This window comes from Simochromis diagramma, unplaced genomic scaffold (assembly GCF_900408965.1).
Source record: "Simochromis diagramma unplaced genomic scaffold, fSimDia1.1 OVJJ01000386.1, whole genome shotgun sequence".
In the NCBI taxonomy this organism is placed as follows: domain Eukaryota; kingdom Metazoa; phylum Chordata; class Actinopteri; order Cichliformes; family Cichlidae; genus Simochromis; species Simochromis diagramma.
Window position 1 is genome coordinate 379,531 of NW_024387210.1, and position 66,558 is coordinate 446,088.

The window sequence follows — 66,558 nt, forward strand, 5'->3', positions numbered from 1 at the left end:
GGGAGTAACGAGGGAAGTAGAAACACATGGAGAACACAGCTGGGAAAGAAACTGAAAACACTAACATGGGACACGAGACTGAACTTGGAAGAGTTGCAAAACATTGGATTTCTACAGAGTAGAAATGTTTCTGAACAGTGAGCGAGGTAACAAAAGTGTATCAGTCAGTTTTATTTGTCATAATTTTATTTTATGTTATTAGTTAGTTAGTTTTATATTACTTAGTTATAATCAGAGATGGGCAGTAATGCGTTACATGCGTTACTGAAATCTGATTACTTTTTTCAAGTAACGAGTAAAGTAAGGGATTACTATTGTAAAAACAGTAATTAGATTACCGTTTTCCGTAGGAACGCTGCGTTACTGCGTTACTAAAACCGTGATTTTTTTGTGAGAATGTCTCATGACAGTGACGTAAGGGAGTGCGATGTTCGTGACAACAGCTGTGTGCAGATCAACAATGGATCATATATCGAGTGCGGGACAGACTATGAGCGTGCAGCGTTTAAAGCGTGGAAGTACTGACCTTACTTTGAGTTTGATTTCATAAAAAGTGACAAAAACATTACTTTGTTTCAAAAGTAATCAGTAAAGTAACGGGATTACTTTTTTGGGGAAGTAATCAGTAATTAGTTACTGATCAATTTTTTCAAGTAACTTGACCAACACTAGTTATAATACAGCTAGTTCTGTTTTTTTGTTTTATTTAACTTTAATAACCTTGGTATAGAACTTTAAGAATTTGATCAGGTCAGCATTTAGATACATTTGGCTTAACTATGATATATAGTTCGGTCTCGGTCGTTGTGTCCTTGGGCAAGACACTTCACCTACCGCCTACTGGTGTTGGCCAGAAGGGCTGATGGTGCGATATGGCAGCCTCGCTTCTGTCACTCTGCCCCAGGGCAGCTGTGGCTACAACTGTAGCTTGCCTCCACCAGTGTGTGAATGTGTGTGTGAATGGGTGGATGACTGGGTGTGTAAAGTGCTTTGGGGTCCCTAGGGGGGACTAGTAAAAGCACTATACAAATACAAATACAGGCCATATAAACATGATGATGTGCAATTTATTATGTGATTTACTATTTTTCACAGCAGAACACAGCCTGCAAAATCTAACAAAAATTTGATGTGCAGTTTCTGCTAATGTCCAACTGGAGGCATCATCAGGCCAGCAAACAGCAACACTGAAGCTCAGAAAACATTCTTTCTTTTTCTAATTTAAGTTCTGCACTGAGATGTAACTGTGCTGCAGGTTATCTTCAAATTATGTGATTTTCAAATGGAGTCTGGTATGAAGTCAGGTTACTGATTAAACAGCCTACGGAAAATATGAGCTGACCATTATCCAGTCAAGCTCCATTCAAAAATATAGTCCTGTTACACATTACCAGAAAGGAACACAGAGAGTGATGATTAAAGAGTTTTAGGTATTGATGATCTCACTGTGAGCACCCTGCTGCTCACCTGATCAACAGACTCTTAAACACTGAAATGTCTCCACAAAGAATCTAAATATGAGACTGAATGATCAATCAGACTCTGCTGAGTATTTTTGACTTTCTAAGTCACATGAAAACCTCATAGAACTCCATTATTAAAAACACAGTTCTTGTAAGTTTTGTTTCCTACAGTGAATGTGAATAAATTGGTTTTTCAACACAAAATACTTCAAAGTTTCTTGTTTTGTGTTGGTGAACAGAAACTCCAAAAGCCTGCAGATTATCTATAGGTTGAAAGTATTTCAGGAGGAAATATGGAGAAATGTTTCTATAGCTGTACTGCAGCATGACTACATGCGAGGTCTTAAATAAATAAATAAACTGAGCAGTGCAGCAAATCTGAATAAAACTTCTGACTGTAGGGTTCTGAATGACAGTTGCAGATCTTCTATTTGACCTTCATGGAGTTTGGTTAATGACACACTTTAAGAATAAAAAGTTATAGTAAAACTGAGTGTTTTCTGAATTCTTCTGAATTACAGAGACTCAGATTATTTAAAGGTTTAAATGTTAAGTCAGAAATTTAAAAAAAAAAATCATTAACCAATCAAACATTAAGCTCTCAAACTGCTGTTGTGAATCTAGGGGAAGTAACCTGCCTAGAAATGTTAAAATTCTCAATGAACATCTGCATTCATGCTGCATTACACACTCACTCACTCACTCACTCACTCACTCACTCAGGTTTCTGTAATGGTGGGGAGGAGTGTGTGCATGTTTCCTTTTGATATATCTCAATCAGCTGAACGAAGACCAAACAGACGCTGTGTAAAATAGAGAGGAGGGGGGAAGGAGGAAGGCAGCAGGGAGGCAGAACAAGTGACATCGCTGACTTCAAACGCCTTTCAGTCTGAGATGTGGGCTTCGATAACATCCTGTCTACAGGCGACCTCACAGCGATGCTGTTGTTTCCAGTCAGCCAATCACATTCTGCCTCTGCCTTGAGAGGGGGGTGATAACCCTCCTGACTGGGCCTGACTGCAGTGTCTCTCTCTGGGAACAGTGATGTGCGAGCTGGCCCACCTCCTGACAGCAGCAAGGTAAAGACCAGCACTCTCTGAAAGCCACAACATCACCATCATGGACCCTATCATCAGTGTTCTGGAGCTGGTGGGGGTTCTGATCTCAGCGGGGGCCTGGCTCTGCTCTCTGGCCACCACCCTGATGTCCTCATGGCTCACACTGTCCAACTTGCTGGTCACAGAGACTCTTGGGGTGGGCCTCTGGGAGACCTGCGTGCTCAATCAGCAGGGAACACTGGAGTGTAGGCCCTATGACAGTCTGCTGGGGCTGCGACCAGAGATCAAGATCGCCCGGATCCTCATGTGCACGGCGCTAGGGGTAGGAATGCTGGGGCTTTTGCTTGCCATACCCAGCCTCCACCTTGTCAACGGCTGCCGGCAACAGTTGGAGGACGTGAGCTGTAAGAGGGCCCTGAAGGCAACCAGTGGGGCATTGTGGCTGGTGGCGGGGATCCTGGGCCTCATCCCAGTTTCCTACATCGCCCATGTGACAGTCGAAGAGTTCTTCGATGAGTCAGTGCCTGACATGGTCCCACGATGGGAATTTGGGGATGCTCTGTTCTGTGGTTGGACGGCCGGCGTCCTTCATCTAGCTGCAGGAATGCTGCTGCTAATTTCCTGTTTTTATGTGCAGAAGCTAAACAGTAACAGACCCGTTGATGTCCCTCCGGTCCTGACGAAGCTAGAACCTGACTCCATGAGAACCAGATCTGAGTATGTCTGAGACCACCTCATAAAAAGGCTGCTACAAGTCTTCTTCAACCTTTTCTGCATCTAAAACTAAACGTTGGACTACCACACTTCAATTTGTGGCTCTTGAGATCAGATTGGAGTATTTCAGCGAATTTCCAGAAGGGATGTTACATTCCTGGTTTTGAGGTTGTATCCAAAGAAGAGGTTAAAAATTTTCTTAAAACTAGACTTTACCCAAACAACTGTCACAACTAGATCTGAATAGAACAACAGGGAGGTCTGAGGTTGCTCCTCTAATTTGACAAAGTGAGACCAGATCAGGAGGTTCAGTCCAAACCTGCAGTAAAACAGATGATTTCTCTATAGAATTTCGATGGTTTCAGAGGTTTGAAAGATATAAGTTTAAAATGTTCTTGATCACAAACAGATGTAAATTTCCTTCTTAATCTGTTAGGAGGGATGGAATTTCTCTCAAATAAAGCTTCAGACTAAATCCGAGTTTGTTTTTATTTTAATTTAACATCTAAAAATAACATCTAGGACAAAGATGTTCTTGCTTTTTAACTGCTTTGGTAGTTTAAACTAAAGAATCAGAGAGAAAATAAATCAGATCATTTTGTCCTGTTGTTAATTGGACTGCATGTAATCACCTTAACATGATGACAGATGCCAGTTTATAGTTCTGATTTCGGATGTTTATGAACAGCAGAAAAAAAACCAGTGAACAATATTTGAGCAACACACCCAGACCTTCACGATCTGTCGAGCGTTTTATTCCCTGCGGTGACTTATCTTTGTTTCAATCATTGAGATGTTTGCTTTAGTTTTCCTGGAGCCAAAGAGATGAAAGCTGCTGCGGTTTCCTGCTTTATTCATTTCATTTAAACACTTTATGTAGTTTTTATTGTTAGTCTTAAGGCTGGATTTCATCTCTTTTATTGTTTTTATTTGGAGACAAGGGAAGACAAACTGTTGTTTTTGTGGTTAAAGCAGACTGAAGCAGAGAATAGATTTATTGATAATAGAATATAAAGATATATATCTTTTATCTTTAAACATGAAGATCTGTGTGAGTTATGAAACTGCTCAACTTGTTTGTAATCAGTTTTGTTCAATCAGATGAATGATTTGTAAAAAGGATTGAATGTATGAATGTGCGCAGCAGATGACTGCAAATAATAAATAAATACTCAAAGTTTCATTTAATGTGTGTAAAAGAAGTTTTTTGTGGACATTTAAAATGTGAGAGAGTAAACAGACTCACTAAAACCTTATTACAGATATACAGACAAAGTAGGACAACCTCAGGCAGGTTATCATATAAATACAGTCATAAATCAACACAACTGAGTTATATATTTAAAGACAAAAAAAATAAAAATTAAAAGATATGATTTATAAAATGAATGAAAATAGAACAGTTTTTGTTTTCAAAAAAGGGGGAACCGCGAGAGACCTTCAGCGACTCACACATGCAGGAAATTAGTAAACTATGAGGAAAGAAGTGGGCAAAAGAATCTGCAACGGTGAGCTGTTTTTGATTTGGGGGGAGTTTTCAAGCGGACCACAGAAAGGGAAAACCTCAAAATACGATGCCTAAATTAAGGACTGTCGTGGGAAGGACTCTTCTGTCCTTGGGTTTATGGTTTTTAGCACTTTGTACCGAAGCAAAGGCTGCAGAGGGGACGCCCGCCTGCAATGGGTGCTGAGCTCAGGAGCTGTGGGGAGGTTGTGTCCCTGGAGGTGGTCTGGTTGAAAACTCCAAATGGGTGGAGTATGTGTTGTGTAAGAGAAAGAAAGATGTCAACAAAGAAAAGAGGCTGATTTGTGTGGGATGAATAATGAGAAGAGGGGTGTTAAATGTGGAAAAGTGGTGTTTTTACTGAATCAGAGAATGAAAGTGTTAGTGAGTAGTGATGAAAATGATATTAAATAAATGTTTTAGTGTGTTAGTACAGGTGGCTACGGAACTGGATCAACGTCCTCCACAAGCACAGTGGCCGGAGCAAAATGATAGCTTAACTTAATTGGAACCGCATCCAGTTGTGTTTTGGCTGAATATTACACAGCATCACTCCATGTACATCTTAACCTGAAGAACAAGCTTCGAGGACAATCAATCTCTCCCTGAAGACAAAATGCAGTTCGAGAGCAACGACATCGACTTCAAGAGTCGACAATGTGAACACACAGCAACACTGCCCTAAACCTTAAACCTTAAAGGGTTGAGCAGCATGTACAAATATGGAAGCATTCGCTCCTGATCACAAGCTGAGAGGTTCACCAGCGACATCACTGTGTGTGAATGGACTTGAGAAGACTGTGAATTTCACATTTGCCATACTAGGTGTTGAAATGGCAAAGGAAGAGACTGAACAGAGTGAAAGACAAAAGGCAAAGCTGAAGAAGAACGGCCCACTGGGCCCCTGACATGCCACAACTGTGAACTGCTGCAGATGTGGGAGAGAGACAGAAGCTGTGAGAAGTGGGGAGAAGAGAGCATGGAGGAAAAATGAAGGCTGTTGTTGTTAACGTGAGAACACATGAAAATTGGGTTGGAAAACTGTGGCTGACTGTCTTGTGGAGGTTGATAAAGAGTCCGTAGGATCGCAACAAAGGTAAAAATAACACACACAAACACACATAAACAGAGAAATGTGAAGGAAAGGCAGCTTTAAGGACATGCCCTGCTGAATCTGCAGCTCCACTGCACACACATCCATTAAACCTGCCTACTAACGCACACACACATGCAATGAAGATCAGCTTGTTATCTCTCATTAGTGTTAAAATTGTGTAAATTTAACAGACACTTGTTATCAAAGGCTGACAATTAACTCTCTAGGTTGCAGGACAAGAGTTTAACTTTTGTGAAGGGGAAAAAAAAAGAGAGATTCTGGTTTGACCAACCAGTGCTCAGACAATAAATTTAGTTGTTAATATAGTAAAATGTGAAATGCTTTCTGCTTGATTGGTGCAGCACAAGTAATTTACTGTTTGAAGGAAATTCTCTTTTGTGATAATATTTTGAATGTGCATTTCTGTTGTCCTGTCAACTTGGTGGGTTAATAGCTGATATGCAAATTAGTTGATTGTTACTAGATCAGGGAAGGTTGACTGGATTATACAACAAGTGAATAAGATTTAGCAGAGGGTTGAAATTAGTTTCCTGTTTCTGATGTAAGGGTGAAGCTTGCATTCAGATATACACTCTGATTACATGAGAACAAACTTGTTTTGTGACATACATGTCAACATGTCACATGTTTTATGTTGGAAAAAAAAAAGAAAAGTTCAACAAAATGATTGGGTCTGTGAAAATGAAAAATAAGTAAAACAATAAAAAATAAAAAATAAAAGCACAGAAATTCACATTCTGTGTTTAGGAAGTTTTTAATGGTGAACATTAATGTTGTGTGAACTGTGCAGCTGCTAATAAAAAAAAAGGGGGGGGGGGGGGGGATTTCTCTGTGTATTTTTCAGGTGCAACTATGTTGGTTGGCCCCAGACTTTCCAGAATTGTGTGATATTCTGGAGCATTTGTGGGCAACCAGTAAATATTATGTGGGGAAAATGAACAAAGGTAGTGACTCTTAAGTCTGATTTCAGACCATGTAAGCATCAGTTATTAATTAAAGCCAGAATCAGTGACTGCAGCAGCAGTGCATAGCAGGTTCTAACCCCTACAGCATGTTATTTCACCTGAAAGCAAGACATTTTTCTTGTGATTTTTCTGGCAGATTTTTGGGTTTTGTTTTAGTACCAGGCCGATTTTGCCAGTTAGGTTTGGGTTGTTTTCTTTTTCTAAGAGAAAGACTGTTTTTTTTTGTTGTTTTTTTTTTTTTTGGGGGGGGTGGGGGTGGGGGGGGGAGTGTACACTTAGAACCGGGCCTAATATGTTTTTTTTGTAACAGTGCACTTAGGAAAAAACCTGCCAGGTATCATCCCTCTGGGGGTGATATTTTGTGTGTTGGTGATTTAAAAGCAGGCCTGCAAGATTGGGAGTAAAAGGCTATAAAATATTTTAATTCTGAGCAAATATAAGGTGAGCTTCTCTAGATTACAATGGGCTTCTGAGGAAATTCACCTACCTAGGACGCTGACCATATTAGATGGTAAGTCCTGTGTTTAAAAGGATTGTAGTGATTCAATCCCTTTCAAAAGCAATAAGAATTGTTCTTATTTTTGTAACATTGCTGCCAGTGGATACTTACATTCGTGCGCAGTTTTCCACTATCAGCAATGACTGGTATGAATGCATGTGACTGGACTGTGGCTGGACTGATGATGTGGACTAAGTGTGACTGACTTGAAATTGAGAGGACAGTAACTATTTTAGTATTAGTCCTTTCTAATGCCTAATCCACCCCAAACAGTGAAAAAAAGGTGGATGTATGTGAGGGTTTTTTTTGTTTTGTTTGTTTGCTTGTTTTTGCAGGAGCAGAAGGGTGACGGAGACCAGAGGAGGGGAGACTGTAGGTTTACATGAGTGTGGGCGGGCCTTGCAGACTTAACCCTTTAGCTGCTACTTTTCTGTTTTACTGATTTTGTGTGAAAGAAACTGTTTTTACTAGCTGCTTGTTGGTTATAGTAACACACTGTATTGTTGGAAAATGTCAAATGTTAGAAGTTGGCAGAAAACATAGCGTCCTTGAAGAGTGTGCAGAGAAGGCCAGCCCACATCAGCAGCAGTTAAACTATGCTCTGATGAACGGCTTTCACCCAGCTACTGCTGACTTCATTAGGAAACAAAAGTTTAATCAAAACACGGATGGGTCGGTTGAATGCCTGAATTGGGCCCGCCATGCGCAGGAAGTTATTCAAATTTTTTAAAAAAAGAAGTCACAAAGCTCTGCAGCCACTGCCTTCATAGAAGATGAACGCTTTTTCCAGGGATGGGCTGGAAGAGGGCAAAAATAGAGGCAGGACAAGGAGAGGTAGAGGGCCCATGGCGACCCCAGGGGAACCGCAGAAGAGATGGGAAATGTTACCAATGCGGGAAGAGGGGTCACTTCGCCAGAGAGTGCCCCGAAAACAAACCTGAGGAGTGTAGACGACCACACTCACAAAATCAATCACATAATGAATGACAAGCACCTGTCGACACTGCCAACACACACCCAGGTACAGATGACTCTTTAGACTGCCAGAATCAACAACAGCCTGTGCTGTCTGTGAAGGTTCTCAGTCATCCAGGTCATCGTAGTCTAAGCGAGCTTGGAAAGAAAAGCGTCTGGACTTCTTTAAGTTGCTTGAAGACGTTTCACCTCTCATCCAAGAAGCTTCTTCAGTTCTAAGGTCAAATGGTGGAGAGTCCCAGATTTAAATCCAGTGGGAGTAACCCCCCACAGAGGGACAAAGGACCCCCTGATGATCCTAAATGATCCTGATGTGCTCCAGACCATAGATTTAACTGAGGTGGATAAATGCTAAAAGTAGTGAGGTTGCACCTCCACATGACGACAGGGTGGATGTATCTATGTATGTTTCTCTGCTTTTAAAGGACTGGAAAGATGACAGCAACATCCTAGGTTGCGTGCTGTTTTAACCCTTTAAATGCCACTTTCTGTTTACCAGCGGAGTGCTATTTATTACCTAGTATTGCCAAATGCAGAGATCACTGTGAGAAAGTGTGTATACACCTGCGCATCGCTAACATTTACATTCTCTTTTCTACTGTAGAAGATTAATCATGTGTTCTGATTCTGTGATTTATAGCAGGACACACAACTGGTTAATTATTATTATTATTATTTTCACAGGATTACTGGGTTTATGTGTGAAGGCAACTGTGATTACAGGTTATATGTTGGTTATGCAATTACACTATGTTGTTGAGAAAATGTGAATACAGTGTCAAACATACTGTGTTTGAAACCAGTATTACCTCTTTTACAGCAGAGCGTTAACTTTATGACCTTTTCGCAGCACATCTGGAATCTGTAGATCCCGGACTGACCTCCGGGATGCTTCATATGTTTTGCTAATGTTTGTTTCTCTCTAAGAGTGCTTGTGGAGGATTCAGCACAGACAGACAAGGGAGTAGAAGTGCAGTGATTGTGTGACATTTTTAGTGTTGGGCTCATTATCTGATTACTGTTGAGCTCATAGTGATGAAAAGTGTGAGTGACATTGCTTAAGGAAAGTCACCGGTTACAGTAATGTTGAAGAAACACATGGGATGATTCATGTCTGGGGCGAATTATGGCAATAATTGTGGTTTAATGATTTGAAAAAACCTGCACATGTCTTTGATGCTGAATACTTGTCTTTGATGCTGAATACTTTATTACTCTTATGAGCTGCAATTGTTTGCAAGTGTGAAGTTTGATTTATCTTCCAGTTCTTGTTTACCAGGCAATGATAGCGGGGATGCAGGCTCCTGGCGGAGCCAGGTGTTAAGCAAACTTAATATGCAAAACACACTGATATCTTTTATTGCAGGGTTACAGAGCTACTCCGGAGGAGACGCCCTGATGTTGCATTGGAAATGATCTAACTACCCTTTATCTTTAAGAAAGGAGCCTAGTTCTGATGAGTTGACTCATGGGAGTGTCCATACGTCAAGAGGAGGGATTCCAGGTTGAACATGAAACAATGTAACATGAAACAATGCTTTCTGTGTTTTCCATGAGTTTTTCATGATGATTTTCTCCATGGCTTTTTACTGTGACTTGTGGGATTAACATGTTATGGACAGGTGGTGCACCCATGTTCAGATGAGGGTTTGAAAACCTATAAGTGAAGTTCACTAAACTGAAAAGAAAAATGTGGTTTGATGATGGTTGAAATGTCTTCCAAATGGTTAGTTTTTCCTTCTAGTAGGGAGATACAGGTTCAGCAGCCAGAGTATTGCTGGATGAAATCATCCCAAGGGTGGAATCTCCCGACTGAGATTGAGACTGGGTGCTGATCAGAAGTCTTCAGAGACCCAGTGAGAGACCTTACACACACACAACACAGACATCACATGGGGATACAGGTCGGACATCGGTAGCGTTACAGAAAAAAACCCCACTGAAATATACACTACAATGGGAAAGTACAAGAGGAAAAAAAAGAGACCTCTACTCATGCTGGGCTCCTGGGAGGACATGTGACAAGCCACAGGATCGGCTAGGGGGTGAGGAGTAATTCGAAGCAAACACAGCAGCCATCCTGCCCAGCGCTACCATTTCAGCGCGGGCTCAGACCCGCCGTGTTCCCAGGAGGGAACAAGCATCGAAGGCGTTTCGAAAGGGAGGGGGGATGAGTGTGTGCATATCAGTGTATATGTATGTGTGTGCGTGTCCAGAGTTCAGCTGAGACAGTGTCCTTCGCCCTGCTAGGCTAAGTAAACAGTCTTCCAGCCAACCCAGGTGGCATTGCATGGAATAGGAAGGAACAGACTAAAACCAGTCGTTATCAGGGAGTTTTTGTTCGGCTCCAGCCTTGCGACCGCAGCTGGCGCCGAAAGGGTATCCGCATGAAGTGATGGTGCTTTTTACTTTAGTGCGAACAGCTCATATGAATGTCAAAGCAGTTCTACAGTCCAACACTGGTCTCTCAATCTCCCGTTGGAGAGCCGCAAGCTTCGCCATACTTGCGCTCTGTGATGTTGTCATTTCTTGTGCTCAAAGAGCCGATTCTGAGAACTCACGACAGTGTGCCTCCCCAAGATGTCATCCAATTTGCACTCAGAGGTGTTATTCCGAGTGAGCCCTTCCGAGATGTAATCCAGTCTGCACTCAGAGATCTTATTCTGAGTATTCACGGCAGCCATAAGCCTTTCCAAGATCTTATCCGTGCTGAACTCAATGAGCCCATTTTGAGAAACTCACGCCTCTCCCATCGTTCCAATCCCAGCTGGCAGCCTTGTGGGGGTTTGAACAGCTGGTTCCGCTTTCTTAATTCTTCGATAAGTCAGGGCCAAGCCAGCTCCGATCAGCCAGAACCCTGTTATCATGGTTCCTAATAGGTAGATATCTTCAGCACTCAGGCTCACCCAAGCCCAAACTTCTCGTTGAGAAAAGGCTGTCAATTGCATTTAGGGACCAGTTGATCACATCCATAATTCCTCTTTTAGGTTTTAGAGAACAGACTGTGAGAGAATGTTCCAGGGAAAAGTAATATAAAAAAACATGAGACTAGACAAGGACACAATAGGCTAAGGGAGAGGAGGAGAGGAGAAAAGTGCGACCGCCTTCGTCAAGAGCAAGAGCATAGGAAACACTCATGGCGTAGCTGACAGCCCAGGCAGTGATTGACGTCAAAGGTCGTGCGGTTTGGGGCCCTACTAGTCATCATGAGAAGATTCCAGAACCACAGCAATAACCATAAAGATGCATTGGAACAGGAGGGTGAGGGGTGAAAAGAGCGCCCTCCTCCAACAACGGTGTGCCAAGCTCCAACTCAGTGAGTGAGACTCTGTGTCACCCAAGAGGGATCAGCGAATGAATGCAGATGACACCTTATTAAAAAAAAAATCAGGCAGTTGTGCCTGAATTAGTTCCGTGTGTTTTTGAGTTAAGGTGGTCATTGGTGTGACGTTTCTAATCATCTTATAAATGATATGCATTTACATGACTCTCTGAACATCACAAACTCTGTTAGAGTCCTGAGCCTGAGTAGAAGTGACTGGAGTAGTTATAGCATGCAAGTTTTACCGCAACCTAACTAATAATTATTTGTGTATATTTTGTAGGGTAGCTAGACTGATTTTCTAGCATGTCAGTTCCTGATGCGTAAGTGAATTAGGTCCTCATTGTCTGAGTAAACATAACAACAACAGTTGTGAGTTCTTTGACATGTGTACTTAACTTTGACACATTGTTTGACACCCTAAAGTAGGATTTTGGATTCATCACATTTCATTGAGGCATGATAGGCCTCAAACATGCTGGAAGCACCTAAAGAAGGAGGTTGTTCTTCTGGAGTTAAATGTGGTTGTTTTGGTTTCCCCAATCACTGATGTGGGGACAGTAAAGATAATTGTAAATGCCTTTGAGAGGGTTTACACTGTTTAAATGGGTCGGAGGCTCAGATGGAGCGAAGATGACCATAAAGTGTGAATTTGTTTTTTTTCCTTCTGACTATAGGGAAGATGCACATTATGGAATTTCTTTGAGTATGTAATTGTGCTGATGTTATGTTCAGTAGTTAGAAAAGAAATCCCCATGTTTTCATGTGATTCTTAATAAATTATTTTTAATTCTTAATTGTGGTATCACAAAGGGTGGGAATGTGGTGGCAGATTTCTTTTCTCATATATTAATCACATATTTAATTATATCACATTAGTTATAGTAATATCACTTTCTCACTTTACCATAATAAGAGCACTCCTGTCACTAGTTTACATGCATGTGGAAAGTTAACACAGTGAGGTCATTGTAATGGGTGACATCAACAGATAGTGAGACTCCTCCAGCTTATCAGGGATGTAAATCCTTAGGTGACGGCCAAGCAGAAAACAAGGTCATAATTTCTGTCATAATCTCTGTGAGGGAGAAGGTATAGCCCCCCCGTGAGAGGGGCCAACATGTAAGAGTTTGTGGAATGTTCTTTGTCCGTGTCTCTATATAAGTTGTAAGGGCGGTGGCCACAATTCAGAGATGGTACTGGTGTTTCACTGGGATTCTCTCCACATTGCAATGTGTTGATTAAACCCACTTCAAATCAAGCTCACTGGATGTGTTGCAGGTTATTGTTAAAATTTCCATAACAATTTCTTGCCCTGACATAAGGTTACAGCCAAAAATGAAATAAATATAGAAATAAAAAACACAATAATAGATGAAAAAACTGACAATGACAAATATAAAATAAACAATAATAAACATAATTATTGTAATTTAAAAAAATAATAATTATTGTAATATTTTTGTTTAATGAGAAAGGCCAGCACTGAGTAGCCAAATTTGTTCTAATTAAATTAATTTCAAAATTCTACAGATAAATTCTAAGAAAAAATGAAAAAAATTAGCTTGTCCAAGTCAAAGGTTTTGTTTTTAATATTTGTTACATGTCCTACAGGAAACACACATGACACATGTGACTCAGTGATGTCATCAGGCACTGCAGCCAGCTGTGCGATTGGTCAGCTCCAGCTCCTATGAAGATAAAGAAGCTGCTGTTTGTTCAACAAAACGCTCTCTTATGTAAGTGAGAGAGCCACAGTGAGACAGCAGTCAGGTCTTAAATAAATACTCATGAGAATAGAAAAAAAAACGAGGCTTCAGGATCAAACATGAAACTATTTCCTGTTTAATGAGTCCCATGAAACCTTTTGAAAAAGGGAAGAAGTCCACAGTTGGAGGTCCAGAGGCACTGGTAGTGGAGTGAATCGTTTCCCACTCACACTCAAACAAAGGCAACACAAACTGCCTGATTGGATTTAAGCAATGAAGAGCACACATATGACAAATTGAGAACTTCCTCTAAGGAAGATCTGTGTGAGGCAGGCATGATAGGACTAGGAGAGAGACTCTAATGTAACGTTCATGAACAGATATGATGGGGAAACAGAGAAATGAACGTGGTGTCACAGGAAACACAGGAAACTAGATACAAAAAGACGGGGGACACAGATAGATAACAAACTAAAACCAGAGTGAATACAAAAGATGAAACAATATAAATGAAATCATGAACCCAAAGTAAATCATGAACTGTTCTCAAAGACTCAAAACACTAGGTCAAACTCCAGGATGATGACAGCATCTTTACCAGAAGTTATAAACTCAAGGAGAACCTCACAGGCCTTGAATATACTGTGACCAAAAGTTCAGTAGCATTTGATTGACATTTCATTTCATTTTCAGCATATGTGGATGTTTGTATGCCTGCTCTTTTCGACTTTTTAATCAGTATAACAGGATTTATTGTTCTGGAAACTTTTCTCTAATGGTCCATGATCATGTCTACGATAGAGTATAATCACAGCCTTGAAAAGTGTTAGAATGTTCTTCAGACTTCATCACGACTCTTAGTACTGGGAAGGTTTGGGAATTCAGGTTTTAAAGCCACACTCTGGGTCCTTATAGAGATTTATAAACACGCACACAGAGCCACACAGAGACATGAAAGAGGGCGAGCTGCAGGAACCTCGCTGCCCTCCACCTTCGCTTTAATTACCATCTTCCTTTTCAGGACAATAGTGCTGTGATTTGAGAAAATGTGGTCAGAGGCAGGAAGACGAGTCCTCACTCTCACATTGTCTACTCCCAAAGAGAAACAAGGAAATGCTGCAACGTACTGCCAACTCTGATAAACCTGCAGTTGAGCTGAGAGCAGGAACACGAGCCTGGTTCACCCTCCTCTTCTTGGAAATCCAACATGTGTCTTTACCTGGCACACGTTAGATATCAGTTAAAAATCAGGGCACTCCGTGAACAGTGATGGGTTTGGACTGATCTCAGTCAGTGAATCTAAAAGCCATTTTAAGGAATAAACCCAACAGTAACTCCTCACTCAAGTTTTGAGTGGTGAGAAACTGTTAACTCACTAAGTCTACACAGAGAGGCCGATGATTCTATTTGGTACAAACAAACAGATTCAACCATCAGGTCAGTTTCTCCTAACTATAAACACAGTCAGTAATCATTGAATACTGCTGATTTTGACACACATTAAAAATGGACAAAAACAGAAAGCACCTGAATCAAATATATTTTTACTGGTTATTTGTAATCTCCCTTCAATTCACCAGTTTTTTTTTTTTGTTTGTTTGTTTGTTCTTTTTTAAAAAAAACACACTCCAGTTTCTGTTCAATGAAGACCACCAGCCTGAGTCGGAAGTTTAGCTCTGCGGATTGTGATCACAGAGTTTGATGTTGCTTTATTCTGCAGCAGAAGGAAGAAGGAAGGAAGGAAGCAAAGAACAAGGCCTAAAAATCAAACCCTTGGTGCAGCTGAACCTCGCCAGCTAACAAAAACAGGAGCTAAAAGCCAAAATAAAGTTGTAAATCTCAAAAAGCTCTGAAGTCCACAAACAAACCAGAAAGGACCAGCATGAACTGTTCACCATGAAAAAAAGCTTATGACCTGTGTACCCACCCAACCCTTTAGTATGTTTGAATGTCCCATTACAGATGTCCTACCAGGAAGGAAAAGGTTTATTATGCCAAAAAGACTGAGGTGCTTTTCATGAAAACTTAAAAGTGTGTCCTTTAAATGAGTTTAGAGGTGAATAGAAATACAGCCATGATACTGACAAGGTTAGAAGCAATGATTCAGTCCTGTCTTAACTACCATAGAGTCAGTCTAGAGCTACTGTGGGGTGGGGCAGGGATCACTGGTGGTTGTTGCTGGAGAAGTAAGTAGTAGTAAGTAAGTAGTAAGTAGTACTAGTAAGTAAGTAAAATTGTATTTATATAGCACCTTTCTAAATAAAAGATCACAAAGTGCTTCACACAGAGATACCAAGGTAGGTTTTAAAAGAGACTACTGAGTCCACAGATCTTAAGCTCAGAGGGAAAGAGTTCCACAGTCTGGGGGCCACAGTGGCAAAAGCTCAGTCTCCCTTAGTTCTCAGCCTTGTATAACTAGAAGGCCCTGATCACATGACCTCAGGGACCTGCTAGGGACATCGAGCTGTAATAGTTCAATGATGTAAGCTGGTGCTTGTCCATGACGAACTCTAAAAGATAGAACCTGAAATCTTAAAATGGAATCCGAATTCAATGGGGAGCCAATGGAGTTTGATCAGAAGCCTCGCGGTAGCATTTTGAACAACCTGCAGACGCACCTGGGAGTTTTTGCTAAGACATGTAAACAGTGAATTACAGTAGTCTAAACGTGATAAAATGAATGCATGTATAACAATCTCCACTTCAGTGCAAGATATAATATGGCTTCATTTAGCAACGTTATCTACAACGTTATACAATGGATACACCATTACAGACAGAGTGCAGGTTGGCTCCTCTTCAAAGAGTGAAGCTGTGTTTTGGCAGGAAACTGGCTCCAAACTGTCTCGACCGGGTATTATCAGCCCATTGAATCAGCACTATTAAGTATTATCAGGCCTTTGCAGGAAATAGCTTTCTCTGCCTCTTATGAGTTAATTATCATTATATGGAGGGAGTTCATAACATCAAAGCTATAGCTGCAGTTAAAAATGGTCCAGTCCAACAGTTTCACACAAACAAATAAATATTCTTCAGATTGTTTCGATAAAGAAATATATGTATTTTAAATTGTTTTGTTTTATTTTGTTCATATTAATAAACGTATGATATAAAACAGTTCTTGCACTTTACTTCCCCTTTTTGAAAGTTGAATGACATCTGGCAGATTGATTCAGTTTTTCAAGATAGGAGATGAAGTAAAGATGGTGAGCTGATGGTTAGATGCTCATTTATTCTTACAAAAAATTCTTCTTTTGACTCAAACACCTCAAGCTAAGTTGTGTCTGTTCATAACACTGTTCTCTAATCAAACTCTGTCCACTGTATATATTCTCAGATATGGGTTTTGTCCTGCATACTGGAGTTATCTCTTCATTGTATAGACACCTTTTACTAAAAATGTCCAGATTTTCCAAATTTTCGTGGAATATTTCTTTTCTCTTCATTTGTTAGAAGAACAAACTTCAGTGTGAATTTCACAGTTTTTTGTGGTCATTTTAAGACCAATCCAAACTACAGATTTTGATCCTTCAAAGCTACATTTGTTTTTGGCTTGTTAAGCAAATTTAAGGTCTTTCTTATGTGTTCATGGACAAGCAGTTTTGTTTAGCCATTAGTCGGAAAGCAAACAACCCTGAGTGTGTGGTGTGTTTGTGTGCTTTTGTTTGCTGGGAGCCAGTGTGATGACCAGAGCTCCCACTATTGTAACAGTCGGAAACAAAAGAGCCTGTTTTCATCCGAGTCCAGCGGCAGCAGAGGACAGGAAGTCACTGTGCCGATCAGATGGCTCAGAGCATGCATGTGTTTGTTTTTCTATCTTTATGAGGCCCAATATGAACTTCAGCTTTGTTTGGAAGACGTTTTAAGGATTTGCTTGAGGGTTTGAACCTCACTTTAGGTTTGAGGGTGGACTCTGGTTGAGGTTAAAGGATAATTGGAAATGAATTTTGATTTTAACCATCAAATTGCTGGACCTTTTTTCTCCTGCAGACATTTTCCTGTATCCCCAGAGCTTCACAGTTCTAAACGAAGCTCCTGGTGACGTAAATTGAAGAAGGTTCTTAGAATGATGACGTTGATTAGCACCAAATCCTGGCAAGGATGAAAGGTATTCACAAAGCATCTCAGCTAATAAAAGAGCTCCTGACATAAAAAACAAAAAGAAAGACAAAATGTAGTTCCATGGGAGCTCACTGGAACGAAGCTCTGACACGTCTTTCCTTCCTCATGTGGAAACAGGATATTTACAGTTTGTAAAATACAGTTAGGTGTAAGCTTTAAAGATTCTGTTAGTGTAAATGTAATGATTAAGATAAACTGAACATGTGCCATGCTCACATTTATGGTTAATTCATGATGTTAACTCATGCAATAAAACATTTTACCTGAAATGCTCTTGTTGAACAACCCTCTCCTCCACCTGCACTCTATACAGCAGCTGAAGGAGACACGGAGCAGCAGATGACTTTCTGAGCTTTTTGTGCAATTCAACATTTCATGGATGATGAATGCACGTGAACCATATTAACAGCTGTGACATAACAGTAAAAACGAGCCGCAGCTCAATTATTTATGTGTAGATGTTAATAATTGCTGTATGAGTGCTACATGTGATAGGATTAGGACAGTAAGAGATTTGATTTAGACTTCACACACGTATCAACACGTATGATAACTACTCAGTGCTGTTGTTAGTAACTGAGATAATCTGAACAATTTTTAGAGTTAATAATTCAGATTAAGCACTAAATATAAGGCTTAGTAATTATATGCAAGCAGAAACAAGCAAAAATTGAGTTTTCTGTAGTTTTGTGTTAAGTTTGGGCCAAGAGTCAAAGATTTTTATTGTAAATTTTCTGCATGTACAGGACATACAGGAGAACTGAAATACTGTTTCTTTCTCATCTTACTGTAAAGAAGAACTAAGAATTAAGAAAGATAAAGGACAATGTATAAAAGTCAAACCTATATCCAATAGTGAAGTAATGCAAGATATGAATTCAATAAATAAATAGATCAGCTTGGGAGCTGTACAGAGTGACCAACGGCAGCTTTTTCTTTGTCTTGTTTTCCTATTTAGTGTCATCTGTTTCCTCTGCTCTCATTAACTGGCATGTGTGTATATTGTCTGAGCGTCAGCTCACAGTTGTGTGTTTCCTCCTCTTTATGTTGCCCTAGAGAGTCCTACTTTTTAATTCTTTGCTCCTGCTCAGTTAGTGAAGAGTTCAGCATTAAGGCTGCTTTTTGAGTTGATGTTCTGCCTCCTGTCCTGCATTTATGTCCACATCCTGCCTGCCACACAGATATTATATAATAGATATTATATAAAGTTCCCAGTTTAGTCAAATACACCACAGGACTAATATTTAGGGGCGGTCGTGGCTCAAGAGTTAGGAGTTCGCCTTGTAATCGAGAAGGTTGCCGGTTCGAGCCCTGGCTTGGACAGTCTCGGTCGTTGTGTCCTTGGGCAAGACACTTCACCTGTTGCCTACTGGTGGTGGTCAGAGGGCCCGGTGGCGCCAGTGTCCGGCAGCCTTGCCTCTGTCAGTGCGACCCAGGGTGGCTGTGGTTACAATGTAGCTAGTGTGTGAATGGGTGGATGACTGGATATGTAAAGCGCTTTGGGGTCCTTAGGGACTAGTAAAGCGCTATATAAATACAGGCCATTTACTTCATGAACGCTAATTGTCCTCATTATTTTCTTGGCATCATGTTCATTCTTTCCATTTATAAACAGATATGTGATACCTGTACCCATTATACCTTTGCCATCACCTTATATAGACCAATCAGAACCCTTTGTACCTACAAAAGCAGCCCCAAAATACTTTAAATAGTAGGACAATACATAACGAACAGGTTATCCATGCACTTTGAAAATGACTCCAACTTATTTAACATGCTTTTATCCATCTCGGATCTCCACCTGTGGCAATGCAAGTTCACCAAGATCCTAGATCTTTGTCCCAGAGCTGAACTGTTCTTTGAAACAGATGCACGGACAAGCTGTCGAGGTTTCACCTGAACAGTTTAAATGAGGGACACAGTCAAGAAATGTAACAGGTTTAATGAGGTTTAGTGTAGTTTTCATGTGGAAAAGCTACACAGGTAAGTTTGCTTTAAAAGGTAATTGAGCAAGTGGGAATCAAAAGATACATTTTAGCAGGCAGGGTAAGTGGGGTCAGGCAGGTATGTAGTTAAGTAGGAGGCAGGATGATTCCTAGAAGGAGACATGAGTAAACAAAAAGGTAAAAACAAACAAACAGAAGTTTTTATCTGAGAAGAAAGAGGACAGAGCTTTTCTATAACATGACGAAATCAACAATCAGGTTACAAGTGTTGACAAAACCTAGTTTCAAATGCTGTATTGATTGCAGATGATGAGCAATGGGTGTCTGCCAAGGAGTTTCTGAAACCACTCCCACCACTCGAAGACCTACAGTAGTTTTCATCCACACCCACAGCTACCAAAGCCACCTTACAGCCACCTCAACAAAGCTAGGTCTAGGGACTATGACATGTTGTAAGTGTGATTTTCATCTGCTTCTAAAGCCTCCATCATCTTGTTTTCTGCAGTCCTAACCACTCCAGCTAAAGGGAAAAATTACTCTTATTTATCTTCTTTTATTAAACAGATACATATGGGTGTTGGTGATTTCAGAAAAAATGTAAACTGCATGATGTAGCAGGCCTTAGTCATCTAATTTTAAAACACTAAAAATCATCGTTTTAGATTCTTTTTAGAAAATGGAACATCGTTAAAGATCTTTCAAGACATTACTTAGAGCAGCGGTCCCCAACCCCCGGGCCTCGGACCGGTACCGGTCCATGAGTCGTTTGGTACCGGGCCGCGAGAGTTGAGGCTCAGGTGTGAAATGTATAGTTTTCAGGGTTTTTATCGGTTTTAAGCGTTATTTTGTTATCGTTTTTATCGTTTACTCGGTTTTCCTGGGTCTTTTCACGTGTGTTATGAATAAACCTTCTTTTTTTTGGTACCGGTACTAGTTTTATTTTGTTGTATTTATCCGCGACACCTTAAAGGCCGGTCCATGAAAATATTGTCGGGCATAAACCAGTCCGTGGCGCAAAAAAGGTTGGGGACTGCTGACTAGCAGTACTGGGCTGTAACACTGAGGAATGTTTCCCTGTGATCTGTTGCCCACTGGTGGTGGAAAGATGAACTGTACTGGTGACTTTTCGCAGGAACAGAGGTGATATAAAGTATTTCAAACAGAGGAGAGTAAGCAAGTGCTCACCAAGAATCTCATCATGGATGTGCAGCAGACAAATCTGCAGCAACTGTGCGCAGCAAAAGGTCATTCAGGGTAGTAGCAAGGTGTTTTGGCTTCTGTATACTGGTGTTGGCTTCATTTACCTACACCTACACCAGATTCTACCTTTTGTTGTTTACATTTTGGGGCCTGTGTTGAATCAGGCTCAGTGTTTGAACTTAGTTAAGAGTTCTTCTACACCTGATGCATGTCCTTTTGTTAACCCACCTATTTTATCTCCACCTGTCCTCAGTCCTGCTGGATCTTACAGGCTGATTAAAATGATAGAAAAAGAGTTTATAATTTCAGGGTAACTGTGGAGGAAAGGGAGGGAGGTAAGAAAAATCTTTCAGTATCCATCCACGTCTGTCAGACTCATTTTGCTCTTGCACTGAAAACTCCGGATGACTTTAAGATCACAATCTCCAACTCAACATCAGATTCAATGTGATCAGAAATTTGCCTGATTTAGGAGACATTTTTCATAATTATATGAATTATTCAGTCATGGCCTAAAAAAACCTACATTTTATTTGAAAAAAGGCTCAGATATTTTACACTCGGCTTTGTCTGCTCTCATCCAAAAGCCTAACACTAAGAAGGAACTCTAATCCCAACCTACTGGTCACAGGTTTCTCTGCTCTGACCTTCACCCTAACCCTAAGCTGTCTTATATGAGTTATTAATATATCATTAAACATGCTGCACTGAATATGTACTCTATGTTTTGACCAGTGCTTCGTTTTTCCAATGACCTTTATGTTACAAAGAAGCTTTCAGCAGATGTGATCAGGCATGCTGAGGGTTATACATCCGTAAGCTGCCACTGCCATTACAACCTGGACATTTATAAATTCAGACATTAAACACTGATGTTTTTTTTTATCTGCTGTTTGTACTTCTGTGGTCATTTTCTACAGTTTATGTTGTATCAAAGTCCTTCTACAAGAAATCAAAGTCCTTCTGTGCCACCAGTCACAGCAATCTTAACAGGCCTCATTTTATTATTATTAAATTCAAATCAAAATTCAAATTCAAATTTTATTTGTCACGTACACAGTCATACACAGTACGATATGTAGTGAAATGCTTGGACAACTGCTCGTGACCTAAAGAAAACAAAAAAGGAAAAGGCTATGAATAAGATAGGAAATAAATATGCAAAATTAAAAAGGGTAAATTTAACTAGGAAGGAATAAAATATAAATTAAGGTTAAAAATGAAATAACTGTACAACACAAATTAGAATGAAGGGTAAATTTAACTGGGAAAGAATAAGATAAAATATATAAATTAAAGTTGAAAATAAAATAACTGTACAACAAAATACACAATACACAATATAGAACTATATAAGAATGTATGAAGAAATATAAATAAATATATACACAATAACAGTAGCTGTACAAGTATTAACTGGAAATGAAGAATGTAGTGACCAGTGTTGTGCAATCCACATTATGTCTTGTGCAGTGCAAATATGCTTAAAGTGATTTAAGTGATGAAGTGAAAAGAATGTCCAGAATGTCCAGTGTGTGTGTAAGAACCATATGTGTGGGTCAGTACTGTGTGGTGGTGTGATTGAGAGACCGTATCGCCTGCGGGAAGAAGCTCCTCCTCAGTCTCTCTGTGTTGGTCTTCAGGGAGCGGAATCGCTTTCCTGACCTCAACAGAGAGAACAGTCCGTTGTTGGGATGGCTGAGGTCCTTCATGATCTTCCTGGCCTTGGTCCAGCACCGCCTGCTGTAGATTGAGTGCAGGTCAGGGAGCTCGGAGCGGATGGTGCGCTCAGCTGACCGCACAACCCTCTGTAGAGCTCGTCTGTCCTGCATGGTGCTGTTCCCGAACCAGGTTAAGATGTTTCGCTTGGGGAGTGTGATCGTGTGTACAGTGTCGTCTCTTTATGTCTGTCTCCACGTTGGTTGAGTGTGGAGTAAGTGCATATGAGAGCATGAGGGTGGGAATGGATGTTTGTGTCTGTGTGTGCCTGTATGTCTGTGTCTATATGTCAGGTTGGGTATCAGACGCCACCTCTCTGGGGACATCTCAGGCCCTCCAAGGTTTGGAGGCCTATCTCCACCCACCACCACTTCCCCTGCCAGTGGCGGACTCCCTCAGGTGTCGGTGCGTTGGTGGTTCTTTGTGTCTGGGGATGGGCGTCCAGGTACACACCGGCTCACTCCTTGGCGGCCGCTTATCGGGGCCTGGAGCCTGGGGCTCGCTCGGGCCACTTCGGAGGTGGGGTGCCCCCAGCCTCTCGGCCTGGGGCTCGGTCACTCAGGCACAGCTGGCTGCCGGCGGAGCTCACGGGCGCGTCACTGCAACTCCCCCTGGCTTCTGCTCCGCGGCTGTTGAGTGAGCCCTCATCTGGGACTCTCCTCAGCTCTTACTGGGACAGTGGCGCGGCTGCCCCTCTGTTGGTCTTCCTTGGTCTCTTGTGTTCTGGGGGCCTCTGGATGTCTGGAGTTTTGATCTCCTCCATACCTGCTTCATACCCTGGTGGACGGGGCTGTGGCTCCCCACACTCCCTAGCAGATCGTTACATGGAGAAACCTTTGGAATGTTTTGTAATGTTTCTCCATACAGGTGACCCAGGTGTTTTGTTTTTTTTTTGTTTTGTTTTTTTCTTTCTTCCCCCCCTTCTCACTGTCTCTTCTCCCCTTTGGTTTTCTTTCTCTCCCTCTCTTTCTTTCATTCTTTCTCCCTGTCCTATCCCCCAGTCATGTCTGTCCCGTTTCATAATTATAATAAAGGTCAATCAAATGGACCAATATGGCAAGGCCATGATGATCCACTTGGTAAAATAAATCCGCTTGGCATCTTTCTTGGCCTTAAGACAACAATTCTGATGGCTATAGATCCAAACGGGACACAAAAAAAGGAAAAAAAAAAAAAAAAAAAGGTTAAGATGTTTCCCTGTCAGGATGCTCTCTATGGTGCACGAGTAAAAGTTCCTGAGCACCTTGGAGGGCAGTTGGAAGTCTCTCAAGCGTCTGAGGTGGTAGAGACGCTGACGGGCCACGGTGTTGATGTGACAGGACCATGACAGGTCCTGCGTGATGTGAACTCCGAGGTATTTGAAGCTGTCCACTCTCTCCACTGGGCACTCGTTGATGACGGGGGTCTGGTAGTTCCTCTCCTGCTTAGTGCTGAAGTCCACTATCAGCTCCTTTGTCTTACTGACGTTTAGAAGGAGGTTGTTCCTCTGGCACCAGTTCTCCAGATTCCTAATCTCCTTCGGGTAGGCCGTCTCGTTGTTATCAGAGATCAGGCCCACCACGACGGTGTCGTCAGCAAACTTGATGATGGTGGTGGAGCTGGTAGTGGCCACACAGTCATATGTGTACAAAGAATACAGCAGAACACACCCCTGGGGGGCTCCAGTGCTGAGAGTGGTGGAGGCTGAGACATGTCCGCCCATCCTTACTGCCTGTGGTCTGCCAGTTAGGAAGTTGGAGATCCACTGACACATAGATGAGCTGAGTCCCAGATGCTCCAGCTTGGTGGTGAGTGTGGAGGGAATTATGGTATTAAATGCAGAGCTGTAGTCTATGAAGAGCATTTTAACATAATTCCCCCTTCTAGTGTCCAAGTGAGTGAGTGATGTGGGGAGGAGATGAGAGATGTGGAACGATTTGGACGGTAAGCGAACTGTAGTGGGTCCAGTGTGTCTGGTAGTGAAGAAATGATGAAGTCTCTGACCAGGCGTTCAAAACACTTCATCACTACTGAGGTGAGGGCTACAGGGCGATAGTCATTGAGAGAAGCAGGGTGGGGTTTCTTCGGGACAGGAACAATGATGGACTCTTTGAAGCATGTGGGGATCACCGACTGAGAAAAAGAGATGTTGAATATCTCAGTGAACACAGGAGCTAGCTGGTATGCACAGTCTCTGAGGATACGACCTGGGATGCCGTCTGGTCCTGCTGCTTTCCTGGTGTTCACTCTCTTGAAGGCTCTCCTTACTTCATGCTCGGAGATGACGAGCACGTTTCCGGTGCTGGCAGTATCTTCCTGTCTGCAGCCGTTAGCGCCGCTAGCACTAGCATTGTTGGAGTCCTTAGCTGCAGCCTCGAAGCGAGCATAGAAAGTGTTCAGCTCGTCTGCCAGAGTCACGGCCGCGTTCGTCATACCGGTTGTTGGTGCTTTATAGTCTGTTATTGTCCTTAGTCCCCGCCACAGGCTCCTAGAGTCACTCTGTTGGAGTTGTGACTCTAGTTTCCTCCCGTAGCGCTGCTTCGCCTCTTTCACCGCCCTCCGCACGTTATATGACGCGGCTTTGTACGGGTCCATGTCCCCCGTCGTGAGTCCCGTGTTGTAGGCAGCGGTGCGGGATCTCAGAGCGTCGCGGATGGTTTTATCCACCCACGGCTTCTGGTTGGGAAACGTTGTGATAGTCTTTGTCTCCACGGTATCATCCGCTAGTTTCCCGATGAATCCCACAACCGCTTCCGTAAACACGTTGACATCATCATCGGAGCTGTTTCTGAACATGCCCCAGTCTGCGTCATCGAGTGCGTCCTGTAACGCGGCCACCGATTGATCCGTCCAGCACGCGACCTTCCTCTGAACCGGAACTTCCTGTTTCAGCCTTTGTTTGTATTTTGGCATGAGGAAGATGGCGGCGTGATCAGATTTGCCAAACGGAGGGCGGGATTGTGCCTTGTAGCCGTCCTTGACCGTAGTGTAGCAGTGGTCCAGTGTCCTTTCACCTCTGGTGGGTCAGGTGATGTGTTGATAAAAGTTCGGCGCTGCGCGTTTGAGGTTGGCGCTATTAAAGTCCCCCGTCACAATAAGCGCAGCGTCCCGGTGTTGTGTCTGGTGCTGTGTGAGTGCCTCATGCAGCTCGCATAAGGCGGTGACCGTGTCCGCTTGTGGTGGAATATAAACGTCACTTATAATGACCGATGTAAATTCCCGAGGTAGATAAAAAGGACGACACATGATGGACAGTAGTTCCAGATTTGGTGTGCAGGAGCGTGTGAGAGGAACAATGTTCGCACTGTTGCACCAATTGTTGTTCACCATTAAACACACGCCGCCTCCCCTTGACTTCCCCGAGTCCCGTGTCCTGTCCATGCGGTGAACTGAGAAGAACTCGGCCGGCTGGATGGCGTGGTCTGGCACCGCTGGGCTCAGCCATGTCTCGGTGAAGCAGAGGAGATTGCAGTCCCGAATGTCTCTCTGGAACTTTACCCTGGCCCTGAGGTCGTCAAGCTTGTTCTCCAGTGACTGGACGTTGGCGAGCAGGATGCTAGGCAGAGGTGTGCGGTGTGCACGAGCTCTCAGCCTGTTCCTGACGCCGGCTCGCTTCCCTCTAGGCTGCCGCCGCTTCCCTTTGTTCTCCCTCAAGATCTCACTCGGCCAGCTCGGATCCGGAGTTAAAAACTTCGAATTGTGAGTACATTGTATACCAATAGAAACAAGAGTGTCACTGTCATACCTAATGTACCCAATGGTGATGATTTTGCCGATTTAGAAACGCTGAAAATTAACTTAAAAAACAAAGACAAAGAAAAAGTGGTCGGAGCAGTCGTATTATTATTATTATTATTATTGTTGTTGTTGTTGTTGTTGTTGTTGTTGTTGTTGTTGTTATTACAAGTAGAAGTAGTACTATTAAGTGATTTATTTATTATATTAATGATTTTCTGAATGTGTTTTTATGTCATGACAGTCAAATCTACAAATAAATAGATAAGCATAAAAAAAAGATCTTTGGTTTGCCGACTTTGCTTCAACATAAGGTTAAAAAAAAAACCAATGTTAATGCTCTCTCATCATTTCTCTGTCATCTTTCTTTGTTTAACCTTGTTATGTCAGTGTGAATGCTGCTGAATTTCAAGAGTTGTATTTTCAACCTTTGGGTGAAAATTAATTTCATGTTTTTAGCACTAGATGGAGACAAGTTACCTTCAAGGGATAGTCAGATTCCTTCCCAGTGAAAGAGTTTAGTTCCTTCTGTGCTTTTACTTACTTTTATGTATGAAGTGATGAGTACTTTGATGTCTGATAGTGTAACTTAATGGTTCATTGCTGTGTTCAGCATAATCTTCGGCTCTTCTTTCTGTCATGTAAGAAAAAGACTGAACTCTGCTTTCTGGTTTCAGAGAAATGTTTAAATTTTAACAAAAGCAAATCGACCATGACACTTAGATTTTCTATGATTATTCAGAATCATTTCATGAAAGGAGCCAGTTAAGATGGATCGGGCATCTAACACCGGGAGGAGGCCCTGGGGTAGACTCAGGATGCACTGAAGAGATTATCTTGGCTGGTCTAGGAACGCCCGGACATGCTGGAGGAGGTGGTCGGAGAGAGGGAAGTCTGAGCTTCTCTGCTTAGACTGCTGCCCCCGCAACCCGGGGAAGAGGAGAAGAAAATGGATGGATTCATAGCTGGATGGATGGAATTTCATGTATCAATGAGTTCTTTTCAGAAGTTACAAACTTGAGCAATTTATTCTGAAAAACTCTACGAGCTGAAGACAGGTAACCTCACAGAAATACAAACATGATGCTTGTTAAACATAAATACATTTATAAACATGACACTGTTATAAACACTTTCCTGAACCACCACATCCAGCCTCTTATAATGCTGATTTTAAAATACTTTGACTTTTATCTTAAGCCTTAAATAATGCTGAACTCAGTTACATTTATGATATTCTCTCACTTCTCGCCCTGGACATCAAAATTCCTCAGAGAGAAAAATTGTGGATGTAGCTTTTTGCTGCTGATGTCTCAAAACTGTGAAACAGTCAACCTGTAAAAATAAATACTTTTAAGCCATTGGTTCTGATATGTTTTCTGATGGGCTGAAGGTCAAATAAAATAGCAGCGATTTGATGAATGAATTACAAATCAGACAGGACAGAGTTTCTATGAGAGTTACAGCAAACTGCAAAAACATAGTTGCAGGTGATAATTATTGTGCTCTGAAACTCCTGTTTTTAAATTTCATGTGAACTAAGTGCTGTGGAGACATTTTTAATGGTAAAAATGTTTTCTGCTGTGAATTTGGTGAGGTGACTGGAGAGCTCTGTGAATTATAGGTCTGTTTTATTAACACTTTATTAAAGGCTTTCCTATGACTGTAACTTCTACACATCTAATTACTATAATGTGACGTTTCACAGTGCACCATGGGTCACTAATCATGATTTACTGAAGCCATGATGTCCTAACCTAATGTCCAAATTAAGAGAGATTCGTTTTAGCATAAAATTATTAAAATCATGATTAATTATAGCAGCAGCACGGCAGCATGGTGGCACGGTGGTTAGCACTGTTGCCGCACAGCAAGAAGGTCCTGAGTTCAATTCCACCATCAGGCCGGGGTCTTTCTGTGTGGAGTTTGCATGTTCTCCCCGTGTTTGCGTGGGTTCTCTCCGGGTACTCCGGCTTCCTCCCACTGTCCAAAGACATGCAGCTTGTGGGGATAGGTTAATTGGATAATCCAAATTGCCACTAGGTGTGAATGTGCGAGTGAATGTGAGTGTGAATGGTTGTCTGTCCCTATGTGTTAGCCCTGCGACAGACTGGCGACCTGTCCAGGGTGTACCCCGCCTCTCGCCCTATGACAGCTGGGATAGGCTCCAGCGCCCCCCGCGACCCTGATAAGGATAAGCGAATGGATGGATGATTAATTACACAAAAATATTTTAAAATGCCTGCTATAGATAACGAAAATAGTATAAGTCTTTAAATAGTGTCATTAAAAATTATGCCTGTATATTATATTATATATTATAACAGACTTTCAAAATGCAGTATTGAGACAGACTGATGAGTCCAAAATGTCTGCATTAATAATAAGGATCACAGTTGAACTTCACACTCTTGGCTGTTGCTATATACTGATAATGATGGCAGAAAATACAACACTAATATCATGCCAGGAACTTACATTGAATCCAAATAATTGCTCTTTAAGTTTTATTTAGTTGCCAAAAACATGGAATAAATGATGTAGTGATATTCTGATATTGTGACAGCCACAATCAACACATACCGGTTAGCCTTCTATTAGTTTCCATGAACAGTGGTCTAGAATTCAGCCACATTCCCTGAATTTTTATATTATTATTCTGTTTTTGCTTTAGTCTGCCCCTCCACGCAGTTTTATTGTGTTATAAACATAATAAGTATAAAACATTTATTTAATTATCAACCCCCATATCCCAATATCATGCATCTATAATTTTCAATTAAAAAAGTTTTGGTGCAAGGCTGTTTCCAAAGATTCAGTTTTACTGATTTTGTTGTTAAAACTTGGTCTTCCTGTCATCTCGCTGAACTAACCCTGCCACAGCCTGACGGGGAGAGTTTGTGTTTTAGAGAAGGCGACATCACATGACACCACTGTTACAGAAAGAAAAATCAAAATGACAAAAAAAAAACTTTTTTATGTTTATTCTGCTGTTCTTATAACTGCTGAGTTTATAATTGGACTGAATTTAAATTTCTATGAATTTTACCACTCTCATTTGTAATTTTGTTGTTATTCCGACAACCTATTTCATGTTTCTACAATGTTAATATAGTAAAGCTTTCTTTGAACAAAATAGGGAAATAAATAGCATATTAAAAAAAACAACAATAACAAAAAAAAAAAACCAACCACATCATCATTGATGTAGAACAGTTGGAGTCCATCCTTGGCTTTTATCTAAGGAGGCTTTTGAATGCAACACTTTTACTTGTAACGATATATGCAATGAAATGAAGGTCCAGATCAACCACCGGCAAACCAAACAAGACAAAGCAATTGTTTATAGACTAAACCATCCATAACTAATTAATGAATCTATTAATCATGAAATCAGTTACAGGGAAATTTGGAGGAAATTGTTGCCAGTATCTTTGAACAAAAATGAAATATTTAATATGAATTTAAGGCTTTTGGATCTTTTGGGAGGACAAAACACATCTTAAGATTTGGACAAATGAATCAGGTTTATCCATAGATCAAAGTGGTGTTTTGCTTTGTTTTGTTTTTTGCTTCGTTTGTTTCCTTCTTCTAAAAAAATGAGAGAGAGAGAACAGGAAACTTCCAGATCCATGGCAGACCCATGAAATAAAAAGGTCACTGAGTTTTTCAGAGGCTGATAATCCAGTTTGAGTCTGAAAAGTTAAAAAGATGAAGTGGACGTCAGATTTTCAGGAAGTTTTTTTCTATTTTATGACACAGTTTCTTACATGTATGTACACTGAGATCCAAAACACTCAAAGATCCACTGAGCACTAAACTAATGTCTCCTTTACCTCAAGTAGTCCATCAACCTCAGGCTGTTAGAGGTTTTTAATTTCTTCGGTACTACACGGTGGTTTCTCCCTGGCTGCTATTGATCAGTCTTTGATAAAAACGACGCCACGACTGTAGAGTTTTCCCTGACCAGATCCAGAACCCTGATGTTATGCCCACAATAAGGGTCATCAAGTACTTGATCATAAAGACGGTGAAGTCTGGCGTGTTTGATGCAAAGTTTGATGCTGGGCATGGCACAGCAAAGTGCTTGCAGGTCTGCATGTGCCAGGTTACCTCCCACTGCGATCTGAAGGCCTGCTCATAGAAATGGCAGGCGATGACAATGGTGGCAGGCACTGTGTACAGCACGCTAAACACACCAATTCGCACCATCAACTTTTCGAGCTTCTCGGTCTTTGTGCCGTCGTGCTTCATGATGGTGCGGATACGGAAGAGTGATACAAAGCCAGCCAGCAGGAAAGAAGTTCCGATGAAGAGGTAGACAAACAGAGGCGCCAGCACGAAACCACGCAGTGCATCCACGCTGTAGATCCCCACGTAGCAGACACCAGTGAGCAGGTCACCGTCCACCTGTCCCGTAGCCAGGATGGTGATGGTCTTCACCGCTGGCACCGCCCAGGCTGCCAGGTGGAAGTACTGCGAGTTTGCTTCGATAGCCTCGTGACCCCATTTCATCCCAGCAGACAGGAACCAAGTGAGAGAAAGGACCACCCACCACACAGAGCTCGCCATGCCAAAGAAGTAGAGGATCATGAACAGGATGGTGCAACCCTCCTTCTTGGTGCCTTGAGCCACCAGCTTGTAGCCATCCTCTTTAAACCTATCCACACACACTACTTGGTCCTCCAGCAGGAAGCCAGCGCTGTACGCCACCGCCACCATGAAATAGCAGCCTGACAGGAAGATGATTGGTCTCTCTGGGTATCGGAACCGCTTCATGTCCACCAGATAGGTGAGGACAGTGAAAAGGGTGCTGACACAACATAGAATAGACCAGGTTCCAACCCAGAGCCGCCCAAACTTTAGCTCATCCTCTTGGAAATACATCAACCCATTGGGTTTGGAGGGCTCACAGGGGGAGCCACAGTCCTTCACTCCGAGGAAGTGATAATTCAGGAAGGAGGGCACCTGGAGCTGCAGGGGGCAGAAGAAAGGCTGGTTGCCCCAAATGTATGGAGGAAAGGTCACAAGCTCAGAAAGACTTGGGGTGGGGTCCGAGATGGGGCCCTCGGTTTCGGTGGTGTTTTGACCGACGCAGATCTCTCCTGCCCCATGGATGGGAAAGTTCTCACAGCGCAGTCTCTCAGGCCACTGGAATCCAAATTTGTTCATGAGTGCCTCGCAGCCCTGCCGAGCCCGCTCACACAGAGATCTGCAGGGAGGGATTGCCTGGTCTAGAACGGTGCAGACCGGTGCGTACATGGAGCACAGGAAGAACTTAAGGTCCAAGGAGCATTGGACTTTGACCAGAGGATAAAATTGGTGCACCTCGAGCCCGGCGTCCTCCTGGGTGGTGTGCCCCAGCAGGTTGGGCATGATGGTCTGGTTGTAGGCAATGTCAGTGCACAGGGGGATGGAGATGGGCTGGCAGAAGCCATGCTCAGGGATGGAAATTCCTCGATCATGCTGACTGTTGCAAGGCTGGAAGAGATATACCAGAGTGAATCCCCAAACCCACCAGCAAAAGGAGCAGTGTCCCCCCAAAGCCATGACAGCAGATCCAACTCCAAAAAAGTTTGATCAACTTTTAAAAGGTTTTAATAAAGGTTGCAAACACAGTGCAAAGACCCCTTTATTATTCAACTAATGTTAGAAAAAAATATTTATTCAAAGTATTTCAAAGTATAGTCCTCTCTTAGGAAAAGGTGATGGTCTGCTTATGAATCCTTTCAGAGTCATATCTCAAAGAAAAGTCCTTTCTCTCACACAATGAAGAAGTAAAACTCTCCCTGAGAGTCACCCACAGTCCAATGTGGATCAAGTAGTCTGGACTGCAGTTAAGTTTATCAGTAAATCCACAGCTTGTCCGTCTGTCTGTGAAGTTGCCAGACCTCTATTCTTTCTCCTCAGTCTGCAGGACCCTTCACACTCTGTCTGTTTCTGATGGTTTTCAGGCACCCCTCCCTCTCCCCGCTTCCCCAGCAAAAGAGCAGAGTGAGAGGGGGTTCCTTGAAACCAGCCTCCTCTGCTCCAATCACACACTTTGTTTTTTCAGGAGTCTCCTGACTGATTGGTCACTGCTGCTGAAAGGGGGCGGGGCGTTGCTAAAGGAAAGCGAGTGTAGGAATCCTGCAGAGTTTAACTGTTTCTGTTTATTTCAATGAAATAAAGAAGAAATCCTCCTGTGCATTCAAAGTCAGGTGGAAATAGTGTAAGTGCTCAGTACTTCTTGCTTCATTTTATGTGCAGATTACTGATGGCAAATTGTTTCCTAACCAAATAAAACCTTTCTATTATACTCATTCATTTAGCACATATAAAAACTTGAGTGGTTTTCAGTCAAAGCAAACTGAAAACAGAAGTATAACATAATCCTGATAGAGAAAATGTAACAAATACAAAGTATTTACAAAATAAATATTTATTTATTTTTATTTTTATATATTTTATTTATTTATTTGTTTATTTTATAGCCTTAAAATTAAAGGAGTGAAGCAAAAAATTGCAACAAAAACTTTAAAATATAACATCAATGAGTGAATATCTACAAATAGAACAAGAGTGGAAGTCTGGCTTCGGTCATTAAAAGAAATCACAAAAATATCTTTGGAAGTGATCATTCTGCACATTCATTATGTTCTTATTGAATCTTATCTATCATGTGTCTATCAGCTGCTTCTCCTCAGAGACGAATAAAGTTTCCTTTGAACCTGATTGAACCACAGCTGTGAAACAAACACAATTACACTAAAGTTAGACTCTTTATTCCCTACATTCATTTTTTCTTTTCAGTTTAACAGATGCATGAACTCTGAGACATCCTTCAACAACAAACTTTTCATCTTCTGTTCCATTTGTCTGGTTTGTAAATAGGTGACTCAATTCTGTCTTATTTTCTGCTTCTCGAGAAAAAAAACTTTTTTAAATGCGCTTGTGTCAACTGGTCATAATCTCATGTGTTTTCCTTTATAACCACCTGGACAGATCAGAAATCTCAGCAGATGTCTGCATAAGATTTCACCAAAACTTCCTGCATGTTCAAACATCTCACACATTTCTGCTGCATCTGGGTGGAAACACAAAGGACACGACCTTAAAAGTAGCTCAAACCCTTACCACACTAATAAAATGATTTAAGTTTCCAACATGTTGAGAAAAACAAACATCTTGATATCAGACTTCCTCCTTCTTTGACTCTGCATGACTGAAACTCTTTGTCAAGAGAATGTTTGTCCTACCATCAGATATTTAGTGTGTTTATGGACTCGTGAACCTTTTGGAACTCAAGAAATACCATCACTGAAACATTTGTTTATCACTAATGTTTTGTTGTATTTTGTTTTTTATTGGAGTGATAAGTGTTTCCTGTCAGGTTCCCTGAAATCCATCATGAAGACCGTTAAAGACAGGAAAAAAGAAAAAGGCAGGAACTGACAAAATGTGATGTGGAGCTAAAAAGCAGACGTGTGACATAAGAATATGGCAGACAATTACAACACAAGACAATGTACTATGTCTTTTTAAATTTTTATTTAAAATGAAACACTACAATTTAATTTCCTCTTAGAATAAAGAATTAGTGAAAAGCAACTTTCTGTCAAAAACTGTAAATATTGTGATTATTCAGTGAAAGATTTATTAGTACTTCCATATTTTTCTTGACATTACTGCTTATTTAATTGTCCTTTACTCTTATTTTGATCGTTTTCTTCGTGTCATTGTGATCCTTCAAATTAAACCACACCTGTTATAGGAAACACAAAAACATGAAGACGATAGAAAAGCTGTAAAATGGTGTTTTTATCTCCTCCGCATCTGTTTGACCTTCATCACACTGAACTTTACTCGTCTGCTTCTCGTCTCTCTGTCAACATGTTGATCGTGTAAACCAGCTCGTGCAACAGTTGCATCAGACACAAATGCAGATGCAGCGGCTCAGCGGGAGGAACGATGGACGCATTAAGAGCTCAGGGCATCACACTTGACTCCTCCTCCCATCAAACATCACACAAGGTGGTGGTGGTGTTAGGGGGGGGTACTGCTGCTGCTGGGCTTCATCCATAGTTGACTTCACAGAGTTTCTCCAGCTGTGGGAAGTTGCTGTTTTGATTCTTACATAGGATCATTGGATTTAAACGCTAGAAAACCAAAAGTGTTTTAAAGTGAGCACCAGAGACTCACTTTAAAAAGCAATGGTGCACTAGTCATAGTGTTGTGGACTTTGATCTCAAAAATAGCATAGTTGGTGTGGTGATTAAAGCCCTAACTGAAATTTAAAAATTTATTTTTCAAGTCTTATTGCGGTTTGGGATTTTTCTTATTTAGATTTTAAATCATTTCTGTTCTCATTTTTTTTAAAATTTTGTAATCTTTGGGCTCTCTGACACCGCTGTCAGCTTTACTTCCTGTCTTTGTTTTTCCTCCTTTGCTGACAGTCTGTCCAGCTCACATCGCTTTCACCCTTGTTCATTGAAAGACAGCTGAGCCCTGCACAATGAAGCGAGTTCAGCTACGCAGAGTATCTTTCTGTTGCTGGATTCACTGACACTAACATTGCAAATCATGATAAGCGGTCACACGAAGCTTGTTACTCATTAATGCTTCTTTTGACCAGTTCCAACTTGACTCAACTCTACTCAGTTTTGGTCATTTTGCCTTACAATTGAGTACCGCCTAATATGTGTGGGGTATATTATAGCAACATCCAAAGTCCTGTGACGCCATCTGTATGATGTCAAACACAACACAACAATAGACGACTTTGAGGCAAGGCCAAGCAGGTATTAAAAAGTACCTGGTACCTGGTACCAGGTACGAACACCTAATAAAAAATCCTAAAAACCAGGCTGTAGGTTAACCCGAGGTTTTCCCTGTATGTTCACGTGGTGTCATCGGACAAATCAGTATGAACTGTGTGGATAAGTCTTTTTACAAAAGAAGATAAATCTGGAATAGCAGAGAAAAATGAAGAGGTTAAACACACAATACAGACTTAAAGTAACACATGTGAATGTGTGTGTGAGAGGAAAGCTCTGTATAGTAGTTTAAAAGCATGTATGAATGTGTGTGAGCACAGTAAGGCTGGAAATGATTTACTATATTAATAAAGTTTAGCCTGTTTGAGGACAGGAGAGATTAGTTTGTTAACCTCTGGTGGGGAAAGAGCAGTCTCAAGGACCAAGAGCAGGAATTTCTCAGTCCTCTGGCAGAGCAACTACAAATAGTCAGAAAAACAGTCAGAAATGAATTCCTCGGTGTGTGCCAGGTCTTTTTTTACACCCAAAATATGAATCACAAGTTCACATAATCAGTAAATCTTTTGTGCTCCCCTTGGTTAAAATATGGCAGCGTAAAAAGTAGCAGGAAGCTAATGTATTGAGCCAGCCAATCAGAGTTACTGTGGGCTGTGCAGTGAGATTTCTACATGCATGAGGTACAGAGTGGGCTTAAGATGGGTCTACAGTGACCATGTACCCACATCACGGGTTTAACACAGTTAAAAATCACTCACTGCTCAGTGCTGTTGTGTTGTTTGACTATAAGGACAGTATTATTATAATCTCTGTTGTCACTGGTACAGTGCACTCACAGTATTTTAAATTGCCTCATTAAAAAGTAACGTGCAACTTGTGACCACCACCCAGACTCTGCATCCCATCATGCTTTGCACTGAAGAGAGGACGGAGAGCAGTGCACAACAACACAAGCAGCAGCAAAGTGAATATTATTACAAAATTCAAATTTTATTTGACAGTATATTATAAAGTAGTTCTGTAGTCCTGATCAGTCTGTACAGGGAGCTGTGAGAATGAATGACTTCGGATGAAACCTTTGTGTTTAACTGATAAAAATCAACAAGATCCAGATTCTTAAAGCAGCTGTATTCCCCACCTTTTGTTTTTTGTTTTTTGTACATCGCGGCCCAGAGAAATCCATTGTTCATCTGCTTCTGTTTATGTAGGAATACAGATGTCATCTTAAAACAGAGCCAAAACACTGTAATTAATAACACTGTGAAAGTATCTGACTGAGCTTACTGCTACAGCTGAATAATTAAGGCTAATTAACTAAGCATTTCCCGGATCCCTGTGTGAGTTTAACTCAATACACATTTATAAAGCTTTATTAACACAGAGCAGTGACACAGCTCAGCTCTCCTGTGAGGAAGCTGGAGTCTTTATTTTCAAACTGTCAGATTTGTTTGGTTCCTGAGAAATTTTCAGACTTTATCATCTGTATGTCTTTTTTTTGTTTGTGTGTCTGAGTCTAAGCTGAAGGACTGCAGTGTGTTCACCCCCTCCCCCCTCCTCCTCCTGCTCTGTTTTTACTGATGCAACAAAGTGAAAACTGTCCGACGTTCACAGCGTTGCACTACGCTCTCAAATTCACCTGATCCACTCTCAAGCTCGCCTTCTTTATTTCTGCCCCCCTCCTTTAGTGAGACCAGGGAGCCTTTACTGATGAAAAGCCACCATGTGAAGGGGGTCCCCGGGGTCCAGGGGGGGGATTTCTTCACAGTGGAAGCTATGTTAAAGAGCAGAAGATATTAACATCCTATTACCATCCCATTCATACACATTAACATGACAAGCTGCCTAGAGGGGGGCCCAGAAGCACTCTGGGATGGTGGGGACAAAAGAGCTCCGCCCACAGGTCAGAGTGGCGAAGATGAAGAAGGACAGAATGGGAAGAGGACAAAGGGGAAAGTTTGATTCAGAGGATTTAACCCTTGAAACTCAGTTTAGACTCTGAATGAGAAACAAGGTTCAGATCTCAAAGGCAGAGACACAGGCTGAGGGTTCAGGTTTTTTCTTAAAATAAAGACAAAACAGAATCTGGTCATCAACGGGCTCAGAATAATACTATAGTGCATCACAGTGTGGGATATAAAAATTCAGATACAGCCACTTAAATACAGCTAACACTCTGTGGCAGCAGAAGTACAAAATAGCCAACACTGAACCTCCAAAAGCTGCTGTTCCTCTAAAATCCACCGCAGGCTCGAGCAGTGAGTCCGTCCCCAGAGACTCACAAAATAATCCTGTTTATGGTCTGCTACATAACAACTGTACATGGGGAACTTGACCCCTCTTTTTAAAAGTTTGCTTTATGACTGACAGGTGGATGGTGACACAGGCGGCTGGAGCTGCTAGCTGTCTTCTAGGCTTCGCCTGAGCTTATTGGAGTCCCTGAGCTGAACTCAGGACTGTGTTTGTGTTGTTGAAGCCTTTTTAATGCAATAATCTGACCAATAATGTTGTTGCTATGAGATTAACTGCTGTCCTTAATGTCTGAGCTCCAGTTTTGGTGAGTGAAACTCTGGAATCTTATTTGTAGGTTAACACTACGGTAATTTGCAGGTATCTGTGTCTGTTTGATGCTTCTATACAGTCTATGACTGTTCTCTCTGTGAATTTAATCAGGATACTTTATTAATCCCTAAGGAAAGTATGTAAAATCTGGGAATCAAACCCGGGACACGGCAGTGAGAGCACCAAATCCTAACCACCAGATCACAAGGGACCTCTGACAGGCTTGACTTCTTAACTTACAATGTTTTTCACTGATGGGCAGATGGTAACCTGACATATGTTAAAATGTTTGACAATAAACTAGTAGTCTTAAAAAGCACCTACTTTTTCTAACAGCTTCAGAGTGTAGCTTGATTTAGTGTTTTTACATAGAATTCAAACCCAGAACGTGAGTTCAAAGGTTTATTGAAACAAACTAAGTTTACTTTGAGCTTGATAAACTGCAGGAACCATGGAGAGAGAAAGACAAAAGGATAGAAACCGTGAAGAAAAGTGGAAACCTTATTTCCTTTGTTTCATTGAGGGTACTAGAGCAAGAATCACACAGGATAAAACCCTACCTTCATGTTCAGTGCACTGTTTGCGCTAACACACCCCAGTTTTAATTTTTATTTGCTACTTTTATTTGCTTTTAAATATTTAAATCCTAAATCACCCAGTGATCTTAAATAAATCCTTAAGATTTGAATCTTCATAAATATTAATGAGTCCATAGTTGCTGCTAATCCAACAGCATTTTCTTCTTTTTCTTTGACTTGTCTATAAATGGACTATTGTTGACGCCTCAGTCCATTAAGAGACCAAGCAGCTGAGCCCTGGAGGTCAGTGCAGGTTAAAGGTCACGGCGTGTGTGTCTGTATACTATAAATCAAACTGCAGACACACAGTCACACTGAAACTGATTAGTTTTAATGTTCCTCGTGGACAAGAGTTATTTTTAAAACATGAAAATCACCAATCAAGTTTGGAATATTTACTGGACCTTCAGTCCTTAGACCTATATCAGTAAGTTCATTAACCACAACCTGTACATGGTAAATGTCACAAAAAACAGACAGGACTGAAAAATGAAAATCTTTTCTTTAATTATTCAGTCAACAAACATGGTTGTCAGAAACTATTTGGACTGACTTGTTACAAGGTCACTAATGTGTGTCCACTTTTTTTAAAATAGAAATTAGTGAAAACTTTTAATGAGAAAAACTCAAATAAATATATATATATTTTTTTTGCCTGTCCCGTTTGGCTCTTTTGCCATCAGAATTGTTGTCTAAAGGCAAAGAAAGATGCCCAACGGATTTACTTTACCAAATTGACCATCCCAGCCTTGCCGTAATGGTCCATTTGATTCACCTTTTATTGTTTATTTTATTTTCACTTACTGAATACGGGACAGACTTGACTGGGGGAAAGAAGGGGAGAAAGAAAGAGGGAAAGAGAAACACCTGAGAAGAGGGACGGGGGAGAAGGGCAAAAAACAAAAACCAACAGAATGAGCAGAAAAAAAAATGCATATATCAATCACCTGGATCACCTGCTGAGAAAGAAAAAAGAAAACAAGCAGAAGAGAACAAGAGTAATAGAATAAACAACATCACAATGATATATGGGAATATGACAGTAAATACTAAATATTAAACATTATTGTGCAGCACAGAAGATCAACAGAACACAGTGTGCTTTGAGGTAAGAGCCAAAAAGAGTGTAGTTTGTGTGTGTGAGCACCCGTGTGTACACCTGTGAGCATGGACGCGCTTGTTTTTTTTTTTAAAAGGTTCCTTCATGTAATGATCTGCTAGAGGGTGTGGGGGGGTCACAGCCCCGTCCTCCAGGACATGAAGCAGGTATGGAGGAGATCAAAACTCCAGACATCCAGAGGCCCCCAGAACACAAGAGACCAAGGAAGACCAACCGAGGGGCAGCCGCGCCACTGTCCCAGAAAGAGCTGAGGAGAGTCCCAGATGAGGGGTCACTGAGCAGCCGCGGAGCAGAAGCCAGGGGGAGTTGCAGTGACGCGCCCGTGAGCTCCGCCGGCAGCCAGCTGTGCCTGAGTGACCGAGCCCCAGGCCGAGAGGCTGGGGGCACCCCACCTCCGAAGTGGCCCGAGCGAGCCCCAGGCTCCAGGCCCCGATAAGCGGCCGCCAAGGAGTGAGCCGGTGTGTACCTGGACGCCCATCCCCAGACACAAAGAACCACCAACGCACCGATGTCTGAGGGAGTCCGCCACTGGCAGGGGAAGTGGTGGTGGGGGGAGATAGGCCTCCAAACCTTGGAGGGCCTGAGATGTCCCCAGAGAGGTGACGTCTGACACCCAACCTGATATATAGACACAGACATACAGGCACACACAGATACAAACATCCATTCCCACCCTCATGCTCTCATATGCACTTACTCCACACTCAACCAACGTGGAGACAGACATAAAGAGATGCTGTACACACGATCACACTCCCCAAGCGTACTCTACGAACCGGGTCTAGGTACCCTTGCAAATAAATACATTTTAAAAAAGATATAAAAAATTAGAACAACAATGGAAAATAATGAAATACAGCAAAGAAAAATTTCAACAGTAAGTCCTTAAAATATGAAATAAAAAGAACAACATTAAATTTGATAAAGATATGAGCTCTCTGTAATTATTTTAATCTGTGATTCCTTCAAAATAAATGCAGCAAACTTTGATATTATTCATACAAAGCATGTGTAAAACGTGTTGACTGTAAACCTGTCCTCATCTTGTTGGTCATGTTTCTAAAAACCTTCATGTGATCTGATTTAAACAGACACTTCAGCTAACTGCTTACAGTGACAACACATGGCTGCTGCCCCTGTGAATAAGACCCAGTCTGATCTAATCTAATCTAAAAATGATTAAATAAAGTCTGATGAGACACACATGATGTTTGCTGCCATCACAACAAGCTTAGAGTCCAGATTGTTACTAAACTTTAATTATAAATTGTCAGAGAATGACAAAGAAAAGGAAAGGTAACAAAACTAAAATAAATATACCTTCCAAGAAAATGTAAAATGAGTTGCATGTGTAAAACAAAAAAGACACATGACAGTAATTAAGAGTCAATAAAACACAAATAGCTGGTAAACTGCAGTGTTCAGGTGATTTTCATCATGTTTGAGTGAAACAGTGAAGATACAATCAAAGAATTAATCTACATCTGCTTGAAATCTGGGTATCATTGTCATCAATGCAAAATAATAACAACTTCAATGTGCACAAAATCTAAAGAAATTAATACAGCGTATTTCAAAGAATAGTAGTCACATCAGAATATAAAAATGATTCATAATTGAAAAAAACAAGCAGAGCTGATTATGTGATTTAAATGCAGCTAACTCAGATTTTTTTTAAGATAACTACTCTGCCAAGCAGCTGTTTCATTTAATAAAATCAGCTAACTAGCAATATTGTTTTATTGAAGAGTATATTTGCTTCTAAAAACAAGCAGTAATGCAGCAAAGCTATTAGCTAGTATTTCTTTTACTTTTAGCTTCTTAGTTTCTATTAATTTACCATGGACATTAATATTCTGTTTATGTGGTGATGCAAATGTTAACAATTCTAAATTTTGGTATTATCTAATGATAAAAAAAAAGTACAAAAAAAGAGAAAAGAAACACATAGTGTCACTATAGCAAGGGCAAGCTCAATGCTTTTTGCTTTTAAATATCAATTAAACATAACATTAATGTTTAGTTTAAATATTTTTTATAAGTCCATGTTTGTTCAACAAAGCAGCTCACCATATTAAAAAAACCAAACCAAAACAAAAAAACAAAAAAACAAATCTGCCTTTATGATCTTTCATGTATGGCACAAAAATCCAGTACTTCATATTAGCAGCGAGCGAAAATTGGAGAACACCACAAACTTAAACAGAAAGTTTATCAGGAGAAAACAAAGAAAAACAACACAAGTGAAACTTGCCAGGGTACTTGTCTTCAGAGGCTTGATATCAAAGGCTGCTTAGCATTTTGATTTATTAATGATGGGATTAGTCAGATTTCTCTCATCAAATGTCCAAAAACACAAACAGAGTTAAATATGCACAAACACCTTCTTCTTTCTCTTTTATCTTGCCAATCAATCAGACGTCAGTAGGAAATGTACATCTGACATCCTGTCAGTCAGAACAGTTAAAGTGTTTTTCTGTTGACTACTAATCCTACATTTACATATGAACTCGATCAAAACAGGTCAACAGAAAAAGTTTCATAAAACTTTTTCTTTGTTGCTGTGAACAAAAATGTTAATTTAAATTCTTTGATCTATAAATGTTAAACAAAGATGGCAAACGAAAAAAGAAAAAAGGAAAACACAAATTCTGCAAAATCTGTCAAATACCCAAAAAGTTGAAAACAAAGTTTTTCTTTTTGAGAAAAAAAGGCACCATTGACTAACAAAGCTAAACTGTAAATCTTGTTTTTAAAGATTTTTCTCTACATTTGAATATTTCCTATCAAACCTTAGAAACAAATAAACAAACGATGATAGCAACACAAGAATAAATGTGTATAGAATTCGCTAACATTGAGACTGTGCTTTTTAGGGTAACCAATGATACTGAATTGATACTACTGGTGTTCTGTTATTGTGCTACTTGACTGAAGTACAGCCTTTGGTACAATAGACCATAAAATCTCGATGAAGATGTTACAGTACTGGTTTTCTATATCTGGGATGGCTTACCAGTTAGAATGTTTTGCTTCTATTAGTGATGTCTTTTTTTTTTTTTTATATATGTGGCCGCATTTTATAGAAAAATAACATTTCATGCCATTGCTATGCTGATGACACATGGCTCTATTTCACAATCCACACATTCAACAAACCTCTCCAACCTTGCAAACTGTCTACTGATATTAATGAATGGATGTGTGTTATTTCTTTAAAATTAAACTCATATAAAACACAAGTTCTGTGCAGTAGTTCAGAAATGCATCAAGCCTCTGTTGAACCTGTTTGGTCATTCAAAATATGCTTGTAAAATCTTGAGGGCACAATCAACACACAGGTGAGGGTACATGTTTTCATTCATTCATTTACAGCAGGGGTGGGCAACTCCAGGCCTTAAGTGCTGGTGTACTGTTTTAGGTTTTAGATATCACCCTGGGTCAACACAGCTAAATCAAATGATTAGGTCATTACCAGGCCTCTGGAGAACTTCAAGACATGTTGAGGAGGTAATTTAGCCATTTAAATCAGCTGTGTTAGATCAAGGACACATCTAAAACCTGCAGGACACCAGCCCTTGCAGCCTAGCCCCAGATTACATGTATATACTCAAACTGCGGTTCCCATACCAAGCCTCAGACTCTCGGGCAGATCGTCAGCCACCTGTTAACTGTCCCGTGTTCAGGCTCAAAGATAACAGGTGATTAGTGTTTACTATCAGAGCTCCTGGAATGTGAAATTAAACTGCAAGCTCACCTCATTAGTGCCTTCCTTTAAATGATCGGTAAAGACTCATTTGTATCAGGGCTTTTTCATAAATGTCATTATAAATGCATTTCTTTGCATTCCACCAATCCACTAATAGAAATAATGAGAACAACATATATCCTCTTTAACATTATTCACTGTTTTAACTTTTCTTCTCAAAGACTTTTCTCATGGTCTGGGGTGAAACACTTTAATATAAGCTGCAAATAACTGAAGGATAAGCTTGTGTTTCTTCCAAGAGCGTGTGTTAACTTATTACTGGCTAACTTCATTATGTTGTATGAAAATAGTCCCACTAAGGATGCTACTGTTAGTGTTTATTGGATTTGTTGAGCCTGAAGAGTCATCAGACCATTTCTTTATTTATCATTGTACTTAGTGAAAAATCAAGTCGTCCTTTTTTTTATTATAATCTTTTTATATATATAATTATTATTAAGTATGTTTGAACATTCCATAAAATGATTTAACAGAGGACAGTGGTGTTTCTGGATTTTTGCAGATTGGTGAATCTTTGTCCAACTTTACAGACTTATCACCTAATTAGCTGCGAAATGTTTTTTCAACCACTTAGTTTTCCAAACAGCAACACAAGTTTTTTTGAGACATGCTGATGCCATCAGCTAAATATTTTCATGAAATTGTAAAATGTCTTATTTTAAACATTTTATATGTTTTCTGTGTTGTGTGGATAAAATATTGGTTTAAGAAATTTGGAATTCATTGTTGTTATTTACATTTTATCCATCATGCCAGCAGCTTCTGAATAGGGTTTGTTTGCAGATGTAAGTTGTTGCTTACCTCCTCCTGTGAGCTCAGTGTTTAATAATGGAAGGAAATGAATGAATGCATCAGTAAATATATTTTTTAAATCTCTCTGGATGTAAATGCATTTAGTCGAATTAAAGCACAGGAAAGCTGGGGCGAAGAGTAACAAGAAAGATGAATTATTAATGATGGATACAAGTTGTTAGCATTAATTCTTTTCTACTTTTTTTTTTAACTGTTAAATGATAAAGGGGATATCAGGACATTCAGTGATGAACTGATAATTTGTTTTATTCACCAAATAAATCCAAAATGTATTTTAATTAACATGTAGTCAGTGTGTGTTTCACAGTGTTTAATCTGAAAGTTGCTTCGCAGGAAATCATCTGTAATTCAGCTACTTATGCATTTGAATGTTCTGAATTATGACACTGAAATCCTCGTTCATTTTTATTTCTTAATGTTAGTCATTTTAAATATTTTAAAAATCAAAGTATCTTTCAAAAATGTATTATTAATTTGAGCCCATTTTTATACACTTGAGTTTGTTTTTGTTCTTTCTTGTTTGTTTTCCATGATCTTTAACTTTTGTTTTTTAATCTGTTACATGTTCAGCTTTTTCAAACATCTGTATAAATCTGAGTAACAAAGTATATGTTCAAGCCCACATAGATGCAATTATCAAACATCAAGTCAGTGGTAGGAAATAAAAATCAGGTGCTCATGAGGAAGGAAGAGGTGATGGATTGGTAAATGTGGGAGATTAATGATCATGCAACCTTAAAAGGAGAAGGGAAATTTCTTTGGACTCAAAAAAACAGGAAAAAACAAACAACCCCTGCCTCCACAATTCAGCTTCTTTCAACAAATTACAAAAACTACGCTGTAAAAATAACTTGAAATATTTTATATCAGCACAATGTTTCAAAAAAAGTGAAAATCAAACTGGATTGTAACACCTCAGAAAAAGCACAATTTTTGTCTTGAAACTGTAGGATATGCACCACAAAAATCACCAGAAGTTCAAATCCATTCTCTTGCTCTTATACAATTCAGGGTGGGTCACGGGTGATACCCACTTGACTCAGCTTGACTCCACTCAATTTTTTGAATTTTTGGTTTGGTGGTACCTGCTCAGTCGGGGTCGGTGTGGTGTCAACAGACTGCATGCAAATAATTGGCCAGCGAGTAATGACTCCATGGTCCATCTATGAGGTGCAGATGATTACCATCAGTTTAGCAGCAGGTATACCATCACTGAGATGTCCTCTTGTTCTTCAGTTGCGTCGCATAAAAATGATGTCACAGGACTTTTGGCCTGCGTTGCTTCAATGATCCAACCCACATTGATGTGGCACTCAAACGAAATTGAAAACTACTGAAACTGAGTCGAGTTGAGTCGAGTAGGTGGCAACGGAAAAGCAGCAATAGCGTGAGAGCCAGGGTACACCCTGGACAGGCCTCAAATCTGTTGGAGTGCTAAAACAAAAATTAATTTAAAATTATTTTCTAAGAAAATAAAAAACAAAAACAACCAAAATCTGCCCACAATAAAAACATAAAAACCCACATGTTCTAGTATTTTTTTTTTTTAATTAATTATACTTTTAATTTTTCATATTGTTACAGTGCTGTGACAAGTTGTGAGGTGTCAGTGAGGTAGGGGATGAGGGGAAGATCATCAGTCAGAGGTAAATACAGTTAAATCAGGTCCATCCAGTAGCCCCCCTCTCTCAGCTGTTGGCTTGTTTGTGTATCAGAGGACTAACAAAGTTTCAGAGGTCGAGTTTTATCCAGTTAGAGTCAGAATACAGAAACACGCTGTGTCTCTCAGTGCAGGTTGGCCTGGAGCTTTATTAATAAAGCTTCATTCAAAATTCATGAGGAGTTTCATGGGACTCGTTAGTCTGCTGCTAACAGATGCTAATGAATGCTAACAGAAGACTGCAGGGACGGTTTATATTTACATTGGCAAGAAATCAGATTTACATAAGATCTTAACAGCCGATCTGAGTGAAAGTTTGACATACACATCTTTATTTAAACCAGAAAGACTCTCCAAACTGAACTGCAAACATTTAATGGCACTGTATTAATATCACTTTAAAGTCCAGTTTGTGTCTTCAGAGAGACATCTGGGTTTGTTCTCCACTCCACAGATCTTGACGCGCTGCTTATGAGATTTCAGTCACCAGAATTTAGCAGAGGGCAGCAGGGAGGGTTTGACCTTGCGCCCAGGGTTATAGATGTCTCTCACCTCCGTTTCCAGACGAATGCCAGGAACCTTAAAGATGGACACAGCTGACAAAGAAAGAAAGAGAAAAAAAATGAATTTAAGCCTTAAACAGCTTTTTGTTAAAAAAGGATTTATGATCATACATCTATAATGTATCTATGTTGGAAATTCAAGTAAGTGCTGCTAGGTGAGTGCTGAATTAACAGAAAATATGTTCTTTAAAGTTTAGCTGCAATATGGTAACATTTAAGTGAGTTCTTACTGTCTCTGAGGTGCATGATGGGAGGAGGCAGTGTGTTGAAGTACAGGTGCTGCATGGCGTCCGGAGCCGAGATCCTGTCTGTAGGGACCACCTTTAGCATCTCCTGGGCCAGGTCCTCGGTCTTATATGGCAGCTGCTCCAACCTGATCCAGATCAACATAGGCAGATGGAGGACTACAGAGTCAAGTGATCTAACCTGGTCTACATGTGGACTGTTGGACTGTCTACAGTTAGCACAGATGAAGGACTGTCATGTGACTAATGTTTGCATTTCAAAGTGTGTTAGCAGGTTAGCATGTGTGTGCCCATATAAAAGTTACCTTTTCCAAACGGTCCTAAGCTGCTTTGGTTCTGAGTAAAGAAACCGCTCTATGGAAGAAAAAAAAACCCACTCAATTAGCAAATGTTAACATGGATCTAAAAATGTTCCCATGCTTTGCACTTCAGCTGGTTTTTAGCCTACATTTATTATTTTTGGGGGAATGAAACAGCTTCAGTCTGTCATTGATGCCCTAATATATGTCAGCAGATCACTGAAACCTCTCAGGCAGCTTTTTAAACTGTCTTCTTTCCAGGTTTCTGAAGGATTTGTGGAAGTTTGTTCTGGGATGACATGAGAACTAAATGGTGTCAGACTGAATCTAAAAGTGTGTGTTATCACTGTGAACAGCTCAGGTCTCATCACTCTAAAGGTGGTGTGTGAATTCTTGGGGGAACCTGATCTTTAATGTTACAGCTCTGTGTGGGTTGGCCTGAAGTTACAGTTTACTGTAAAAGATGACTTTATCCAGTGATTCATGAGCAGCTCAACCACTGATCTCACTCTGTGGTTAATTTCTTCTCGTCTTTGTTCTCTCTTCTCACACCCACATGATGTATCAGAGACCCTGTCAGACTTGCAGAGCAGAGTTCGCCTCAAAGTCTGAGAAATCATCTCATTTTAATCCGAGTAAAACTATTAAAACAGGAAACGTGGAGACATGTTGCCTCCCGATGGAAACTTTGAGTCACTGCACACAAGTAATGACCCTTAATGAACCCCAGGCATCACAGAACAACTGTGAATGTTTACAAGACAAATTCATGCCACCTCCACAAAAACATCATTGATTTAATCAGCCTGTTATATAAGACTAAAAAAATTGTATTTAAATTTTAAAACCGGTCAGAGCGGGCACGCTCCGTTTTGTGTAACTATTTTTAAATCCCGGTAGCACTGCAACCACGTGAGCTAGCGCAATAATCTTTTTTGCATATGAAACCGGAGGAGTTGTACTTACATCTTATGCCATCAGCTTGTCCTCGGTCACGGTTTCCTTCCACATAAAGCTTTGCAAAAACTGCATAAAAAGCACTTGCAGCAACAAAAACATAATATTCCAGAAACACGCTTAGCCGATCCGATCAGCTGTTTGTAACACTTCCTATGTCCATCAGCGCGAACTATCGCATGTCCGCCATGACCTGCCCAAAACCGGAAGTGACGTCATTTTCGCGGAAATGTAGTTTTTTTACCATCAAGGCCTCATGAGCCTATACTGGTGTTTTTAAAAGCTATGTTTGACTTTATGAATTTCTGTGTCGTTTCTGGGATGCTTAGGACTCATATTGCACTGCTGGAAATAGTTTATTTTGATGCATATGCTGTTTTTTTTTGCAAATTTGCACTATAATATTTATTTTCATTTTTCCTGCAGTATATAAAAATTGGTGTATTTCAAAAATAAAACTATGAAGACACTCAAAATAAATTTCCTGTGGTGGGAAACTATTTTGTGCAACTTTTTTGTATTTACAGTTTTGAGGGATAAGCCTCTTAAATTTCTCTAACTAGAAATATATGTTAACAAAACAAAAATGATTTTCAATTTTTTTGTAGTTTATTGCACCTTTTTGCAATTTATGTAATTACTATGCACTGAATGCATGCATATTATTAAAATTTAGGCTGTAATGGTTGTATTGATGTATAGCAACTTGAAATGCTCCTGAAAAATGGCTCCACAGCATGTAAAAATATAATATAAGCTCTGGTGGAATTGGTTCTATGGTAGGTCTTAAAGGGTTAAAACTGTGAAATAACAGCAAAAACAAAAACACTAAATAGAGAGTTGCATGTGTCAGAGGTGTTATCTAAACGTACCTGGTCTGTAATTGGGTAGAAGGCTGACACCAGGCCAGCTGTCCTCAGAGGAGAGGCCCAGGACCTGCAGGGTTACATCATCTTAATAGTATTAGTACTTAATGTGAGTATTATTACAGTGTAATATCACACAGTAGTACTATTTCGTGGATCAGTGATATAAACAGTGTTACTGACCTCCCAGATCTTCTGCAGCTGCTCAAACTCATCAGAGACTCCTGGGAATGCTGGCGCCCCCTGCAGCATCTCTATGAAAATGCACCCAGCCCCCCTAATTCAGAAAAAGCAAACTTTATTCACACAGTCACAGCCGGCAGCTGAATTTGAATAATCGGTACTGACCATATGTCTAGAGCTGTGGAGTAGTCTGTGGATCCCAGCAGGACATCAGGGGGGCGGTACCACAGCGTCACCACCTCCGAAGAGAAGGTCTGACTGGGAATGGATTTGGACCGAGCCAGACCTGCAACAGAACCAGAAAACATTTGAAAAAAACATTTTAACTTTGCATTTTTTTTTTACTTTAAACTATTTAAATTGTCTGCTTGAATATATATATATATATATATATATATATATATATATATATATATAGAGAGAGAGAGAGAGAGAGAGAGAGAGAGAGAGAGAGAGAGAGAGAGACGGCCGTAGTGATCGATGTAGCGGTTCCGAATGACAGCAATATCAGGAAGAAGGAACACGAGAAGCTGGAGAAATACCAAGGGCTCAGAGAAGAGCTCGAGAGGATGTGGAGGGTGAAGGTAACGGTGGTCCCCGTGGTAATCGGAGCACTAGGTGCGGTGACTCCCAAGCTAGGCGAGTGGCTCCAGCAGATCCCGGGAATAACATCAGAGATCTCTGTCCAGAAGAGCGCAGTCCTGGGAACAGCTAAGATACTGCGCAGGACCCTCAAGCTCCCAGGCCTCTGGTAGAGGACCCGAGCTTGAAGGATAAAACCGCCCGCAGGGGCGTGCTGGGTGTTAAAAGTTTATATATATATATATAGTTGAACCTCCCCCACCCTCGTTCAGATCTGGTGTTTGGAACTATCTTGGTTTTCATGTGAAGTATGACCCTGAAGGTAAGCGCGTCATGGACAAAAGTAAAACAGTATGTCGGATGTGCCACGCAATGCTCAATTGGTGGGAACTACTGCGTTAGTGCAGTTAGCTCATTAACGTGTTGACACCGTCCAGCCCCACGCACGGGGCGATCCGCGGTAACTCGTTAACGGAGATTTGCGGCGTTATGGCGTTAATGTCATTTTAACGAGATTAACGCTGACAGCATTAGTGGGAACACAACGAATATGACTGCACATTTACGCCGACATCATCCTAGTGCAAAGACAAGTGGAAGCAGACAAAAACAACAAGCACGCATGCTACAAACTTTACCCGAGTCATTTAGACAGCCGTTAGCACATGATTCTCCTTATGGGGACCTGATATGTTTAATATGCTGCTGAGAATATAGCCCCGAAGAAGCGTATAGTATAGCTTTTATTTTGGAAAGAGCCATTTCTCTGTAATAAACTCTCTTTTCCAAAGATGAGTGATTTCTTGATCAGATAGATTTATTATTTTATTACTTTGTTGTTTTAGCAACATTAAATTTAAAAACTGTACTTTTGTGTTAAGATATATATTTATAATTTTAATAAACGACAAATTAAAAAGGCATGAACATTTTTTGTATCGAAAGAATATCGAACCGTGACACCATGACACCAAAGTATCGAACCGAACCGTGAATTTTGTGTATCGTTGCACCCCCAATATATATATATATATATATATATATATCCTCCTTGAATCGCTACCTTATCGTGGTGGAGGGGTTTGTGTGTCCCAGGGATCCCAGGGGCTATGTTGTCTGGGGGCTTTTGCCCCCTGGTAGGGTCTCCCATGGCAAATTGGTCCTGGGTGAGGGACCAGACAAAGAGCGATTCAGAAGACCCTTATGAAAAGAATATAGAGGGAACAGTTTACCCTGCCCGGGATAGGGTTACCGGGGCCCCGCCCTGGAGCCAGGCCCGGGGAGGGTGCCCGAGGGCGAGCGTCTGGCGGCCGGGCCTTAGTCCATGGGGCCCGGCCGGGCACAGCTCGAAGAGGAGGCATGGGCCCATCCTCCCGCAGGCCCACCACCCGCAGGAGGCGCCATAGGGGTCGGGTGCATTGTGTGCTGGGTGGCGGCCAGGAGCAGAGGCCCTGGCGGACTGAACCCCGGCTGCCAAGACTGGCAATAGGGACATGGAATGTCACCTCTCTGATGGGGAAGGAGCCTGAGTTAGTGCATGAGGTTGAGAGGTACCGGCTAGATATAGTCGGGCTCACCTCTATGCATGGCTTGGGCTCTGGAACCAGTCTCCTGGAGAGGGGCTGGACTCTGTCTCAGTCTGGAGTTGCCCCTGGTGAGAGGCGGCGGGCTGGGGTGGGTATTCTAATATCCCCTCGGCTTGCTGCCGGTACGTTGGGGTTTTTCCCGGTGGACGAGAGGGTTTGTTCCCTGCGCCTTAGGGTCGGGGAACGGGTCCTGACTGTCATCTGCGCTTATGCGCCGAGTGGCAGTTCGGAGTACCCAGCCTTCTTAGAATCCCTGGGGGGGTGCTGGAAGGTGCTCCACCTGGAGACTCTGTTGTCCTGCTTGCTGGGAGACTTCAATGCTCACGTGGGTAACGACAGCGAGACCTGGAGGGGCGTGATTGGGAGGAACGGCCTCCCTGATCTGAACCCGAGCGGTGCTTTGTTATTGGACTTCTGTGCTAATCACAGTTTGGCCATAACGAACACCCTGTTCGAACATAAGAGTGTCCATAAGTGCACGTGGCACCAGGACGCTCTAGGCCGTAGGTCGATGATCGATTTTGTAATTGTATCACCAGACCTGCGACCATATGTTCTGGACACTCGGGTAAAGAGAGGGGCTGAGCTGTCAACTGATCACCACCTGGTGGTGAGTTGGATCAGGTGGCGGGGGAGGACACTGGACAGACCTGGTGCACCTAAACGCGTAGTGAGGGTGTGCTGGGAACGTCTAGCAGAGGCCCCAGTCCGCGAGATCTTCAACGCACACCTCTGGCAGAGCTTCAACAGCATTCCGAGGGAGACTGGGGACATTGAGTCTGAATGAATCATGTTCAGCGTCTCCATTGCCGAAGCTGCTGCATTGAGCTGCAGCCGCAAGGTGGTTGGTGCCTGCCATGCGTGGTGGTAATCCCCGAACCAAATGGTGGACACCAGAGGTGAAGGGAGCCACCAGGCTGAAGAAGGAGTCCTGTCGGGCTTGGTTAGCCTGTGGGAACTCCGGAGGCAGCCAACAGGTATCGACAGGCCAAGCGGAATGCGGCTCGGGCAGTGGCTGAAGCAAAAACTCGGGTGTGGGAGGAGTTCGGAGAGGCCATGGAAAAAGACTTTCGGACTGCCTCGAAGAGATTCTGGCAAACCGTCAGGCGTCTCAGGAGGGGAAAGCGGTGCTCTACCTGCACTGTGTATAGTGCTGGCGGAGCGCTGCTGACGTCGACTGAGAAAATTGTCAGGCGGTGGAAGGAATACTTCGAGGACCTCCTTAATCCCACTGACACGTCTTCTGAGGAGGAAGCAGAGTCTGGGGATGAGGGGAATGACCCGCCAATTTCCGGGGGCGAGGTCACTGAGGCAGTTAAACAACTCCTTGGTGGCAGAGCCCCTGGTGTTGATGAGGTCCGCCCCGAGTTCCTGAAGGCTCTGGACGTTGTAGGGCTGTCCTGGTTGACACGCCTCTGCAATGTTGCGTGGAGATCAGGGGCAGTACCTGTGGACTGGCAGACCGGGGTGGTGGTCCCCATCTTTAAGAAGGGGGACCGGAGGGTGTTTTCCAACTACAGGGGGATCACACTCCTCAGCCTCCCTGGGAAAGTCTATGCCAGGGTGCTGGAAAGGAGAGTTCGTCCGCTAGTCGAACCTCGGATACAGGAGGAACAATGCGGTTTTCGTCCTGGTCGCGGAACACTGGACCAGCTCTTTATCCTCTCGAGGATACTTGAGGGTGCATGGGAGTTTGCCCAACCAGTCTACATGTGTTTTGTGGACTTGGAGAAGGCATTCGACCGTGTCCCTCGGGGTGTCCTGTGGGAGGTGTTGTGGGAGTATGGGGTGTCTGGCCCATTGCTACGGGCCATTCGATCCCTATACAACCGTTGCAAGAGCTTGGTTCGCATCGCCGGCAATAAGTCGGACTCGTTCCCGGTGGGTGATGGGCTCCGCCAGGGCTGCCCTTTGTCTCCGGTTCTGTTCATAATTTTTATGGACAGGATTTCTAGGCACAGCCAAGTGGCGGAGGGCTTTCGCTTTGGTGGCCTCAGAATCTCATCTCTGATTTTTGCGGATTATGTGGTTCTGTTGGCTTCATCGGGTGAGGGCGTCCAGCTCGCACTGGAACGGTTCGCAGCCGAGTGTGAAGCAGCAGGAATGAGGATCAGCACCTCCAAATCTGAGGCTATGGTTCTCAGCCGGAAAAGGGTGGAGTGCCCACTCCGGGTCGGGGATGAGTTCCTGCCCCAAGTGGAGGAGTTCAAGTATCTCGGGGTCTTGTTCGCGAGTGATGGGAGAAGGGAGCCGGAGATCGACAGACGGATTGGGGCTGCAGCTGCAGTAATGCAGACGCTGCACCGGTCCGTCGTGGTGAAGAGGGAGCTGAGTGTAAAAGCGAAGCTCTCAATTTACCGGTCGATCTACGTCCCTACCCTCACCTATGGCCACGAGCTGTGGGTAGTGACCGAAAGAACGAGATCGCGGATACAAGCGGCAGAAATGAGCTTCCTCCGAAGGGTGGCTGGCCTCTCCCTTAGAGATAGGGTGAGAAGTTCGGCCATCCGGGAGGGGCTCAGAGTAGAGCAGCTGCTGCTCCACATCGAAAGGAGCCAGCTGAGGTGGTTCGGGCATCTGACAAGGATGCCCCCTGGGCGCCTCCTGGGTGAGGTGTTCCAGGAGGCCCCGGGGCAGACCCAGGACACGCTGGAGAGATTATATCTCTCAGCTGGCCTGGGAACGCCTTGGTATTCCCCCGGATAAGCTGGAGGAGGTGGCTGGGGAGAGGGAGGTCTGGGCCTCTTTGCTTAGGCTGCTGCCCCCGCGACCCGGCCTCGGATAAAGCCGATGAAGATGGATGGATGGATGGATATATATATATATATATATATATATTAGGGGTGCAACGATACACAAAATTCACGGTTCGGTTCGATACTTTGGTGTCACGGTTCGATATTTTTTCGATACAAAAAAAATGTTCATGCATTTTTAATTTGTCATTTATTAAAATTATAAATATATATTTATATATAACTGTAAAAGTACAGTTTTTAAATTTAACCCTAACCCTTGTGCGTGTTTTTTATTTTGACAGCGAATGCGCACCTGCGGACCACTTATGTGCAGCCCTGGTTATTTAGCTCGTCATATTGCAACCACAGAAATTCTTTTGTCCATGAAACCATAAAGCTGCACTTTCTTTTTGCCTTATAGTCTCATTTGTCATAACTTCTCCGTTTTGTGGTAAGCTTTTCTTTGGCTGTCACTTCTTCACCCTGACCTGTCTTATTTGGCTCAGCAGAACTAAAATATAAATCCTGCTGCTTTTACACACGCACTCACATAAGCTCAGCGATTCTCTGCGCGATCAACCTCTCACATGTTTAAGCTTGCTGCGGGAGATTTCACTTGTCATGTTTGCATAGTAAGCTAACGATTGATAAGACGATGTCAGAGGAATTGGTGCACAAATTATCATCACTCACAGATCAGTGCTGTCGCTCTCTATACACAGTTCGCACGATTGCAAAGTGAAAGCAAAAAAACAAGCGCAAATTCAAACGCGATTTCAATATGTCACATATTGACAGTGGCTCACCGATGCCAATGACATAATTACCAAGTTACATTTCTGAAAGAATGCAAAAGCATTGACATATATTTTTCCTTCCTACAATAGCCCGACGGGCAGGGAAGAGATAGATTTTGGTAGCCCGACTGAAAAAAATCGCTAGCCCCGGGACGTCGGGCTAGCGATATTGCGAGCCCTGTATCTGATTGAGGAATCACTCATCTTTGGAAAAGAGAGTTTATTACAGAGAAATGTCTCTTTCCAAACTAAAAGCTATACTATCCGCTTCTTCTGGGCTATATTCTCAGCAGCATATTAAACAGCTGTCTAAATGACTCGGCTAAAGTTAGTAGCATGCTTGCTTGTTTTTGTCTGCTTCCACTTGTCTTTGCACTAGGATGATGTCGGCGTAAATGTGCAGTCATATTCGTTGTGTTCCCACTAGTGCTTTCAGGTTAATCTCGTTGAAATGACCTTAACGCCACAACACGGCAAATCTCCGTTAACGAGCTACCGCCGATCGCTCCGTGCATGGGGCTAGACAGCCAACACGTTAACGAGCTAACTGCGCTAACACACTAGTTCCCACCCATGTAATTGAGCATTGCATGGCACATCCAACATACTGTTTTACTTTAGTCCATGACTCGCTTACCTTCAGGGTCATTTGTCACATGAAAACCAAAATAATTCCAAACACCAGATCTGAATGAGGGTGGGGGAGGTCCATGTTGCAAGGAGAGCTTAACTTCTGTCTCGCTAGCTTGCCCTGCTCTCTTCCTTCTGACGATGCTGTCTGTGTTGAGCGCTCAGTGGATCTGCGCTCGACAGTGCAGCCTAGGCGGAGTAGTCGAACGCAGATTCACTGAGCGTTCAACACAGACAGCATCGTCAGAAGGAAAGTTGATAAAATAAATTACAAATTTTGTATTGTTCGATACATATGCGTACCGAACCGAAAGCACTGTATCGAACGGTTCAATATCGATACGAATATCGTTGCACCCCTAATATATATATATATATGTGTGTGTTGTTTCCAACTAGGTTATTTTACAAATCTGTTGTTCCTACAGGTCCTTGCTGACTAAATCTTTGCCTATTTCCACTTCTGCCCTGCAGCGTTGAGCCGGTTCTCACCGAAGTCGGCCAGTTTGAGTTCTCCGAGGTAGCTGATGAGCAGGTTTTGGGGCTTAAGGTCTCGGTGGAGGATCCTGCGGCTGTGGATGTAGCAGAGACCTCGCAGCAGCTGGAACATGAAGATCTGAAACACACGGTGTTGAGCCATGTTAAACATTTCATGGCGTGCTGCTCACAGCTGGAATGACACAGTACCGCCCCCGGCTGTCTGCTGCTGAGCGCAGTGACGTACCCGCACGTTGTGATAGCGTAGACCTCCAGGGTGCTGGATCATGTACTGGGCCAGATCTGTCTGCTGCAGAGACAATCTCTGGTGTTAAACTTCATTTTGATGGTGAGAAAGACCACAGAAAATTTGAAACTTTTCTTTTATTCAGATACTCATGTTCATCATGTTAATATCATAAAAGGTTTGTTGTAAGACTGTTGTAAGAAATTTTACATAAAACATAATTTATGTTCAAACCTTATACCATAAATGTTCTACACAAATCAGAGATGGTGATCTGAGATGGAATGACCCCCATATTAACAAATAAATAGATCAGAATGAAAACAAAAAAACAAACAATATATACATTAAAATAAAATTGTAAAAATTTATAAACATTTAAAAGAAAAAAATATAAAATGTGTGAATGCTAAAAATTGTAGCCTTAAGATTTTGTTCTGACTTTGGTTGAAGTTTTTGTGTGTGCGTGCGTGTGTGTGTGTGTGTATGTGTGTGTTGGTGAGTGCTCTGTAGCACCTCCTTCAGGTCACACTCAGCACTGAACAGCAGATTTCTCACCAGGTACTCAAAGACGAAGGTGAGTGTCTCTCTGGTGTGGATGATGTCGTGCAGTAGGACAATGTTGGCATGTTTCAGACGTTTGAGCAAAGAGGCTGTACACACACACACACACACACACACACACACACACACACACACACACACACATGTTTATGCACATGTTGCTGAAACTATTAAAAACTTAACCAGTGATCTAATTGGTCACCTTCTCTAATGGCATTGAACGGGACACCTTCCTCCGTCTTCATACGAATCACCTTCAGAGCAACCAGCTGCCCGTTTATCCTTCACAGAAGAAGAAATGTTTACAGTAAACACTTTATCACTGATCGATCACAACACAAGGAAGATTTTACGGGGCAGGGATAGTTCAGGTCATCCACTGAATGAGGTGCCCCTGAGCAAGGATCAATAAAGTATACATTTCTATTATAATGTCTAGTATGTATGAAAATTAATGTAAATATTACAAATTTTAAACTAATAACATGTCAGATAAACTACTGAAGTTAAAAATGAAACGTTCTTTTTAAAATGTGCAACATAACAGAAATGGACAATTAATATATATTAATGCATAATATATATAATAACAAATATGTATATACTTATAAACTCATTTGATTGAAAAAAAAATTGTAATTAATAAAATATTTGCGAATTTTTCCAAAATGTTAAGTATCTGTTAAAAAATAAACATTAACAATAATTTTAGTAATCCTAGCAAAACATATCTGACAATAAAAAAGTAAATGGACTGGTTCTTATATACAACTTTTCTACTCTCCTGGAGCACTCAAAGCGCTCTATAAAACATGCCGCATTCACCCCATACACACCCATTCACTATTATCTATAAATACGGTGAGTGCTTTCTAACTATCATTCATGCTCCAATGGATGCATTGGAGAACAACTCGGGGTTAGTATCTTGCCCAAGGATATTTGGCATGCAAACTGGGGGAGGCAGGGATCAAACCACCAACCTCCCAATCAGCAGCTGACCTGCTCTACCTCCTGAGCTACAGCCACCCCGCAATGGATTGATTCGTATATAGTGCTTTTCTACTCTCCCGGAGTACTCAAAGCGCTGTATACTAATCAACATTCACACTCATTCACACTCCGATGAATGCAATGGATCTTGCCCAAGTCCCAAAAAATTCTGTAAAAAACTTGTTAAAAACTAAACACAGGGAGATGTTTTCTTGTCTTTTGTACATTGTGACCAACATTCAGACTCAATGTGATCAAAACTTAAGCCACAATCTCATTGGCTGTTTGTGTTTGACTTGTATCGCGGTGAGCTCTGACCTGCTGATGCCTTTGTAGACCGAGGCAAAGGTTCCTTCACCCAGTTTCTCCAGACTCAGGTACGAGTGTGCTGCCCCAAACTCCAGACCTGCTTTCTGATCACAGCACACACACTAAATGTCACACAAGCATCACACCGCCTCACATGTTACCTCAAACATCATGTCATACGCGCCCTGACCCAGGTAAGAGGCTCCCGACTGCCCTCCCCTCTCAGTGGGTCGCTGTTGCTGCGCCCACGCTGGACTTTCAGCCGACGGGCCTGCAGAGTGTGGAACCAGTGAGACTGAGAGCCAGAGGTGGATGAGTCCGAATCCAGCTGAGACACACAGACGAGACCACATCAGGTACACATAAGGGATTGTTAATACTACCTTTAAAGCTCAAAAGATCATTTGAAACCTCAATACCAGCTTAAGAAAATCCTCAACCAATCAATACTACCTAAAATTGTCTTATCACCACCCGTGGTGACTCATATATACCACTTAACACTTCTACTGTGTCCTGGATTGCTGACTGTCTGTCAGAGAGGCCTCAGGTGGTCTGAGGTGGTGGTTGGTAATACTGGAGCTCTATTCCTGTTTACACCTCAGATTTCCTATACAACAGTGAAACCAGCAGAAGTTATCTGGGACGGCTGGGTGTTTTAAGGGTGGGCAGGAGTCGGACTACAAAGAGCTAGTGAGGAATTTTGTGGAGCGGTCGGGAAGAAATCACCTCCTTCTAAATGTCAGCAAGACAAACAAGACAGTGGTTGACTTCCAGAGGAGAAAAACTGCAACCAAAATCAATATCATGGGTGAGGAGGTGGAAACAGTAGACAGCTGCAGGTAGTTGGATGTTCACCTGAATGACAGACTAGACTGGAGGACTAACAGTGATGCCGTTTACAAGAAGGGGCTGAACAGGCTCTACCTTCTAAAGAAGCTCAGGTCCTTTAATGTGAGCAGCAAGATGTTGGCGATCTTCTACTAGTCTGTGAGAGTTAGTGCCATCCGTGTCAGAGAAACCTGCAGGATCAACAAACTGATCCTTAAGGCTGGAAGCACCATTGGTCAGAATTTGGAGACATTTGAGTCAATGAGGGTTAGAGGTCATTGAACAAGCTGCTCTCAATCATGGACAACCATCACACCTACTTCACACTTCAGTCAAACTTTTACTGTTGTAACTAACTTCATTTTTACGTTACTTTATTTTTCATCACTGTTGTAAGTTTATAAATTCCTGCACTCTCTCACAACATAAGATCGTCACCTGTGACCCTTTTATTTAGCTGTGTTATTTGTTGTGTACTGTAGACTGTAATATTGTTACCCTTTATCATTTTGCTGTAAAACAAAAAGTTCTCCTGTGGGATCAATACAGTTAAGAAAAAAAAATAAAGAATGGTAAATAAAAAATGCAATAAAACCAGTCTCGGTCGTTGTGTCCTTGGGCAAGACACTTCACCTACCGCCTACTGGTGATGGCCAGAAGGGCCGATGGCGCGATATGGCAGCCTCGCTTCTGTCAGTCTGCTCCAGGGCAGCTGTGGCTACAACTGTAGCTGCCTTCACCAGTGTGTGAATGTGAGAGTGAATGAATAGTGGAATTGTAAAGCACTTTGAGGGTCTCGAAAAGCACTATATAAATGCAATCCATTATTATCATTATTATGAAGTTACGTCCATTCAAAACATTAATTAAAAAAAAAATATATATATATATATATATATTATTTTTTTTAATTAATGTGTTGAATGGATGTAACGTCATATTTTAAATCGAGACAGCATACCCACTGTAAAAAGTTACAACATGCTATAACAGATTTTACATGTTAAATAGATCACAACAAAAGGATTACTCTGTAAAAAAATAAAAAAATAAAAATGATAAATAAAATGAAATAATTGCACTTTTTACAGCGGCTGATGTTTTACCTCAGCAGACGGAAGTGAAGCTGAACTTTTCCTGAAGTTCAACTCCTCCATCTTCACCTCTTCCTCCTCTTCTTCATCTCCATCATAACCTTTCTCCTCACCATTCTCCTCTTCCTCAGCACAGCAACAGCACCTTCTCACCCACTGCCCGGCGTCCCTCGCCCGCCGGGACAGCTCCTCCATCTTTTCACCTTCTTCTTCCTCTTTTCCGTCTCATATGACTCACATGGTTCAGGACGAGTAAACAAGGTCCCATGACCCTCACTCATCCTTCCTCCTCTTCCTCCCCCTCACTGTGCCCAGAAGGTAAAACAACAGGTCCATTGATGTGTGTTTGCTGCCCTCTGGTGGACACAAACCATCACTGGAGCTTTTCATATTAAAAAACAAACAAACAAACAAAAATATTCCAATCAACAACAAGTCAACAAATAAAGACAAATAAAGAATAAAAGAACTCAAAGAAAAATAAATTTGAAGCTTTTAACCATCAACAGAGATCCTCCTGTGTGCTCTAAATGTATCATACAGCAGGTCTGTACATCCAGCTGCTAATAAGAAATGCAATAAAAACAGAGAAAAATACAAAAACATCCGTTTCTGTTATATCCTGATAGAAGTGATGGATCTGTTTGACCACTGCAATCAATCTACTGAAGTCAAATTCTGTGTCATGGCTGGCAGTCAGTAAAACTGTACAATAAATTTTATCATAATTAGACTGTCATGTACTTAACCTCTGACAGCAGAATCCGGCCAAACAAATTAATTATAGGTATTAATTAGTTATTAATTATAACTGATTATCCAGTTAACTCAGTGACAGTCTCAGGTGATGATTTTAACACTCTGTAATACACCATAATACCTTAAGAAATGTGACTGAAGTTTAATGAGTACACCTCTGTCTCTCCTAGAACTCATCATTAAAGGTAATTTGTGGCCATCTGGGGGTGAGAATGTAAATTACAGGAGGTCAGGTTCATGTGGAGCCGGACTATTTTATTTAATTTTACTTTCAGTTTCTATTTTTTTTACATCTCACAGCACTGCATAGACACTTATATAAGCTCTATTAGGTTTACAGTATCTCATTCAGGTATATTTAGAACACAGAAACATTTAAATAACATCATAGGTAATAAAGCGTGAATGAAACAACTTTTGAAAACCTTCCAGCTGTTTGACAAGAGATCTGGGAATTTCCGAGATGCACATAAATGCAGCTGATCGTCTATTTAATGTGGGTACTTTAGTCTCTGAGGTTTGGTGTGGTGAGTAGAGCTGGGTATTGATCTTGATTTCTATAACTGATTCAATTCAGTTTAATTCAATGTCAACTCAGACAGTCAGAAATATTATAACTATGACCATTCATCAGTAGGGGAGACCGGGGATAGTTGTAACATTTTTGACATTTCTGTCTGTACATTGGAGCTCTTTTAAGGTAGTAGATTCAAAATGTAATGCAAAGTATTTACATGTCTCTGCTATTAAATAGTGCAGCTATTTTCTCTGCAGCACAATTACCCATTGCATGGTATGGCCTCAAACACAAAGAGTGAAATGTTACAATTAACCCCATAGTCTGGGTTAGTTGTAACATATCCTGGGGTGAAATGTAACACAATGAATTAAGGGTACTAACAAAACATTAACATGTAATCTTTGTTTATTCAACACATGAATGCACTTAGAGCCATTTATGTAGCTGTGTGTGTGTGTGACAGAATGCAGAAATCTAGCTTTTGAACATATTCCAACCCCCCAAAAAAGACAAGTTATGGAATTTTCTGCAACTGAATTATTCATTAATTTTGGTTGGTCTTCCTTGAGTTTGGCCTCATTGGCTCAGTGGGCATTATAACCTACAACTCTTGCACCAATTTTGAACATAACAATGAAGCTGAAAAAATGTAGTTGTTCACCAGCATCGCAATTCCATTACTTTTTATCATGGCTTACCTTGGTGTGGTTTGCAAAGTGCTTCAGAAAGATGAGGAAATTTGTTTCTTGCACCCATCCTGATTTATTTCCACTACCAGTACTTCCTGCTGGTCCATCTCTGACACAGAGGTCTGCATAATGTATGTGTGGGAACACAAACAGGCATTAACCGCATATACAAATGCGACCAGTGAACCTCTCTCTGCTGATGTCGTTGCCCCAACTTGTTTAATATAAGTTAAAGTAATAGTGTGGTAAGTTGTAACATCTGCATTATTGTTACAACTAACCCAGACTGTTGCTGTTACAACTGACCCAGACTCCTATAGCCATGAACTAGCTAACATTACAGCCAACGGCTAAAACATTAGCACTAAAGACCTACACAGAATATATCCCCATAGACATACAAATAACATAATTTAAGTTTGATGAGTTTAACTGCAAAGCAGATAATGCTATTACAAATTGAAATAAAGTAGAAAAACTTACTTTTTGGCATACAAATTACTTTTTTTCGTGTTAAATTGTCTGTGTTTGATGAAATGTGCTGATTTTTCACATGTGATAGCAGAACTGAATTGGGCATGCACAGGATGAGTCACATCATTTGAAACTTAGCCCTGATTGGAGAAATTGGAAGTGTTACAACTGACCCACGTTACAACTATCCCCGGTCTCCCCTACATATCCATATTTTTATATCTACATATAAAAACAAAGCTCACACTTGTGAGGTTTTATCAGAGGTGTAAACACAGCACATGCCTTTGTGTCAAAGTAACTGAGGATAAAACACAGAAAAACATGAAGGAGATTTTCCTGGCCTGACTTTTTATAGCAGACAACCCTAAAAATATTCTGCAATAGATCAAAAACTGAACTGAACTAATCAACATATGAACATTACCTGATGCTGCTGAAGTGCAGCAAAGTTACAGAGGATTTATTAGAGACACAGCTAAGAGTTTTGCAATTTGGCTGGGATGACACATCCTTCATGTGCCGTGTACATACATACACATGCACTTTGTTCTTTTTCAGTAATTCTGTGTATTTCTGGTTATAAACATTATTTGCTGTTTACTATCACCATGTGATGACATCACATTTGTTTCTTTTGTTTTTTCTAATGATTCTGCAAACTGATCCGGTTCTTATTCTCCTGATTGTGAATGTGTCCTCAAACGCCTCTCTGGATGTTGCCTTCATTCCTAACGTTTTTCTTTCTGACCTTAGTGTTTGTGACTAATGCTGATCGTCTCCGTGTGAAGGTAAGTGAGGCAGCCTGTAATGTTTAACGTCAGCTGTGTGCGGCTTAGTTCCAGCACAAATGTGCCCATAGTTCACGGTAACGGATTCACAGCTGGACCAACGAGCCAGAGTGTGCTCACTATTTTCTGTTAGCCTGTGTGTTCCCTGCAGTTATATCGGACTGTAAAAAGTCATTATTTACTACAGATGTGGTTCAGACGAAGATTTAACTCTCTGGGGTCCAGGGTATAATTGGCCGTTTTTGACTACTTTTGATTTTACCTCTATATTTCACCTTTAAAATATGTTTTTCTTGCCTTGTTTGGTATCATTATTTTCAGCACAACCATTTAAATCTATTTACAGAACAATCAGGTGTGCTGCATCAAATAAGAAGGCACACAAATTATTTGTGCCAGTCCAAAAAATGTAGTTTGTGTTCAGTATAAGACAGAGGAGAACACCAAAGGCCTAAACCCTGCAGGTCTGACAGCAGGAGGTGCATCAGTCCAGTTTTCCATGTGGGAACAGCGTTTACACTGGAATCTGCCTTTGACGGCTTTTTTTGGAGAAAATATGAAATTCAGCAGTATGACTGACACACAATACAAAACAATAACTACACAACAAACTAACTATCCAGTCGTTAAGTGATGACGTGATGAATCCTACTTCCGGGCCTAAAGTAGTCTGCGTTTAATATGGCTTTTGTGTTGTTAACATGTTTAATGTTTTGTATTTTCTTCTATTTAATCTCAAAAAGCTCCTAAAACAGTCAGTGATCACTGTTGACCTCCCTCGGCTTTTATTACCGCTAATCATTTATTTAAGCTCAGTTTTTAAAACCTTAGGATGTACAGTATATATATTAGCTGTATAATACCAGTAGGCCAGCTCTGATATTAATTTGGTATGGCTTCGCGGGCCAAATGTAATTAGGCTGCGGGCCAAATTTGGCCTGCGGACCAGAGTTTGAAACCTATATTCCTGATAACTGTCTTTAGTAACAAGTATAACGCGTTATACTTGATAACAAGTAACAAGTAACGCGTTACTTAAATGAACCAAGCAAAACTGGTGTGAAAGAGGACTCCTGTCTGAATACAAGTAACACGTTACTGCCCATCTCTGCTGTTAACACACAAACTGTACCATATAGTTGATGGCTATGACTTTTTAAATCCACATTTAGACCAGAATTTTCAAGAAATCTCAAGTCATCAAGAAGTGGTTGCAAAATCTTGTCAAATCTATATTCCTCCCTGTCAATTGAGTTGAACAAAAGACACAGGTGAATATTTGCAAGTGAGGATTTCCACTCTGGTGGCAAATTCTTCAAGGTAAAATACACAGCTCCTAGCTTATGTATGAAAAGAAAAGAAAACCAAAGAAAGAATGCTTGGACACTGCTAGCATAATGGATAGGGAATTATTAAGTGATAAGAACAAGTAATCTGATGTATTGTAATCATTATGAAGCTATAATTTGAGATACAATAAAAGATACAGTAAAAAAAAAAAACGTGTTTGTATCCATATCGGATCAGTATCGTCGATACCACCCTGGTAACTGGTAAACAGAAGTAACCTTTTTTACTTCTGTGCACTTCAACATTTTTAAAGGGAAACATTCACTGCAAAAATTTAACAAAGTGCAGTAAGGTGCTATACTTACTCTCCACACCTCTCCACCAAATCCCCAATGCAAGTCTTCACAAGAAGCTTCCTTGATGGCACTGACAGGGTACCTGTAGTCTCATACTCCTTAAGAATCTGTGGGGCTTTCCTCTTGAGTAGTGACTTTAGGGGTTGACTTTGTTCTTCTGTGGTAATGGTAGACTGTGTAAAGGCAACACCAGACATTGTATCTCTCTGCAGTAATCTTCAAAGTCATGACAGCAAATTTCCACAGAGCATAGAAGTGTGAGTTTACTCAAAAAGCTGCAGCAGAAGAAGGTGGTTTCTTAATTACCGTGATTATAACACAATGACTAAAAGAAATTCTGAATAATAATTAAATTGATTTTATCTTATAGTTGCTACTTGGTGAACAAATCTGATCCTGACTAATAGTTAATAACTGTTAAAACACATGTTATGACTTAGAAAACTGGAGAAATGCAAAGTATACCTGATTTTGTCTAATCTCCCCAAGAGAGGTTTTCATTGGTGGCCCTCTGGCTGACAGGAAGATATGGAATCTATCAAAGTCACCATGCTTTGACGGACAAGGTAAGGAGTGACGGACAAGGTAAGCGACTCATGTTGTAACTGACGTCAGACGCCGGAGATTTTGGTGGAAAATTAAAGCAAATGGAAGTTTAGATTTGAACAAATTCATTTAAGCTTCAGTATTACCAAATACACTTATCAATTGTCTTATAACTAACAATATTTGTCTAAATAATCTCCAACACCCTGGAGAACAACGGGGAGAGTTTAGAGACTCTCCAAGATTATATTGATCAGTGCTTTCAGGATCTCGTGATGAAGAAGGCCCAGTGTGCAGCTTCCCCGGCCAAACCTGAGACGCCGTCGTCGAAAAGACAACGCCCGGCAGATTCCCCCGGCACAACATCGCCAGCCGGCAAAGATATTGCTGACATACTGGAGTCAATCGACAAGCGATTGTCCAGTTTCGACGCAAGGCTGTCCTTGGTGGAGATTCTTCACCGGGAATTTAAATGCTTGCGAGAATCCCTGGAGTTCAGCCAGCAGCAGGTGGAAATGCTTGCTGCTGAAAATGCCACGCTAAGGGAGTCGGTGAAATGTCTCACAGAAAATGTTACCCAGCTCAATAGAGAAAATAAAAAAATAAAAGAAACAGTTATTGATCTACAAGCTCGTAGCATGCGTGATAATCGGGTATTTTCTGGTATTCCAGAAGCCGCTGGAGAGGACGCAGAGACCACGGTAAAAAGCTTCATCAAAACCCACCTGAAGCTGCCAGAGGACACGGTGAAGAACATCGTCTTCGATCGGGTGCATCGCCTCGGCCCCATGCGGGCTGCGACCGGGAGACCACGTCCTATTGTGGCCAAATTTGGCCACTTCAAACAAAAGCAACAGGTGAAAAGCCGCAGCAGGGAATTAAAAGGAACGGACTTCAGCGTGAACGACCAGTTCCCCAAAGAGATCTTGGAACGAAGCAGGGTCCTCTTCTCAATCTGACGCGGCTTCATCCAGAAGGGCTCCCGCGCTGTCATCACTGTGGACCGGCTGTATGTGGACGGACAGCTCCACCGCGACCCCAACATCACTCCGTGGCTGTATTAACCTCACACCAGATAAGAATCAGCTGCACCCTTTCCCTATCCACTCACACTAACTTGCATTAACATCTGTTTAACTTACCGGTATCAAATCGCATCTTAAAGTGTGATTTCATAGCAGAATTAACACCGTCACTCTCCATCAGTGATTTAATTGGAATGTTTACGTTTTGGGTTTTTTTTTCTTCTCATTTCTTTTCCCTCTCTTTTCCCCCTCTTGTTTTTATGCTGCTCACCCCTGTCCTTGGTTTCTTTCTTTATTTCTTTCACTGCCTCGATCACCTGCTTCGACACTCATCCACAAACAACATCCTTTATTTCGACACATACGCGCTCAACGGCAGCACATTTACATCAGTCAGACAGCGCACACAGTCGTTTAGGATACACACACTTAAGCCAAGCCTACTCATATTAATAAATATGCACACACATAGTCAGACTCAGGGAGCATCTCGCTACACATTTTTTCTCTCTCTCCTTCTCTTTATTTATAAACAAGTGATGTATTCTCACCACCTGTCTAAGCGACGCACACAGCATACATCCCTAGTTATACACAAACATCTATGGGTACACTGAGGTTCATTACTTGGAATATAAATGGAGCTGGCTCCAGAGTAAAGAGGTTAAAAATATTTAACCAACTCAAAAAACTACAGGCAGATGTTGTCCTTTTACAAGAGACCCAAAGACCTCTTAGAGGTTCGAATGAACTTAAAACACCTGAGTTTCCTAATGTGTTCTCAGCTTGTTATAATTCTAGACAAAGGGGAGTAGCAATTTTAATACATAAAAATATTAATTTCACAGTACTCGATAAATCCTCT

General features: G+C 41.4%; 3 protein-coding genes across 3 annotated transcripts; 1 reads left to right on the forward strand and 2 right to left on the reverse strand.

Moving 5' to 3' along the window:
• Positions 1-2,269: 2,269 nt before the first annotated feature.
• On the forward strand, positions 2,270-4,423 carry LOC120746465 (putative claudin-24). The gene has a single exon (XM_040051877.1). The coding sequence runs from the start codon at positions 2,583-2,585 to the stop codon at positions 3,246-3,248; it is 666 nt and encodes a 221-aa protein (XP_039907811.1). The 5' UTR covers positions 2,270-2,582; the 3' UTR covers positions 3,249-4,423.
• A 23,766-nt stretch (positions 4,424-28,189) lies between these two features.
• Positions 28,190-32,030, reverse strand: LOC120746471 (frizzled-7-A-like). The gene has a single exon (XM_040051883.1). The coding sequence runs from the start codon at positions 31,578-31,580 to the stop codon at positions 29,919-29,921; it is 1,662 nt and encodes a 553-aa protein (XP_039907817.1). The 5' UTR covers positions 31,581-32,030; the 3' UTR covers positions 28,190-29,918.
• A 13,120-nt stretch (positions 32,031-45,150) lies between these two features.
• On the reverse strand, positions 45,151-59,575 carry cdk15 (cyclin-dependent kinase 15). The gene is made up of 13 exons (XM_040051882.1): positions 59,256-59,575; positions 57,509-57,646; positions 57,328-57,422; positions 56,219-56,298; positions 56,011-56,105; positions 55,453-55,515; positions 55,221-55,344; positions 48,561-48,681; positions 48,396-48,489; positions 48,219-48,282; positions 46,396-46,444; positions 46,076-46,218; positions 45,151-45,878 (listed from the first exon to the last, which is right to left on the reverse strand). The coding sequence occupies exons 1-13, from the start codon at positions 59,436-59,438 to the stop codon at positions 45,766-45,768; spliced, it is 1,362 nt and encodes a 453-aa protein (XP_039907816.1). The 5' UTR covers positions 59,439-59,575; the 3' UTR covers positions 45,151-45,765.
• Between the last annotated feature and the right edge of the window lie 6,983 nt (positions 59,576-66,558).

Excerpts from the sequence above, each read along its gene's own strand:
- cdk15 (XM_040051882.1), bottom strand. The coding sequence starts at position 59,438 with ATGGAGGAGCTGTCCCGGCGGGCGAGGGACGCCGGGCAGTGGGTGAGA. Across the intron at positions 56,299-57,327 it reads GTCTACAAAGGCATCAGCAG|GATAAACGGGCAGCTGGTTG; the intron begins GTCAGAGCTCAC and ends TCTTCTGTGAAG. Across the intron at positions 55,516-56,010 it reads CCTTCGTCTTTGAGTACCTG|CAGACAGATCTGGCCCAGTA; the intron begins GTGAGAAATCTG and ends TTGTCTCTGCAG.
- LOC120746465 (XM_040051877.1), top strand. The coding sequence starts at position 2,583 with ATGGACCCTATCATCAGTGTTCTGGAGCTGGTGGGGGTTCTGATCTCA.
- LOC120746471 (XM_040051883.1), bottom strand. The coding sequence starts at position 31,580 with ATGGCTTTGGGGGGACACTGCTCCTTTTGCTGGTGGGTTTGGGGATTC.